Source organism: Acinonyx jubatus, chromosome B3 (genome assembly GCF_027475565.1).
Source record: "Acinonyx jubatus isolate Ajub_Pintada_27869175 chromosome B3, VMU_Ajub_asm_v1.0, whole genome shotgun sequence".
In the NCBI taxonomy this organism is placed as follows: domain Eukaryota; kingdom Metazoa; phylum Chordata; class Mammalia; order Carnivora; family Felidae; genus Acinonyx; species Acinonyx jubatus.
This window is the reverse complement of record NC_069386.1, coordinates 134,915,872-134,986,099: the sequence shown is the minus strand read 5'-3', so window position 1 is coordinate 134,986,099 and position 70,228 is coordinate 134,915,872. Positions and strand designations below refer to the sequence as shown.

Sequence of the window (70,228 nt, the reverse complement as noted above, 5' to 3'; positions counted from 1 at the left end):
TGGCTGTATTCCATTTCCACTAACTGGCTCCTAGGCTGACCCACTAGTATCTTTCATTTGAACCCCTGCAAGAGCCTCCTGACTGTTTTTCCTTCTTCCTCTCCACGCGTACCCTGTCCTCCCAAGTGCCAAAAGTCAAGAACCACGAAGGGGCTGAGCTCTCGCTCGTGTGAAAGCTGACAAATCATGCTGGTTTCTTGGACGATGACCGGAGACACGAGACTCTTGGGTCAGAGACAACAGACTTCGTCACTCACAACAAATGCAGTGGGAAGTGCCAACATGCTCACCGAAGGTCCCTTAGCCCCAGTTCCCGCAGGGGTGACATGGATGGGCTTAGATGGATGCCTGCACGATCAGTGGGTTTGCATTACAAGAGAGAAACCCTGAGCCTGGGGAACCTGTTCTTTCATAGCAAGCAGGGAATAAAGCTGCTCTCCGTCATGAAGGGGACATCCCTTCATGTGTCCGGCTCACTCACTGCAAACACAGCCCTGAGAAATGGCTCAAGTAGAGAGCAGTCAGAGGCTTGCATCCATGGCTTCCACAATAAGATGAATGCCCACTGATCCAGAACAAAATTCAGACTACTTAACGCGGCTTTCGAGGCCCAGAGTGATCTGGCTCCTGCCTGCCCCTCTGACCTCACCTCCCAATCCCACTGCCCCCATTCATCCCGCTTCGGCCACACAGGCCTCCTCAGGGCCTTTGCATTTATTCTTCTCCCATCTCTTCCCATGGGTGGCTCCTTCTCGCCCTTTGGACGGCACCCTCCTTGAGGAAGCTTTCTCTAACCACTCCAGCAAACACGGCCTCCCACCTTCATCATTATATCACGAACACATCCTATTCTCTTCAAATGCTGTCACCCTCTGACGTGACCCTTCCTTGTTTCCTCCAGTTGTGTGTCACCACATGAGGGCAAGGACCTCATGTGTCTGGTTCCCCACTGCACCCCCAGAGCTCAGAACAGGGTCTGGATGCTAAGAAATATATGTCTGGGGCAAATATAAACGCAAGGCAGGTTGAATCCCCAGCTCAGGAGGCTGGAGACTCTGATAGTGGTCCTGAGGGTGGGAAATGCCAACCAAGTTGCTTCTCAGTGCTTTGGAAACATAAAACCTGGCATGACTCAGCTTAATACCAGGGTGCGAGTGCTGTGTGGCTCAATGTTGTGCTTCGAGCACGAGGCTTCTCTTTGTAGCAGCCTCAGAGAACGTCAGTGGGGACACCGCGGCATGATTGTAGGGGAAGCCAAGTGATGGAAAGTCTTCAAAAAGTATATATAGAGACATCTGTTGTTTAAAGAAAACAACTAATTCTCTCATAATGATGCGTTTGCCCCTCTCGTGGAGTGAGTAAGAGCTTGAGCTCTGGACTCAGACTACCCTGGGTTCAAGTCCTAGCGCCACCAGCCTCCGTCCCCACTGAGTAAAGGGAGAAAAGCTTTTAGCTAATAGCACCGTCTGGAAGGTGAAGAAGGGGACAGATTTTGGTGGGAAGATGACAAGGGAGCTTTCGGATACATACAGACACTGCAAAGACGTGGGATCTCCCCAAGGACACTGCCCAAGGAGGCAGCTGCGAGTTCAGGGCCACGACAACAATGAACCAACCAGGCAGAAGGCGATGGCAGCTCAGGTCATCAGGATGACAAGGTGCCCGGGAGAACGATCCTCGACTCCTCAGAGTGCCCGCGGATGGAGGTAGAAGGTAACCCAGAGCCAGAAAAGGGGACTGAGAAGGAATATGACAAGAAGTTGAAGACAGACAGAGGGGGTGTCTTCTCCGAAGATGACAGAGGAACCAAGGGACTGGGGTTGACGAGGGGGAGGGAGTGGTGGCGGTGGTCAGCAGAGTCTATGCTGAGGCTGCTCTTTACCTGAGTGAGCAGGGCTGAGTCCCCCGACCTCTCTGAGCCTTTGGAAGTGATAACTATTATCAGTAGTGATAGTAACATCAGGAGGAATAATAAACCCTGAGGATAGCAAATCCCTCCCCTTGGACCTGGTTGGGGATGCAGTTGGGGCTCTTTTAACTCAGCTGCTACCCTTCTCAACCACCAAAGAATGTCCGAGGATTGGCTACAAAATGGCAGCTGTGTTGCCATGGGGCAGTGGGGCAGGTGCATAGGCTTTGTTGCAAGCTGGATTCACGGCGAGGGGCCCCGAATAGCCAAAGCAATCTTGGAAGAGAAAACCGAAGCTGGAGGCATCACAATCCTGGACTTCAAGCTATATTACAAAGCTGTAATCATCAAGACCGTATGGTACTGGCCCCACAACAGACACTCAGATCAATGGAACAGAATAGAGAACCCAGAAATGGACCCGCAAACGTACGGCCAACTAACCTTTGACAAAGCAGGAAAGAATAGCCAATGGAATAAAGACAGTCTCTTCAGCAAGTGGTGCTGGGAAAACTGGACAGCGCCGTGCAGAACAATGAACCTGGACCTGGACCACACAAAAGGTGAGGGAAATGACAGACAGCTGTTTCTTAGGGCCTGGCCATACACAAGCGAAGTCCAAGTGGATCTTGTGTGTGCCTGTTTGCCAAACACGGCCTGATCCCCTCCCAGGTGCCAGGAGTGCGCCAGGCTCTCAAGGTAGAAGACAAATGACCCCCAGCGGCAGCATCTCGCAGAAAGAGCAGGCCAGCCCTGCGCTTACCTACAGGAGCCCGTGGCTATGATGGAAGTGAGAGCATTCCTCTCCAGCTGGCCTCATGGGGCTGGTGTAGGAAGTAGGGCACGGAGGCCTCTTGAGAACATGGTCACCTTTGGGGACAGACTACATCTCTCCTCCCGGAGGTCATACCCGGTGCCCCCACCCAAAGTGAGAGGTACAGAGGAGCCAGGCAAAGCTCCCCAAGGATTACAGACTGTGGCTCATCACCCACCTGCCCCCTTTGGCCATGGAGGCCTGATCAGTGGGCTGCGGGTACATGATGAACCCATCCCAACCCATCCCTCCAGCCTCCCTGCATCCGTCTCGGGTTCCCATCATCCGCGACCTCCATTCATGTCAGGAGAACATATAATTCATAGACCAACAAACGCAGGGCCACCCCGCACCTCTGTTACTCCATCCGTCTTAGCCTTTGGCAGCTTCAAAGGGCGGGGAGCATCTGGAGCCGGGGGCTGGACCGGCACCTCCACGGCGACCCCCGTCTTCCCTTGGCCGGACAGCCGTAGGGCTGAGAGAAGAGGTTAATAGGCTGGCATCTTAACACAGTCTATGCAGGTTGGCCCAGAATACAGAAGCGACAGGCCCGAGGCCACACAGTGGAAGTGGGAGGGGACCAGGGCTCAGACCTCCCAGTGGCCTGAGAAAATGGCTGCCCAAGACCACGTTCATATTGAGGCTGACCCGCGTGGAGAACCTGACCCAGACTCCGCGGCCTCTGGCTCTCTGCTGGGTCTGGACAGGGGGAAGCAGGGGTGGGAGACCAGAGGCAGAAGAAAGGGGGTGCTGTTCACCGCTCATGCTCACTCCCTGCTGGGTGGCCTCTGGCCAACGCCACGGGCAGCCCTCTCTTGAGTTGCTCCCCACCCTGTGCCCTCAGACCTGGCAGTCCTCACAGCTCCCCTCCTTTGCTAGCCCCGCCCACCCCTTGGAGCCCCATCCTTCATTCTGCTGTCTTCACTGAAACCCCCTGCATATGCCATCCAGTTCCACATAGCCCTCGATCTCTGCCAAAGTGTAGTCCACCTCCACCTCCGGCCTCGGGAGAAGGTTCTAGAATCTGATTGGGAAAGGAGTGTAGAGGAAGGTCACACAAACACACACACACACACACACACACACACACACACACACCGCCGGCCCATAGGGTCAGGGGAGCTTCCTGGGCAGGGGGCTTCTTGAGCTGAGCCTCACAGGCACGAGAGCTGGGAAGGAAAACAGAGATTACACCAGGCAGAGGGTGGACAGTGTAGACTCCTGGAGTCTGGGAGAGCTGGGCCTGAGGGGGTGACCAAGAATGGTGACGGGGGGTGAGAAGGGGTCCCAAGGATGACTTCATTAGACTTCCCAGACCTGTGTAGGGCACGTTCTAGCAGCCCTGTAGGTAGGAAGGGTATGCCTGCAAGTGGAAAATGATGCTGAACTTGGCCTTTTGAGGAACCAGAAGATGCACGGCCGTGCTGCCTGGCGCGAGCCTCCGCTCCCTCTCTCTTAACAGTCCCGCCTGATGATCCCGTGGGTGATAATCCCGCCCGACCCCGTCTTGGACACATTGTGAGTGGGAAAGCGCTTTGCAAACGATAAAGTGCTGGACCCAAGGGAACAATGATGGCCATTATTTAGGCAAAAGTAACAAATGAGTTTGTCGGCCTGACCGGAAATGAAGGCCCCCTCAGCACCCCGAGCTTCCTCCATGCTGCGGACTCCCCTGATCGAATAACCAAATCTCCAGCTGCTCCCCAGACAGACGGACGCCTGCTGATGTCTCCAACAGCCCCGGTGTCCCCGGGCGGCTGCACCGTTGTTGCAGAGCAGAGGCGCAAGGTGCCGAAAATCTATTTTCAGGCTCTCTGATTAGGTGATGACAGCTCTGGTTTTAGCCGATTAAATACCATTTTCACTCACATAGATCAGGCCCAGAAATGGGGGTATTTGCTTCAGGAGGACTTCCCCTTGGGCTTCTTCTCCATCACCATTATGTTCTAACCACGGCCTGTGCACGCACTCGGTCTCTGTATGCGCTGGACGCTGGGGTCCAGGGTCAAGCCCTGACCCCGGAGAGTCACAGTCCAGCGGGGGAGACAGAGACCTGTGACGGTCCCTCTGCGGGTCCCGAGCTCATCCTCATCAGCGACGGAGACTCGACACTCGACTCCCAGGTTCCTGACCTCAGGGAGCTCCCGTGCTCGTGTGTGAAAACCAACAAGCAAAATCCGATCGTTAACACAAGGCACCAAGAGCCCAGGATGAGGCTGTAAGAAGCGGAGTTGGACAAACCCACTCAAGCCGCATGCACACACGCTCCGGCCAATCGCTCGTGCCCCTCAGGGGCGCTCGAGGCAAAACAGGGCCCTTGAGATCATGACCCTCCCCAAGCAGGCCTCGACTTTCCCATCTGTAAAATAGGCTAATGATAACAGTCGTTGCTTTATAGAGCTGTGACAAGAAGAAATGAGCTAATGCACGGATATGCTTTGCACGGGGCTCGGCACACGGGAGCTGCTTGGTAAAAGTTCCTTGTTAGCGCTGTTGTTAATTCCTTCCCCAAAGCTGCTGCCCTGGGCAAGGTCTCCGGAAGAAGCTGGCTTGATGAGAGAGAGAGAGGGCCAAAGAGGAGTGCTGAATGGCTCCCCGTGTCTGACAGCCCAGCACTGAGGTCAAGAGCACAGGCCGGGAGCAATTTAGGTTCCTTTCCAATTCCACTTCGTCCTGGCCTCTGAGCCTTAGTTTTCTCTCCTGTAAAATGGGACAAGGGTCCCTGTCTCTAATCTCCGTCTCCATCTACACACGGCTTCTCCTCTTCTCTCTCCTCCTCTTCTGTCTCTTAAAAGGGCACTTGCCTCTGGGTTTAGGGCTCCCCCGGATAAGCCAGGATAACCCCGTCTTGAGGCCCTTAACGTAATTATATCTACAAAGAACCTTTTTCCAGAGATCTGTCCGAAGGACTCGGACACATCTTTTGGGGGTCCACCATTCCACCCACTCAGCGGAGAGGGCAGACTCAGAATCACCTGTCCACAGGCCTCACACGGAACCTGGTGACCTTGAGAGGTCACAAGCACTTACGGGGTGAAGTTGGCAGCATTGTGTATGGAAAAGAGGAAGAAGCTGATGCTTCGCTCTGACTTGGTGGATGACCTTGGGGGGGTGGGGCACTGTCTGTGTGGGCCTCAGGCTTTCCTTTATAAAACTGGGAAGTTGGGTACTATTACCTCTGGGTGACATCCTAAAATCTAGGCCTGGATGTGCTTCCCCTGGATGTGGCTTCCTCCAGGCGTCAGTGGCCAGGCACTCAGGGAGCCCTACTCTTCTCCTAGCCAGACCCCAGATTTCTTCGGGAAATAGCAGGAAAGATGGCCCCGGACTAGAACGTGGAGAGAGACAGAAGAATGAGTGTAGAACCTCAGGAAAGCTGCTGAGCATTTATCTCATGTTCCCAAAGCATGATTCCCATTTTACAGCTGTACAAGCGGAGGCCCAGAGGGACCAGTCCCTAACCAGAAGCCACCCAGCTAGTGTCCGCCTGCCTCTCAGCCAGTGCTTTGGGAGGAAAAAAACAAACAAACAAAAATCTGGCTCTGTCTCCGGGACGCTGGTGTAAAGCAGGCATCTGGGGGTTTCTGATGCGTGTCTTCAGTGCCGGGCACCGGGCTAGTGTTTTATTTTGCTGGATCGCCTTTTAACCTCATGGAGCCCTGAGAAGTCTGCCTATTGTGCTGGGCCACATTTTACCAATGAGCGACGGCAGCTTGCAGCTTCTGGGACTTGTAGAAGCCACAGGGCAGCTGCCGTGCCAAGAAGCCATTCCTGAAGCCATTCCTGAAACACGGGGGCCCAATGGATGGGGAAGTAGCAGGTACAGGGGTAGGAGGATGTATCAGAGGGGAGGCACCAGGGGGCAGGTGGGTGCTCGTTGAAGCAGACCCCTGTGCCAGGCTAGTGCGGGCCAGGGATGCACGGGGCTGGGGGGGGGGGTGCGGGGGGGGGTGCAGGTGATACACCATCCCAGCCAGCAAAGTCGAAGAGTAGAGTGAACGATGCTCTGATGTCTACCCCACGTGCTTTGATGCAACACCATGGAAACTGACCAGCAGTGACCTTCTGAATACGGTCATAATCGTGACAGAATCATTCAGCTCTGCCATATAATATGATCCGCTTTATCTAAATTAGCCCGCCAGCTAATGCACACCCTCCCCCACCCAACCCGCTCTTGGGGGGTACCTTCCAAAAGGCGGGTCTCCAAGATGCTCTATCAGTAGGCCTCTGGCAACGGGCACATCACTGCACACCGTGGTAGCCTGCACTGGGCACTGGGCATTGGACACCGGACACGGGCATCGGGTCTCCTGGGTGGGCTCTGAAGGCAGTGTGGCCAGACGGGGCTGCTAGCCTAATTAAACGATCCCAGGACACTGCGGTGGCCCTAACGCCTGGGTAGTTACGGAAGCAAACCAAAACTTAAGCCACGGTCAGGGCACTTGAATCCAAGAAAATGGAACGTAGGGGGCGCCTGGGTGGCTCAGTCGGTTGAGCGTCCGACTTCAGCTCAGGTCATGATCTCACGGTTTGTGGGTTCGAGCCCCGCGTCGGGCTCTGTGCCGACAGCTCAGAGCCTGGAGCCCGCTTCGGATTCTGCGTCTCCCTCTCTGTCTGCTCCTCCCCTGCACATGCTCTGTCTGTCTGTCTGTCTCTCAAAAATAAATAAACATTAAAAAAAAAAAAAGACAACAGACCTTAGAAACAATCAATCACAAACAGTAGAGGCTTTCCCACACAAGGCAACTGCTTATGCTGTGACCCAGCACATAATTGCTTTGCTTTGCTTTGCTTCACCGTCTTCTCTATGGAAACCTTGCCCCAGCTCCAGTGCCATTTGAAACATCTTTCAGGGTACCTGCCCGGTTCAAATCGACGTATGCTCAAATAAAGTCTCGACGATGTTAACGTGCCTCAGTTTCCATGCAACAGCGCTCGGAATCAATATTCATGTAGGCCAGCGGTGCTCAGCTTGGACGCTATCACCATTTTGGCCTGAGTCATTCTTTGTGGCGGGGACGGTCCTGCACATCGTGGGATGTTCAGCAGCCTCCCTGGCCCCTACCCACCAGGAGCACGTGGCACCCCATCCCCCAGTTGTGACAACCCAAAACGTCCCTGGATGTTGCGGTCCTGAGTGCAAAATCGCCCTTGATGGAGAACCACAGGTATATGCAAATGCTCTCTCCCTGTCCTCCAGAAAATCACTTCTATCTGGGGAGGATTTTAGGTGCATGCACCCCACGTAGAAGATTTTAGAGCTGGAGGCCTACAGTAACTTCCTGGGGCTGCCTGCACAAAGCACCACGAATGATGGGACAGAAACGCGTTGTCTCACAGTTGCAGAAACCGGAAGTCTGAACTAAAGGTGTCAGCAGGGCCCGGCGTCCCCTGAGCCTCCAGCAGGGGGTCCTTCCTGGCCTCTCCCAGCTTCTGGTGGTGGCCGGCACTCTTTGGCTTCTGGACAGATCACTCCAATCTCCACGTGGCCTTCTCCCCTGTGCGTGTCTCTGGGTCTTGTCTTCTCTCGAGGACACCGGTCATACAGGATTGGGGCCCATCCTACTCCAGTATGACCTCATTGGCACTCATTACCTCTATAGCAACCCCAGTTCCAAACAGAGTGGCATTCTGAGGTCCCAGGAGGGACAGGAACTGGGGGCGGTGGGGACACTACATAACTCACAAGGCCTTGAAGAGAGAGTGGAGTCCGCTCTTATCTTTGCAGTGGGGGAAACTGAGGCCAGAAAAATTTGGTTACTTCTTCTAGATCCCAGCATCAGACAGAGGGCAGACCTAGGATCAGTGACAGCCTTCCGGACACCACACACTGCATCCAAGGACATACGGGACAGTGGGGACCAGAGTTCTGTCCGCAGGAGACCGCAGCTAGCCCACTGCCCAGGTCCCTGGTCCCAGCCACACACCTGCACATCCCAACATGAGGGGAGTCTCCTAGGACGGCCCTTCAACCTCCTCTCCGGCTCTGCCCCCCAAGGAATCCCTCACTTCTCCCTATTGCCAGTCAGACCCAGTCACCAAAGGAGACAAGCCTTGTTGGTTAATTTTTTCCCCCTTCAAAAAAATAAATAAATTCATAAATGGTCTTTGGCAAGCTGTTTACTACCCAGCTTTAATGGCCTGTTTATTACCTTGAGCCTGTGTCTGTTAACACCCCCCCTCGTCATTTTCCCTCATTAACTGTCAATTTGGAGGCCAGATTTGGCATAAACCATGCCTGGACCTAAATGGCTGTGGACAGTTGATTTTATGACCGTGCCTTGTCTTGGAAACGTGGGGCCTGTCATCAGAGGAGGGTTGACGTGGACAGGTCCAGCCGCAGACAGCCGGGATGTGGGGCTGCCGGCTGGGAGGTGAGGCAGGTGGGGATTTGGGGGCTCGATTCACAGGGGCGTGCGGGCCCTTCTCGTGGTGGCTGAGGGACGGAACCATATTTGGAAACGAGTTTCACTTCAGAGAGGGACCGCAAAGGATCTCTGATCTGGAAAAGCTGCGCGCCTACGAATGCAGGAAAGAAAAGACCTCTTTGGGAAACCCCCCTTGTCAACGGGGGGAAGATACGGAAGGAACGAGAGCTGCCTCTATCCCCGAAGAGCTCCTGTTCAAGGACAGAGACGGATGCGTCCGCAGGTCACGACAGGCCACGGGGAAGCTCGGCCTGGGCGGCCTGGGGGGAGCCCCTCAAGGCTGGTCGGAACGGCTCTGCCCGAGGGCTGGCGCGAGCCCGGGAGGACCGGATGTTCATCACCGACAAAGAGACACAGAGGTTCAAGAGTGTCGGGAGGGGGGAGGGGGATGGGGTGGTCACAGCCCTTCGCCGGCTTTCCGGCATCTCCTGATGGCACTCCCTGGGTTCCAGCCGCGCCATCGGTAGTGGGTTCAACGGGACCCCCAGAGTTCAGGCCTACCTGGAATCTCAGGATGCGACCTTAGTCAGAAATAGTGTCTTTCCAGAGGTAATCGGGGAGGTTAAGTTCATATTCAGGTATACCCTGAATCCATTAACTGATGTCCTTAGAAGAGGAGAGGACGCAGGAGGAACGTCATGTGACCACGGAGGCAGAGGTAGGAGTGAGGGAGCTAGGAGCCCAGAGCCCCAGAGCGGGCCCTGCTGGTACTTTGTTCTTTTTTTTCTTAACGTTTTTTTATTTATTTTTGAGACAGAGAGAGACAGAGCATGAACGGGGGAGGGGCAGAGAGAGAGAGGGAGACACAGGATCGGAAACAGGCTCCAGGCTCTGAGCCGTCAGCCCAGAGCCCGACGCGGGGCTCGAACCCACGGACCGCGAGATCGTGACCGGAGCCGACGTCGGCCGCTTCACCCACTGAGCCACCCGGGTGCCCCTCCTGCTGCTACTTTGAGCTGAACTGAACTGAATGTGTGTCCGTTGGAAGCCACCAGTTTGTGGCCCTTGGTTACGGCAGCCCTGAGAGACCAACACCCCACCCCTCTCCTCTTAGAAAGCTCCAGCCCCATAGGACCCCGTCCCTCAGCGCCCTTCTAAACCTCTGTATTGTCCAGAGGCCTGGCCAAGGAGCTCCGGGTTAAGAGGGCAAGCTGAGCACACACTTCTGACTTCACTCCCTTAAAAAAGAAATCCCACTAACTTACCTAAAGGGGTTTTTAAAGAAAATACCTCCACAAGGTTAGGAGAGAAGGAGGAGAAAACCGTGGAAGTTTGGGTCTCACCGCTTCTGTCCCCATCCCGGGGCTTCCGGGGCGGTTTGTTGAGGGTGTCATCCCTTAAGATCCCCACGGTCGAGATCCTGGCGTGGGGAGCCTGACTTGCTTCATACTTGCTCTTGACCATGAACTTGCTTCCTGCTCTCCCAGGCAGGGCCTGGGGCCAGCAGAGACACCCATTTTACCCCTGGAAGGTTCTGCCTTGACCCGTCCCTGAGCTTGCGAGCCCAAAAGGGCAGCCACTTCCTGACCTGGCGACCTGGTCACGTGGTGGGGCTCCTCCAGATGCCCTGCGGGGGTGCCCTCACCCGACTTTCCTTCCAGGGAGCTCGCGGGGAAGCTGAACCAGCACCCAGCCTGCAGCTGGCCCTTCTCCATGCAGCCAAGCTTCGCACGGCTTTTCTTTTTTTTTTTAACGTTTATTTATTTTTGACACAGAGAGAGGCAGAGCATGAACGGGGGAGGGTCAGAGAGACAGGGAGACACAGAATCCGAAACAGGCTCCAGGCTCTGAGCCGTCAGCCCAGAGCCCGTCGCGGGGCTCGAACTCACGGACCGCGAGATCATGACCGGAGCCGAAGTCGGACGCTTAACCGACTGAGCCACCCGGGCGCCAATCGCACGGCTTTTCTAAACAAACGACATTCTGGGGTGATACCTACACAGGTGATAAAAGTCAGCTACATATTGGATAGAGAATCTCCTGGGGGGGGGGGCACAAGGGAGAACCACACATGGGACCTCAAGAGCGGCCTTCCTCGGCTCCCCGGGCCACACCAGCCACCGGGTTCCGTTGTCTGGGAGGGGCTGGTGCTGCCGGTGGGGGACCCCGCTGTTGACCGAGGCTCTGAGTTACCAGTAAATGCTCAATTTCTCGAACTGCGGGTGCATTTTCTTAACTGTTCTTTCAACTAGGTGTATACATCTTATGCTGAAGTTCGTATGCTGGGTCTCCTTTTTTTTTTTGGAAAATCTGTTGAAATGTCACCTTCTCCTACAGGCTCTCTTTACCCTTCTCAGACCACGCAAGTCACACCTTCTTCCATGTTCCGCAGGCACGTCCCCCGGGGGTTACAAACTCCGACACCTACAGGCCAGTGACATTCCCCCGGTGAGGCTGTCAGGAAGGACCCACACACACCAGCTATAAAGAGGTGACAGTCACCTACGGGAATGTGTGTCCAGGGGTACCAGATCTAGCTTTTCAGGACAAGCTAGAATATTCAGCTTTTTGTGTCAAATCTGTTGCCCCTCCCCCCCAATCCCCAGGGGCCGTAAGGCATCCGTGTGTTGCCGAAGCTCTAACCCACACCGTGGTTGATCTGAGCACGGTCACACGGTCTCCAGGCACCCGTGGGGTCCTCAACAAAGGGGCTCCTCTGTGATCTGGACGATCCTGACATCAGCCACTGTAAGAGCCAGACATGTAGCCACGTACTCTGAGCCGGGCTTTACTCAACAGTAACTCATGCGATCCTCACCAGCTGTGTGCCAGACATTGTACTAAGCTCTTCGGGTACTTGTATCTGAATCCTTGCAAAAAAGCTCGGCAGCCGGTGCTGACTCCATTCTACACATGAGAACAGCTGAGTCTCAGAGCAATCATTGCTTGAGCTTCCAAAGCTGGTAGGCGGTAAGGCTTGGGGCCGGGAGTGTTAGCCGAGGGACGTGTTCCCTGACCGCTGTACCCAGTGACACTCAAGCACTGGGCCAAGCTGACTCGCAGGTCTACAGGAAATACACAATCCCTGCTTCAACAAGCCTGTGACCTTGGGCGACATACACAGCCTCTCTCTAGCTCTAGTTTTCATGTCCGTAAAACGGGCTTAATGACAGTGCCTGGGTCCTTGGGAGGGAGGGAAGATTGAACCAGGGGAAGTAGGCAGTGTATTTAGCACAGTCCCTGGGCACAGTGCGGGTCAAACTGCAGTACGTTTCATTATTATGACTATTTCTTTCATTGATGTTGATTTTTGTCATGATCCCCAAATGGTCCCTTCCGTCTGCAGCAGCTATCAGGGCTGGGTGTGTTGGGATGCATTCACTCGCGTGCCCGCTTGAGGTTTGGAAATCAACACCCATAGGAAAGCTGTCGGTTACATGTTGATGGGGAGGAAAGAAAGGGGGAAACTGGGGAGACAGGGAGAAGCAAAGAGGGAGGAAGGAGGAAGGAACTGAAACCCCAGGAGGAGACGTGTCACTGCGCTCCCTGAGGCGGAAGGGACAGCCATGGAACATGGCTGGGTGCCCACCACGGTCCAAGTTTCAGGCTGCCCGCGGGACACCAGCCACATCTCGTCACAATCGGGGCGGGTGGGGGGTGGGGGGAGGTGTTGTCAACTACTTTTCCAGGAGAGGAACCCTACCCTTAGGAATCCCATCTTGTCCCAGGCATTAGCACCCTTGTGTCTGGCCATCTCTCTTGGCCCGCTGGGGCTGCGTGTAAAAGCTTCAGGCCCGGGCTCATCTGCCACTCACTGCTTCTCATCCTGTGTCCTTGAGGGTTTGCCTGTCACAGTAGGACCAGGCCACACCACCGCACCACCAAAAGGGACCCCACCCACCTTTGATAACATTGCCCTTTGTTTTTAAACTCCTTTGCCCCTATGCTAATCCCATTAATTTAAGTGTTCTAGAAGGCAAGAAGGAAAGGAGCATTTTTATTTTCTTATTTACCAGACAGCTTGCTTATCTCATGTAATCCACTCAGCAACAGGCTGTCTCCACCTGACTCTCCCCCTCAGCCCTATTAACCTGCAGCCTCTTGCGAATTTGAACTCTCTGCCTTCCCCCCACTCCAAAGCACCCCTCCAAACTTCAGGGACCCATTTCTTCAAGTAAGCGCACTCTTGGGTGAAGGGTATATACTTAGCTTTCTCTTAGCGCACCACAAAGCTGAAGAAGTAGCCCTGTTTATATCTCCGGGGCATGGGAGGATCCTTTTTTAATATCACGATTGTTTATAGAAGGTTGTTTGTTTTTTTTTCTCATTGGATTTTAGGAATTGTTTATGTATCCTGGGTAGTAATCCTTTGTCCGTTCGAGAGTTACTGTGTCTTCTGCCCAATTGTGGTTTGTTGGTCGAAGAGGGGTTTGAACAGCAGTTCCTGATTCACTGAAATCCTATTTACCAATCTTGTCTACGACTAGGCTTTTTGAGTCTTGTTTAGAAAATACTTCCTTTCTTGGAGGCCATAGGAATATCCTCCTATGGTTTTTTTTCCGAAACGTTTTAAAGCTGTGCTTTTCTTATTTACCTATTCAATTTACCTGGATCTAGTTTTTGTACGTGAAGGCTCAGGAGAGGACCCGTGGGTTTTTCCCCTGTGGATACACACGGTTCTAGCATCTTCTATAGGCCAGTTCATCTCTCTGGTGGCCAGATGCCGCTGCAGTCATAGATCAGGTTCCCAAACGTGCTTGGGTTTGTTTGCGAGCTTTTTATTCTATGCTTCACTGGTCAGTTTCTCTGCCAATAACACTGCCATAATCCGCATAGCTGTACAATAAATCTCAACATCTTCTGGGCAACTCGCCCCACTTCATGCTTCTTTAGGAATGTCTTGGCTATTCTTGGGCCTTTGTTCTTCCATATAAATTTTAGAATCAGCTTGTTCGGGTCCTTGAAAAATCCATTTGGGGATTTTGATTGGCATCGTATAAAGTCTATGGCTCGATGTGGGGATATTTGAGACCTCCAACAATACTGTCTTCCTAGCCATGAACTGAAAATACCTCTCCATTTATTTATGGCCTTTTTATGATTGTCTCTAACACTGTATACTTTTTCTCTAGAAAAGTCTTCCACATCTAAAAAAAATAATTAACCTTAGATGCTCCGTCCCTGTTCTGTTGCCGTTGCTATTATAAAGGAGTCAGTTCTGAAATTATGTTTTCATTGTTTGTTGTTGCCTGTCGCTGGTGGATGGAAATGCAATTCATTTTTCTTTTTAAAAATTTTTTTTTTCAACGTTTATTTATTTTTGGGACAGAGAGAGACAGAGCATGAACGGGGGAGGGGCAGAGAGAGAGGGAGACACAGAATCGGAAACAGGCTCCAGGCTCCGAGCCATCAGCCCAGAGCCTGACGCGGGGCTCGAACTCACGGACCGCAAGATCGTGACCTGGCTGAAGTCGGACGCTTCACCGACTGCGCCACCCAGGCGCCCCTCATTTTTCATTATTGACTTTATATCTAGCTATTTCGCTAAACTCTTACTAATCTTAATTTGTAGATTCTTTCGTATTTCCTATGTAAATAATCCTATCATTTGTGAATAATGACAGGTTTGGGTTTTTTTCTTTTTTCCCAATCATTACATCTTTTTCTTGCCTTGTTGCACTGGCGAGGGCCTCTGATGTAATAGTGGTGACAGAATGCATTCCTGTCTTCTCTCTAATTTCTAGGGAAAAGATTCTAATTTACTACCAAATGATTCTGGTAGATACCTTCACTTTGTCAAGGAAGGTCTTTTCCATTTCTATGCTGGTAAATTTTTAACTGATTGATTACAAATGGGCAACAGGTTTTCTAAATTCTTATTTCTACGCACATTGGGACAGTTTGTTTATATCTGCTAAACTAGCGAACACTTACCAACTTTTTTCCAATATTAAATCACCTTTGCATCGTTGGGATTAAACCCAACTTAGTTCCCATGCATTATCTTTTTGATACATTGCCAAATTCCATTGGTAATATTTTAGATGAGACTTCTACATTCATATTAATAAATGAGATTGTCTTTCTCACACCGTCCTTGACTAAGTAGGTTTTGATATCAAGGTTATATTACCATCATAGAATGAGTTAGGCACTTTTTATTAGTCTCTGGAAGATTTTCTGTATGATCGGGATGAGCTGGGAAGTTTAGTTGAACTCCTTTGTTTAAAAAAAAAAAAAATCTAAGGGCACCTGGTGGTTTAGTCAGTTAAGTGTCCAACTTCGGCTCAGGTCATGATCTCACGGTTCATGGGTTCGAGCCCCGTTTGGGCTCTGTGCTGACAGCTCAGAGCCTGGAGCCTGCTTCAGATTCTGTGTCTCTCCCATGCTCATGCTCTGTCTTTCTCTGTCTCTCAATAATAAATAAATGTTAAAAATTAAAAAAAAAGGAAAAAAAATCTAGGACCTGTAATTATCTTTTCCTATAGGAAGATAATTAAGCTCTTACTCATTTTATAAGTGGTTTTAAGAAATTTTGGGCTTTTGGGGCGCCTGGGTGGCGCAGTCGGTTGGGCGTCCGACTTCAGCCAGGTCACGATCTCGCGGTCCGTGAGTTCGAGCCCCGCGTCAGGCTCTGGGCTGATGGCTCGGAGCCTGGAGCCTGTTTCCGATTCTGTGTCTCCCTCTCTCTCTGCCCCTCCCCCGTTCATGCTCTGTCTCTCTCTGTCCCAAAAATAAATAAACGTTGAAAAAAAAAAAAGAAAAAAAAAAGAAATTTTGGGCTTTTTCATTCTCTTCGAATCAATTTTGGAGTTATTTTTCTATGAACGTCACTATTTTGTTTGACTTCTAAGAATTTATTTGAATTCTAAGAATTCAAATTTTTGGCCTAAGGATGAAAAAAAAATGTTTTTAGTGTTTATTTATTTTTGAAAGAAAGAGAGAGAGAGTGAGAGAGAGAGCGAGAGAGAGAGGCAAAAAGAGAGGGAGACACAGAATCCGAAGCAGGCCCCAGGCTCTGAGCTGTCAGCACAGAGCCCGACGCGGGACTCGAACTCACAAACCATGAGATCATGACCTGAGCCAAGATCAAGAGTCAACGGCTTAACCAACTGAGTCACCCAGGCACCCCAGGCATAAAGATTTTTATAATATTCTACTAAATTTTTGTTGTGGCTATGGTTTTGATCCATTTACTTTCTTTATACTATTATATGCATATATTTTCTTTTTTTTTCAATCAGTCTACCAGATGCAGGCTGCTTCATTAATCTTTTCAAAAAACCAGTAGTCTTGTTGATCTGCTCTATTGTATCTTTTTTGTATCTATTTCATTAATTTCTGTTTGTATCTTCATGGTCTCCTCCTTTCTGCTGTCTTTGGGGGTATTCTGTTTTCCTTTTTAATGCATACATTTTCAGCTTCTCTTGGTTCTAATATAATATTTAAGGTTATGGATCTCCACTTAAGACCGCTTTCCCTGCATACTGACATGTAATAGTTTGGGTATCAATCAAGTCTAATTATTTCAAATGCAAATTATTATTCTTTTATTCATGAGTTGTTGTGAAGCGGGCTTTTAAATTTCCAGACATGGAAAGATTACTAAAATTTCTCTTTGCACTATCTGTAGCTACTTCGTAAATTCCACTGTGATCAGAGACTGTCATATCTGTATGACATTCATTGTCTTAAATAGATGACAAATGTTCCGTGGTTTAAGAGTCTACACATTTCAACCCTGTCTTCCGACCATGATGCAATTAAATTAGAAATTAAAACCAGTGCTAAGAAATCGTAAAACACAGATGAAAATTTCCATCTGTACTTGAGAAGAACGACCATTTTTTAATTGTTGGAGGAGTTATATGCCCACGAAGTCACGGCCGACGATCCGACAACTGTAATTCAAATCTTCCATCATCTCGGGGCGCCTGGGGGGCTCCGTTGGTTTAAGCTCAGGTCATGATCTCGCGATTTGTGGGTTCAAGCCCTGTACTGGGCTCTCTGCTGTCAGCACAGAGCCTGCTTTGGATCCTCTGTGCCCCTCCCTCTCTGCCCCTTCTCCACTCGCACTCTCTCTCAAAAATAAATAAACATTAAAAAAAAAACTTCTGTCTTTTCTAATATTTTTTTGTGTGTTTATCGGTAACTAGTAAAGATGTGTTGAAATCCTTGACAATTATGGTAGATGTGTCCATTTCTCCCCGTAATTGTTTTCAGATTTTGTTTCACATTTTTGAGGCTTTATAAAATGGATGAAGTTTACAATGTCACATCTTCCTGGTGAATTAAACTTCTTATCCTTATCTACTGACCCTCTTTAACATTGCTTTTTTTTTTTTTTCTTAACAATAATTTAGCTTCTCATGGGTAGTGCTGATAAAGCTCTTTGAAATCAGGACAACATTGCCTTCCAATTATTACTCAATGTACTTGCTTACTATTTACCATTCCTTGCTTTGGCCTCTGCTCCCTGATATTTATTTATTTATTTGCTTGATTAGTTGCTTGTTTATGTATCTTTCGTGGCCCTTCAGAGTTCCCTTATTTCCAATAAGCTCATCAATACATCAAAATGTGTGTTTGCTATAATGTTGCCAGGCTCTAATTGACATAAGAGTCCCTCAGAATGCCTAGAGTGCCAGAATGCCAAATTGGCACACTTTTCAGTCTTTACTATATACATACTATATATATTTTATGTAAGCTTCATGCCCAGGTCGGAGCCCAACATAGGGCTTGAACACATGACCTTGAGATCAAGACCTGAGCTGAGATCAAGAGTCAGATGTTTAACCAACTGAGCCATCCAGGTGCCCCTACTATATTTCCAGAAAGTAGAAGTTATGGGCCTGGGGCGCCTGGGTGGCTCAGTCACACCCAACTCTTGACTTCGGCTCAGGTCGTGATCTCACCCTCCGTGAGTTGGAGCCCCGCGTCAGGAGCCAGCCTGCTTGGGATTCTCTCTCTCCCCTTCTCTCTACCTTTCCCCCACTCGTGCTCATCTCTCGCTCAAAAATAAATAAATACATAAACACTTTTTAAAAAAGAAGAACTTATGGGCACAAAAAGAGAAGACAAGGGACGTGGGCACCAAGGAGTACCGACCAGGGGATTCTGTGTGCCCATGTACACATATGCCTATTTTCCAAATACCTGTGGGTAAACAATGTGTGAAGGAAGTATGTGTATTCCTTTATCTGTGCTTCTGAAATCATAGGTTTTTCAAGTTATGTCTTATTTCTTTTCTTTAATTCTTTTTTCAGTGTTTATTTATTTTTGTGAGACAGAGACAGAGCATGACCAGGGGGAGGAGCAGAGAGAGAGGGAAACACAGAATCTGAAGCAGGGTCCAGGCTCTGAGCTGTCAGCACAGAGCCCGACGCCAGGCTCGAACTCATGAGCCATGAGATCATGACCCGAGCAGAAGTTGGAAGCTCCACCGACTGAGCCACCCAGGCGCCCCAATTAGATCTTACTTCAGTCAATGAATATTTACTATATATAAAACAACTAGGGTGTGAGGACCATAAAGATGTTAGAGATCCTCACATTCATTAACTGTAAATAGTGCTCACCTCTCCATGTTGGGCTTGTGGGTGGTGAGTATTGTCTTCTATTGATTTTCTGTTTCTTGAACTTCTGCTGTGAGCATGTACTAGTTCCCTGATTATAGGGAAACAGTTATTTTACAAAGGGGTTTTCATACTTCAAAGAGTTGGAAACTACTAGTTTGGGGATTGAGAGCTTATAGAGCAAGAAAAACAAATTCGAAGGTGAATGGATGGGGCCAGGCCCGTGAGGACAGTGAGAAAGTGGCCAAGGGAGCAGGGCGAGGAGCTGGGTTTCCAGTGACCTGATGGCCAAGGCCAGATGAAATGGGAGTGAACGCCTGTCAGCTCCATCCCATTTTTTGCTCTGTAAAACTGCAGGCCTGATGTTGCCAGATCTTTTGGCTAAGTGAAAATAGATATCTACATTTTGTTATTTGAAATCTTTACAGAGTTTCCAATGCTGGCAAACTCACTTTTTAAAAAATGTTTAAACATGGTGCAGTTCAAATCAACCATCTGTGCAGATTAGATATGGCTCCTGGGTGGCCCCTTGATATCCTGTGTTAGGACCTGGGTTCCTTATCTCTTTCACCTCCACATGCACACTCCACAATCACTAAGATCAGGTCCAGCCCTGAAATATTTCTGAAACAGGAGACACCACCAATTTCCTCCTTCAGTTCAGATTATGGGAAGCCTCTCCATCTGCCCTAGTTTTAATCACATTGAAACCGTCACCAAGTGGGTGTATCCATCCATCCGTCCGTCTGTCCATCCGTCCATCTTGTCTGTCCATCCACCTATCCGTCCATCCATCCATCCATCCATCCATCCATCCGTCCATCCATCTTGTCTGTCCATCTATCCATCCGTCCATCCGTCCATCCATCCATCCATCTTATCTGTCCGTCCATCTGTCCATCTTGTCTGTCCATCCATCCATCCATCCATCCGTCCATCCATCCATCTGTCCATCCATCCGTCCATCCGTCTGTCCATCTTGTCTGTCCATCCACCTATCCATCCATCCATCCATCCATCCATCCATCCGTCCATCCATCCATCTGTCCGTCCATCTTGTCTGTCCATCTATCCATCCATCCATCCATCCGTCCGTCCATCCGTCCATCTTATCTGTCCATCCATCCATCCATCCATCCATCCATCTTGTCTGTCCATCCACCTATCCATCCATCCATCCATCCGTCCATCCATCCATCTGTCCGTCCATCTTGTCTGTCCATCTATCCATCCATCCATCCATCCATCCATCCATCCATCCATCCGTCCATCCATCCGTCCATCCATCCGTCCATCTTATCTGTGCATCCATCCATCTATCTGTCCATCCATCCATCTGTCCATCCATCCGTCCATCTGTCCATCCACCTTGTCTGTCCATCCATCCATCCGTCCACCCATCTTGTCTGCCCATCCATCTATCCGTCCATCTTGTCTGTCCATCCATCCATCTGTCCATCCATCTTGTCTGTCCAGCCATCCATCCGTCCATCCATGTATTTATTCTGACAACAGCTATCTTTTGGACATCTCCTAGATGGCAAGTAGTGCCCCAAATGGTGGAGAGAGAACAGGGAATACGACCAAGCCCTACCCTTAAGGAGCATGTAACACTCTAGGGGAGGAAATAGACGATTACAAACAAATGATCTGATGTCAGATGGGGGAGGTGTGCTTTCTAAAAGCTGTGTGGAAGGAAGAGGTGAGGGGACAGCATTGCTTGAAAGGGTGGCCAGGAAAGACCTTCACACATGGTGTCTGAATAAGATCTGCTTGCTAAGAAAGAGGCAGCTGTGCAAACACGGAGAGCGAACTTAGCTTCCAGGCAACAGATAGGATAACAGCAGGTGCAAAGGCCCAGAGACAAGAACGGGATGATCTAGATTTGTTGGGGGAAGTCTGCTAATCCTCTCCTGCGAACCCACACCTCGCAGACTTCCTCCCTGACTCCACTGTCAAGCACTTTGTACTGTGTTATCTCCTAACTCAGGCTGGGGGCCAAGGCCATTCTCCACGGGTCCATCCCACAGGGCTGGTTTCCAGGGAGAAGACATCTTTCACCCCCAGCAGAGATCCCGGGCAGGTTCCTGGTCTTGACCCTCCTCTCTGATCTTCAGTGGTTATCTTCCCCTGAGAGAGGCCCCTCCTCCACCAAAGGGCCTCCTTCCTGCTCCTACAGAGCAGACCCATTAACTCCTTTCTAAAGCCATTTGATAAAAACCCCAGATCCTGTCACCACCTCTACCCGCTGTTCACAATGCACTCACCTTCCAGCTCCAACCCCTCCCCACCCTCTCAACCCTACCCTTGCAGCCCAGGCCCCCAAACTTCCCAGGCCCTTCTCTTGATATCTGACCTTCATAGGCGTGGTCTGTCCTCTTAGCAACAGCATCTCCCCCTTTAATTCTAGCACCTTCCTGGTCGCTTGGTCCATAGCATGGCCTCACCATGGGCCTTGTCCCATTTCTCTGCCCCTCCCCACTGTCTTATTGGTCTTCCGCTGGCCCCTTCCTGCCTCCCACAAACACGAACTCCTTGGCTGGCTCAGCTTCAAGCTTCTCTACCCTGGTCCTGCCGTCTTTTGTAACTGCTACAATTCCAGGCCGCTCAGTGCACTAACATGTGTAAGGTGAACACCATTGAATAATTAAGTCCTTGGGTTGATCTGGGCACTCAGAATGGTCTGTCTTTGAGCTCGGAGTCATCACAACAGACAGGCAATCTCTTCTTTCCAGCATCTTCTTTATGCATTTATCATAAGTACAGGAGTTGCCAGCGTTGGTCCTAATCTATACTTGCTTGGGGCGGGGCTGTTCAGTATAAATAGAACCCTTGTATGGGGTGGTCACTCCCTGCCAAGTGTCCCACCTGGCACACATCCACACCTCCTTGTTGTATAGATAGAATGACCGAATTAGCACCACGAGTGAATGAGTGAATGACCCTCCATAGGGCACTTCACACAGACCATTACAACGACCCAAGAGATAGATTCCCTGGTCAAATCCCATCTTACCGTCTAGGAAACATGAAGACTGAAGGTGATTAAATGATCTGCCTGACAGTCACGAATCTAATAAGCGGAAGCGTTGGGATTTCAACCCGCCCCTGTCTTTGTTTCACGGTCTAATCCCTGTGCTGTTCCACGGGGTGGCCACCAGCCACAGGTGGCTCCTGAGGACTCATCCAAATGCGGCTGGTCCAAATCTAGATGTGCGGTGACAATAAAACACATTCCAGACTTCTAAGCTGTAGTGCGAAAAAGAGAATGAAAACTATCTCATTGATGCTTTTTACATTAAAGATAGGCTGACATGAAGGCATTTTGGATATATCGGGTTAAATAAAATATGTTATCAAAATTAATCACACCTGTTTCTTTTTACCTTTTTAATGCAGCTACTAGACAAGTGGAAATCGCACTGTGGCTCACGTTACGTTTTTGTTGGACAACGCGGGTGAAAGCGCTCAGCCGCCTTGTTCTACCAATTCAAATGCAAACGCCTTCATCTTCAACATCCTGAATAATGCGCACCCAGGACTGTTGGCCCAAGGCTCCGTTCTTCATCCCCCTCCGTTCGTCTCTCTTCCACCCACTGGAATGATTTAGTCTCAGTGTATCCCACTGGGTGTATCCCACTCAGTGTATCCCAAGGCTGCTGCCTTGCTTTTAGCTGAATATCGTGGGCAATATTTACCTTGGAGATGTCTCCGACCTGGGGAGTTGGTCCTGAAGTCGGAACGTGGAGCTAAAATCGCTCTAGGCAAAATTATCCACAGAAAGCCCTCCAAATTAGCATGCGGTAGTGTGTCCCTGGTTTTGTGCACGCGGATATGTATGTACACATGTATGACAGACTCAGTGATATACAGTAGGTAACAGTACAGAGCAGAACATTGGTTTGCAAAATTTTCCCACCTATTGTTATTATTTTGATTAACCGCTTGTGAGTAAGTTGCAGATATTGGGACTTATTACTTTTTTGTTTGTTTTTGAGACAGAGAGAGAGAACGCATGCGTGCACGTGAACATGAGCAGGGGAGGGGCGGAGAGAGAGGGAGACAGAGGATCTGAAGCAGGCTGTGTGCCGACAGCAGAGAGCCCGATGCAGGGCTCGAACGCACGAACCGCGAGATCATGACCTGAGCCGAAGTCGGACACTTAACTTACTGAGCCACCCAGGCGCCCCGGGACCTTTCATTTTTGAATGTTTCAGTACATATTTCTTTTCTTTTTCATTTGACTCACTTTATTGCAATATTCACTTTATTGTGGTCATCTGAAACAAAACTCGTAATATCTCTAAGGTATGCCTGTACAGAAATTCTAAAAATCTGGAACGTTTCATGAATTTGCATGTCAGCCTTGTGCAGGGACCATGCTAACCTTCTCTGTATCGTTCCGATTTTAGTCTCTATGCTGCCGAAGTGAGCACTCAGTATATATTTTTTAAGAACTAGGGGAACCTGGGTGACTCGGTTGAGCGTCTGACTCTTGATTTCAGCTCCGGTCATGATCTCACAATTCTTGGAATAGGGCTCTACACTGAGCAAAGAGCCTGCTTGGGATTCTCTGTCTTTGTCTCTCTCTCTCTCTCTCTCTCTCTCTCTCTCTCTCTCTCTCTCAAAATAAATAAATATACTTAAAAAAAAAAAAAAGAAGCCTGTTCTCTTATGTAATAGTTACCATTATGAAATCCAAGAAAGTTAACATTTTTATAATATCTGATATGCATTCCATATTCAAATTTCCCCAATAACATCTTTCCGAGCAACTTTCCCTGAATCCAGGATGCAAACCAGTATTTCATGCTGCATTTACTGGTCATGTGTCCTCGGTCTCCTCAGTCTGGAACAATTCCTTAACCTTCCTTTATCTCGCGTGGTATTGGCATTTTTGAAGATTACAGGATAGCTGTTATGTAGAGTCCTCCCCTATCTGGATATGTCTGAATGATTCTTCATTATCAGAATCAAGTGGAAAATGTTTTACACGTATGCAGCATAAATGACCCTGTATCCTTCCCACTATATCCCACAGGGGCTGGTGGTGTTTGTCCGTCGTCCCATCCTGCTGAGGGTAACTGTGATCACTGACTGAGGCAGTCCTAGATTTTCTCCCTTTTATTTTAAAGAGATTTTTTTTAATGTTTATTTTGAAAGAGAGAGAGCATGGGCAGGGGGAGGAGCAGAAAGAGAGGAGCCCAGAACCAGCCCAGAGAGCAGGAGCCTCGCACAGGGCCTGATCCCACGAACCATGAGATAATAACCTGAGACTTGAGATCACGACCTGAGATTTCATGACCTGAAATTAAGAGTTGGACGCTTAACGGACTGAGCCACCCAGGCACCCCATCTCCCTTTCAATTATTAAGAAATCTCTGGTCTCCTTTTGTAATTGATAAGTAATCCGTAGCACAAGACTCTGATAGTGTGTAAGTATCACATTTCCTAACAATTTCACCCAGAGGTTTTAGCATCCATCCGTGATTTGTGCCCTAAACTGAGTTTTATTAGGATAGCTGCAAATTATTTTTAAAGCTGTAAAAGAGGGAGGGGAGGGAGTGGGGGGAACACAGGTCAGTGGTTGCATTTTCTTAACATAAAGGCCTGGAAAATGTTACTCCATTGTATGGAGAATTTTTAATCCGCAAAGCATGGTTTAGGAGGAAGGGACAAGATTAACCAAGATGTGGTCTCTGCCACCGGAGCAGCTCATGATCAGATGGGGGACACAAAGCAGACAGAGCACTGAGGACACACACACACACACACACAGGAAAGGAGGGACAGGAAACCATTAAGTGAGAGCTTCAGAAGAAACCCAGCAGCCTGGAGCCGCCTGCTGGAGCCTAAGGTTTGCCCAGCACATAGGTACCGAGTAGGGAAAGCGTCCTCCCCATCCCCAGTGTCATGGATTGATGGGTCCCTCCCAAATTCATCTGTTGAAGTCCTAACCCAATACCTCAGAACATGACCTGATTTTGAGATAAGGTCTTTACAGGGGAAATCAAGTTAAAATGAGGTCGTCAGGGTGGGCCTTAATCCAGTATGACCTTCGTCCTTCTAAAAGGGAAAAATCTGGACCCAGACATACACACAGAGGGAAGATGCTGCGAAGGGAGAAGGTCACGGACAATCCAAGGAACACCGAGGCTTCCAGAAGCCTGGAGGGAGGAAGCCCAGAACAGATTCCTTCTCAGCATCTGTTCTGCCAACACCTCGATCTCGGATTTCCAGCCTCCAAACTGTGGGACAATACGTTTCTGTTGTTTAGGTCATTCCATGGGTGGCACTTTGTTACAGCGACACCCACCGTCGGCAACATGACCCCACGTTCATGGGCTGCAAGATGTTAAGGGAAGAGCCCGGGCTCGAGTCAGAGCCTTGGGGTCATGGCCAGGTTGTACCACATCACAGCTGCTTAAGCTCAGGACAGTCTCTTTGTCTCCAGTCTCAGTTTCCTCATTTGTCAGTAGAGGGGAGTCAGAATGGCTGCAGAAGGGGTGCCTTGCGCTCCACTGGGGCCATCGTGGCTGGCCGCCATGGCCTCATCCAGTCTTTGCTGACTACGGGACTCTACCACGGGAACCCCTTCCCTGACTCTCACTCTTCTGGGTATGGTGGCATTTTTACTCCCTTTCACCCTCAAGGTCAAGCTCATATGGGGCAGAACTAACACAAGCCAGTTACCCAAAATGCCATGGTGCCGTGTCAGTGAAGGAGGAAGTTGGCTTATCTTTCTGAGATTTAACATGATCTATGGTGCACCAGGCATGACAGGCCTTGCCTGTCACTGTCATGGCCTAGACTGTGTCCCCCTGAACCCAGAACATTACAGAAGCCTTCCCGGTCTCCCCAGCCCTCTGTGGAAGTGATCACTCAATTTCGCTGCTCTATAATTGCTTCTCTCCGGGGCCCTGGTTGCCTTCCATGGGCCACTGTTCTAAGCAAAGGGAGGTGGTTAAGGAGGGGAGTGTGGAGGGTCTCACCCTGGAGCCACCCTGCCTGAGTCTCATTCCTGACTTTGCCCTGAACTAGTTGCGTGACCTTGGGCAGCTTCTCCAGCCTCCCTGAGCCTCAGACTTCCCTTGTGTAATAATAACATGGTTCTTGGCTGGTTGTGAGTATTGGCTAGGGCCTGGCATATAATCATCATTCAATAAATGTCAGCTATTTTTAAGGCTTTTATTTATTTTTGAGAGAGAGAGAGAGAGAGAGAGAGAGAGAGAGAATGCAATCGGTGGAAGGGCAGAGAGAGAGAGAGAGAGAGGGAGACACAGAATCTGAAGCAGGCTCCAGGCTCCGAGCTGTCAGCACAGAGCCCGACACGGGGCTCGAACTCACGGACCGTGAGATCATGACCTGAGCCAAAGTCAGATGCTTAACCTGCTGAGGCACCTAGGCACCCCTCAGCTATTTTTGTTAGCGTTGGGAGCCAGGATTTTGGTGTAGGAAAAAAGATGGAGATCTGAGTTTAAAAAGGTTAAGTATAACCTGAGTTAGGATTAGAAGCATCAGAACAAACTCATGGTATATTTTATCCTTTAAAAAATGATCTGGATTTTTTTCTTCACTCTGTTAACTCTAGATCTACTGAAAAGACCCGGAACAATATCTAAAACAGTATAAATGAGCATCCCCAGCATCAGACTATGGTCTCTAAATACTGTTTCTCACTCAAAGAAACCAGGAATGGTTGATTCCAGGTCTCGGGCAGGAAATGAATGCGATCATTCTGGAACATCCTGTCAAACAAGAAAGCAGGGCAGCCATGAAAGACGACTGAGCTGTGTCAGCTTAGGACTCAGAAGCAAATTTGGGAAGGTTCCCATTTGCCAGAGACAGGAAAATGTGAGCACCAATAGGAAAATGAATTTCAGTGTACTGAAACACATAAAATTAAATTAAATCCAGGGGCGCCTGGGGGACTCAGTCGGTTAAGCCTCTGACTTCAACTCAGGTCATGATCTTGTGGTTCGTGGGTTCGAGCCCCACGTCAGGCTCCGCGCTGACAGCTCAGAGCCTGGAGCCTGCTTCAGATCCTATGTCCCATGATGTCCCCAGCCCCAAGGCCAGCAGTTAGCAACCTTACCGGGAATGTGGGACCTGCTACTTGGCAGAGGGCTGCCCACATTCCAAGGCACTAGCGACTTTGCCCTGGTTTCTAGAACATTCTTTCATTGCTGGAGGCAGCCGGGCTGGGCCTGCTTCCCAGCTCTGTGCAGCTGGCCTGGCTGTCAGTCTGTCCGCGTCATCAGCCCTCCAGGCGCAGGTGGGCACCCCAGCCCTGCCACAGCCCTCTTGGGAGAGGAAGAGAGCTAAAGCGATCTGGCCACACCCCACACCTGCCATCAGCTCCAATTCTTCCAAGCACTCCACACTGTCCCCAGTGCTGCAGAGGAGGAAGGGTGGGGCAGGGATCCCCAGACACAGCGGCCCCTGGGGCAGTCGGCAAAGTACTAACCACTCCCCTGGTGTCAGCAGAATGGGAAGCAGAATGGTCGAGAAGAAGGCAGCCAGGCAGCTATCCACCAGGTGCCTGGTTCAAATCCTGGTCTCACCCGCCCACCATATCTCTTAATTAACCCTACCTTAACACCTGCTAAGCACCATGCCAGTGTCACGTGCACATCTGTACAGACATACCCACTTAGCACCTTCATTCTTACGTGATGAGATTTTTTCATTAAAACTTTTTTAAGGTTTATTTATTTTTGAGAGAGACTGAGAGAGAGCGTGAGCATGGGAGGGGCAGAGAGAGAGAGAGGGACAGAGGACCCTCCATGCGGGGCTCAAACTCACGAACCGTGGGATCACGACCTGAGCCAAAGTCTGATGCTTAACCGACTGAGCCACCCAGGCACCCTTATGTGATGAGATCCTCAGGCTCATGTAGCCATAGAGTAATTTCTATTATATATCATTTTCTCACGTGCCCACGAAGGAAAGCGCAAGCAACGTTAAGTTGTTTTCCTCTGACAAGAGTCCAACTTCTGTGAATTAGGTCCCTGTGTTTCCATAGAGCATCACCGTCTGGGCCACCATGCCTGTGAAAGCTATTCCTAACCAGCTCCTTTATTCCTCACAACCACCTAGGTGGACAGGATGACAAGTAGCCGCGTTTTATAGATGCAAACACTGAGATCAGGGAGATTCAAACCCCCCCCGGAAGGAAGCTAACCCAGAAAGCCCTTGCTGAAAATTTCCTTTCTCTGCATCACCTCTTTGCCTCGCCAGGTGCTGAGGCGCAAAGAATACCGGCTTTGGGGGGAGATTTGGGTTGGTCTAAGACTTCTGCTCCTTTCTTACAATCTGTATGATCGATCGCTTCATCTTCCAGGATCCCATTTCCTCACGCGCAAATGAGGATAATAACTCAAGTGCAAAAGCCTTTAAAATATATTAAAGATAAGGAAATACTATCAAGATTGTCTTTATCTCAGCCCTTGAAGAGGACCGAGGTTAATTTTCGGAGTCACTTTGAGAAGCCATACAACGCCTTGAGCCTTAAAGGTGTTCGGGGTCTTGGAAAATGCTAAATCCAAACATCCAGAAAGCCTCCCCAGGCTACCATTTGGTGAGCAGGCTCTGTGAGGGCACAGGTGTCTTGCCTTCTTTCCTGTCCAGGCCAGAATGCTCCCATTGGCTGGACCCCTTCTAGGCACCTAGTACTTATCATCCATCCAACAACCCGAGAGCGGTCCTGTCCTCACAATCTCACACGGATGATCCTTGAGGCTCTGAAACCCCAGGAACCCGCCCTGGCACCCTAGTGACCTGGCCATGGGTTGGTGAAATCAGGATTTGGGCTCAGGTCTGAGTACGGTGGATGGTCCAAAATCTCATGACATCAAAGTTACATGCCCTGATTGTCAGCACAAGATCAAGCAGGCTCATCAGAAAAAGCCTGAGCAGGATCTGTGGCTATACAGACATCAAAATCAAACTGGGCACCTACATTTGAGTTACGAGTTTACGCGACTCCGTGTAACTCAGACATTTGTGTTCCATCTGCTGCAACACACTGAGCTGTGACAATAATGTCCCGTCCTGTTCACTGCACCAAGAGCTAAGATCACCTGCTTTATTTCTCCTTAGCCAGGGCTTTTTACTGCTGGAAATCTCTTTGAGCGTAAGGGACTTACCATGAGGTCAGGGACTTTTGCAAATTCGTCTTTTCTGCCCCAGCATGTAGCCCAGTGCCCAGCACGCAGAAATTCCTTACAAACTATTTTCAGCTCAGTTTCACAAACATCCACTGAGCACCTACCTCACGCCAGGCACTGTTAGGTGCCAAGGGACAAAGATGATTATAATTTTAAAGGCTCACTGGTCTCTCCAGAATTAAGGGGAACTTAAGGCAAAGTTGGGATCCTTGTTGCAGAATGAGAAGAAGTGACTTACGCATCTGATCGGTAAGTTTGGGGACTAGAATCCAATCTTAAGACTTTAAACCTATAATGTGTCCATGTAGGAGTCCCGTCCTCTTCACACCCCCAGCCATTGTCCAGGAACCCAGGGGAGTGAGTCATTAGCGAGGGGGACTCCTTTCCAAGGATGTTGTTTGCCTGTGATGAGGTGTTAGTTGAGGAAATGGGGATGGGGGTGGGGTGTAGTCACTTATCTCATTATTTGTTTGACCTTGGTCCCCTTTCCCTGGAACACTGCCCATGCAGAGGGGGAAAGGAGTTTCAGATTTTGGAGATACTGGGTTTCGATGCACATTGAATTTTAACGTCACAAGTAAAACACGAATGCTGTGTCTTTGTTCAAAAGTAAAACATTAGCAGTAAGGCTCAAGTCCTCTTTAAGTATCTACTCCAATCCTAGCCCCTCCTACAAGAGGTGACTGGTCCTGTTAATTCACTGGTGGACCTTCTAGATCTTTCTCTTTTGTGCGTTTATATATTTCTCAAACACCATACAGCACTTACTGTGTTCCATGCATTGTTCTAACTGCCTTCCAAACGTTAACCCCTATGAACCCATAGTCAATGTTGCTGTTGTGTACGTGCACACACACACACACACACACACACACTCATAATATTTCAGATAACTTAACTTTGCCATTCAACAAGACATCTTAGAGATCTTTCCATATTAGTACACACGAGATGGCCTTCTTCTCCTCAATGGCCGTGTGGTTATTTATTATGGGTGTGTGCTGCTTTATCTAATGAGTACCCTACCGGTAAACATTTAGGTTGTTCCAAATGAATTTCATTATCCCTCGTGAATATCCTTCCGCAGACCTTGTGTATAGCATGAGTGGAGGGGCTTGCTCCGGTGGATTTACTCAGGGGGTCTTAAATCTTAACCTTTAGTAGGTTAACCTATGAATAATATAGGCCACGCCCAAAGAGGTTTGGGGCATGGTGGCAGGGAGGAGGAGGGGAGGGGAAGAGCCTGGGGTCACAAGTGAACTCTGACTGAAAAACTGCCCCTTCCGCACTGACTTCCTTGGGAGGCAAAGATACCTCGGGAGGTGTGTGCACAGCTTTTCCGGAGGACCCCACCCTCCCAGCGAAGGACCCCACCCTCCCAGCAAGCGGTCCCTCAGCTTCTCAGACTCCTCACAGCTGGAAGCCCCCTTGATTTTTCCCACAGTGGGGTTGGAGTCAAGCTGGTTGTTTGAAGAAGCAGGTGCTAGGCTGCACCGGGACGGGTCTGGTGGAAGGAGCCCCAGGCTACCAGGAGGCCCAGCGAGGAATGATGGCACCCCGACCTCCCCGCTCTGAGACCTGGGGCGAAGTCCTTAGACTCCTCTGACCCCTCGTGGCTCCCTGTTGCTTTAATCTGAGAATCAAGGGAGGTAGTGAATGGCAATTCTTTAAAAAAAAAATTTTTTTTTTAATGTTTATATTTATTTTTGAGACACACAGAGACAGAGCATGAGCAGGGGAGTGACAGAGAGAGACACACAGGATCCGAAGCAGGCTCCAGGCTCTGAGCTGCCAGCACAGAGCCCGACGCGGGGCTCGAACCCACGAACTACGAGATCATGACCTGAGCCGCAGTCGGACGCTCAACCGACGGAGCCACCCAGGCGCCCCCGGAGAATTGCAATTCATAAGCGACACACCATTTTCCTTGGGGATTTCGCCGGGAAAGGATTTGAGGCTTTTTGTTGTGCAGGGAACCAAGCCCAGGCCTCTGTCTACACCACTGCAGATATTTAGGCTCTCCTGTCCCTTGATCTATTTGTGTGCAAGAGCTGGGGCCCTAATGGTAAACGCCCCTTGAGGTGGCAAGGACTTTCCACCCTACAAATGACAAATGACTGCAGCTGCTCCACGGGCACACACGCTGGCTCGCTCGCCCTGAGAACGGGATCATTCGTACCCACCCCCATGTTACAGACTCAAAGACTGAGACTCCGAGAGGTCACAGGGCTCTCTCCGGCTCACACAGCTCGTGGGCATCAGAGCTGGAAGGCAGCCTGACAACGAAGATGGGACTTTCAGCCACCACACCACCCACAGGGGTTGGGGCAGGGGGGGGAAGGGACTCTGGAGTCGGGAGCTCTGGAATGGAATCAGACAGGGACCGTTGAGCGTGTTGCCAGTGTTCAACATTTGCTCTTTTGCAGGAGAGTCTCTCCTTGACTCGCTTTGTCACCGTGGAGGGGCAGGGAGTAGTGACTGCAGACTGAAAACAGGACCCCCAAAGGTGGCGAGGGCCCACCCCCAATTCCTGTCCCCGCTTAGGGTCTCAAAAGCAGTTTTTTCAACTACCCGAGACCCATCTACCCATCCCGGAGGGCCAGCTTTGTCCGGACAGCTCTGCTCCCACATCGCCACGCGGCCCTGAACTGGATCCAGATCCCTTTGGCTGCACCGCTGGGAAGTGGGGACGCATCTCCCCTGAATACGGTCAGAACGCAAGCTAACGGTGACCAGCGGCCGACGTCTGAGCTAAGAGGGGATTTGCAGCTGGTTTCCTGATCGCTCCCCCATTTCGGAGATGGGAAAAGGAAGGCTCCAGGGGAGACACAACCCAGGAAGTCCTGGAGAGTCTTCCTGCTTTCTTCATTTAGGACCCACCCCGATGACAGTGGGACGCCCCACCCAGATGTGTCAGACCTCAGGTTCAAAGGTGACCGTGGGCCTACCTTGGCACACAGGTGTGGCTGGAAAGCCCGAGGCTACCTGCACACCAGCGCACTCCTATGCACACGCCAGCCCAGCCGCATGATGACCCCAGGCGGTGTCTGGGAGAACTAACTGCCTGGGGTTAACAGATGGACAGCCCGTCTCCCTTACCCTCTCTTTTATCTACTTCAGGAGAGCACCCACTGTGGCTAATTAACACTCCCCTGCTAACGATCTTTCGCCTGGAATTTGGGGAGGAAGTAGAAGCGAGGAGGTGGGGAGGGGAAGGGTGAAAATGTATTCTCTCCTTAAACAAGTGATTTAGCACACTCACGGGGCCAAGTGCCGGTTCCGCCCATATGGTCCCAGCTTAGATATTTCCAACCCTAAGAGGACTCGTTCTGCAGCACAGGAAGGCCCGACGGTCACCTCCGGGGTCTTCAGGGTGGCAGAGGCCACGTCCGCACAACCAGACAGGGAAGCCAGTGTGGCCGCGCAGAGCCAACAGGGGAAGGCCACGTAGGAGGGGGCGAAGAGAGCCAGCGAAGTCACCAAGACTGCGCAGCACAGGGCAGGGGCCTTCCGCGTGTGGCCAGAGTCCTGACAAACTAGGGTGGGGACAGAAGGGAGGAAAGGTAACTTGGGGCCAGGGAAAGGTGTTGTTCAGCCAGCTGATGAGCGGGGCATTTCCTTGTTTTATAGAGCCCGACACAGGGCTCAAACTCGTGAACCAGGAGATCATGACCTGAGCTGAAGCCGGACACCTAGCCTACTGAGCCCCCCGGGCTCCCCTTTTCGCTCCATTTTCTAGAACAAACAAACTAGTCGTTTGCCCTAATTAGACCTAGTCATGGCCGGCCCTCAATACCAGTTTCTCTGGCCTTATGCCTCAAGATGGAGATGTTTGCTCCCATTTAGAACATGCGCCCATAAAAAGGCAATTTGTTCCTAGGTCGGGAGACTAGGTCAGCCCCGACAGAGATCCAAGGAGCGAGATTTCACAGTGACTCCAGCTTTTGGAGCGAGAAATATTCAATAAAGAATTTCCCTGAAATATGGAGGGGTGTGCATTCGCCACACATATTCAATATCTACCTTTTCCTCAGAAACGCCAGAATTCCCCTGCCGCGCAGAGAGCTTTGAAAGCAGCCCTCTCTGCCGCTGCGCTTTTACTGAAGGACTGGAATGGTGAACAAGTTATTTCAAAACTTATTTCAAGTTAAGCATTCACTTGATCACCTAGTTTAGCTTGGAAAGCTACTTTCTGAGGGGCTGGGGGGGAAGAAAAAAAAGAGAAAGAAAAAAAAGAACGGCCACGGCTGAAATCAGAATGTGGATAGCATTATCAAAAACTTATGTTCCCATCTCAGAGTCAACCGGAGACACTTTAAGATTCAAATAATTCCAGAATCCTGGAGTTTCAGAGAAAGCATTGTCATTAGCCGGGCATGAAAGTGTTTGTTGACGTCAGCATTCTACTTGCAAATATCGCGTGGACCTACCGGGCAGAGCTGAAAATGACTATATCTACAAACCTTATGAGAGCGGAATGAAATGTTCTTCGGGGACCTGTTAAAAAAACCTGCGAGGTATCATGTAGACAAGAGGGGTTCTTTTCAGTTCAACTGTCCTGTGTTTGGCTCATATACTCAATTCCCCAAGCTATCATTACTATGAACAGACTACTTTTTCCCATAATACATAAATTACAAACAACCCAATGACAGGGGAGACGGACTCTTGTGATTTTAAATCCAAGACCTTCTGGTCTGCAGAAAGAATTTCACTGCTAAGTGAAACCAAATCCACCTCGGGACCCAGCATCATTCAGTTTTTGTCCCTGGGTGCAGGCAGATACCCCCAAACAAGAAAATAAACACAACCTCCAGAAAGGAGGTGACCAAGGAGCTGGTATTGGGATTGATTGGCCCAGAAGTGATCAAGTGTGCAAAATGGAGGCGGGGAGGGGCTGAGGGCGGGTGTGTGTGTGTGTGTGTGTGTGTGTGTGGAGGGCAGTGTATTCCAAAACTCTCGATCTCCTGGCTAAGAAAAGAGAATAAAAGCCCCAACACAAATCACACAAACTGAAAGTTGAGGTTGTTTCTGGGAATTCTCTTTTTTCCTTTCGGGGACAGAGAACTGATCTGAATTATCTAGGCACCCTGGGAAGGGCTCAGCCTGTTCCTCCCACGGCAAAGCCAGGTTCCAGTTGAGTGACAGCATCAGACCCTCTGGCTGGTGGGACTGAGCAGGTGACAGGACCTGTGACCTCTGGACCTCTGAAAGCGGCTTCCCTCCCGCCTGCCGCTTCCCATGACTTCGTCCGACTCCTTAGGCTTTTCGGAAGCCTTGATTTCGGCACACAACCGACGGGCAAGGGGGTCTAGCTGCTTCTTTCAAAGGCAGACAGGAATGAATGGGCCCAAGTAAGTGACCTTTTAGGAGTTGAGAAAACTATTCAAAACCGTCACTGACAGTGATGCTGGGGAAAGTAGGAGCCTCCCTTGGTGACTGCTTTGAAGGACAAGACACATCTGGGAACATGTTTGTTAGTTTCCTCGTTCTGATGTTGAAAAAGAGCTAGTAACGTTACCTGCTATCCACCTTGCATCCAGATTTGAAGTTGACGTATTGTCCAATGACCATTTCATCAAGTCCTCTCTAAAAAGATGAATACACGTTACACATATCTCTGCTGATAACCAACCTTTCTGGACACGGAACACGGCCACCCAGGCATGGCTGTCTTTCCCCATAATCTTCAGTTTTATTTTCTAATAGTCTTTCTTTCAAAAACAAAACAAAACAAAAAACCCCAACCCACAACTTCCCAAATTATCTCTTGAGTATTAAGTCTTCCTTTTTTACCCCAATACGTGTCTCGCCTAGCTAACTTTGATCACAGACACATTTTCGGGGTAAGTTCCTAAAAGTTAAGCAGCTGAAAGCTACGGAAATATTTTATTAGCAAATCAATTGTTTTTCCAAGAACTTTACAACTACGGCTAACAGGAAAAATCTACCCTTATTCATTTCAAAATGGGCAGAAGGGTAAGATAGGAATGTAGAATGCTGAGGAAAAACAAAACAAAACAAAAGTCTGGTGCCTTCTTTAGGTTATGAAACATGTCCTTTCCTTTCCGGTTTGCTGACCACAGTAAGATGTGTTGGAATGCGTAAGAAATGTAAATAAAACACCTCCTCCTGTCTTTCCCGGCCAGTCTTCTTTCTTAATCACATTTTGTCTCCCGGACAGTCTCTCTATAAAGAAGATCTCACTCTGCTTGGTGGCTCAACTGCGCACCAACTGGTCTCTGTTGCTTCCTGTCTCCCCTCACTGCTTCCAGAACTTCACAGAGGGGCGAGGTCTCTCGGGAAAGTCTGCGTAGGACAAAGCTGACGTATAGGATAAATAGGGGAGGACCAGGAGAACACAGGGCTTGAACGGGAGGTGGCCGCCACGGCAAGTGCGTGGCCCCGTCTAGCACCCGGGGTAACTGGTAAGCTACAGCTGGCTCCGTAACCAGCCTTCCAATCCACATTCCAAGCTTGTTTACGGAGACGATGGATATATGAGCAACAAATGGGTTTATGCGGATGTATACGTGTTTCAGAAACACTGGCAGCCCAGAGGGGTCTCTGAACTGCGCCCCATGCAGACTTTGCCTTTTCCAGCCACAGCCTCCCCCTGAGAAAGACCCCCCCCCACCATGCGTGACTCAGACGTGCCATTTTGTGTCCAGCCATCCCGTGCCCACGATTCTCCTCCCAGACTGATTTTTGCAACTTAATGGGTTCTGTGACACAGAGCCATCTCGCCGCTAACATCCTGAAGCGATACCTAGATTTTTAACACCTATTTGCACGTTGGACTGATTGACTCGGCTCTAAGATAAGCATTTAATGACAAGGCAGTCAGTCCCAGTCCTGCTTAAGTGTCCTCTCAGATGGGCTGGCTTAAAGAAAGATGACAGAAAATGTTCTTTAATAACTATGGTTTATCCATTTCTTTCAGATAGTAAGTGGCACATTCTCCCTTCATTTGCAGCTTTTAATCCCAAATGGACATCGCTTTTGAAATATCCTCTTTCTTTCTTTTTCTTTCTTTCCTTTTTTTTTTCTCTCCCTGAGGCTGCCACTGGAAAGTTGAAATGTAGCAAGAATGTAATGGTAGATGCCAGCTTTCTGAATTACAGGGTGACTGCCTGAGCTGATCCTAAAAAGCGAGTGTCTTTTTTATACCGCATAAAAGGCTGAAATGTTTACATATCAAAAGGCTATAGGCCAATTTCTGTCAAAATTACACATGAAGTTAAGCAGTACAAGCAATTTATTTAAACACTAGTCATTGTAGAAAAATTCAAAACCATATGCTCTTTGAGCAGCTTTTCACAAATGCATTTGACCCATGACTTGGCTAGACATACAAGCTTCATAATTTACTCTAAATTTCAAATCCCCTTGACGTTTCAATAAAAGATCTTCATTAATGAGGTTTACATGAATGAAAACTTTAGAAGCTGATATCGGTGAGCGAGGGGCTTCGGGAACTGTCTGTGCACTCGCTCTCATTTTCAACTGACTGACTTTGCTAATCATTTCAAGAGAAAGTTCCACTGAGAACAAATTATCGGCATTTGCATTCTGCGAGTTGCCAAAGCAATGGTGCAGTCCCTTTGAAACAAACTTTGGTAAATAGCTCCGCTGAAAGAGGATTTCTCCAACCCTGAAAACCCAAGGCTATTTTTTTTTCCCCGGATGCTTTGGGAAGACGTCATTTTTCGCCACCCTTTTCTCCCCCACCCCCACCCCCCTCCACACACCCCGAGTTATGTTGAATTTTCCTAACACCTTGATTATTTCGTCCTCCGAGGCTCAGTGCGCCTGTTTGGAATGTTGCAAAACTTGAGGCAAAACTCAGCCTAGTAAGGGTCCCTATATCCCGGTTGAATGGGCGCGCTGCCCTCAGCAGGGACCGCGTCTACACCTGGAGCTGTACTCCACCCACCCAACCTCACGCGGAAAACCCCCTGGGGCTACCGGAGGTGTCCTCGAGCAGCAGGGCCACGGACCGGGGTTTGAGCACTATTTTTGAGGCACTGGATTTTTTTTTTTTTAAAGCCCACCTACAAACAATACAGCCGATTTGCGCTGTGGAGACCGTCTGGGGTCTCAACACCGCGCACCCGCTGCAGCCGGGTCTGTGCATTGTTCCTAATTCCTCTGACCCAGCTAATTCGCCCTCCTCCGAGGGGGCTCCCTACCTTTGTAAAGGACACGCCGGCTTTTTGCCCATGCCACGAAAAATCTTCTTGAGGGCATCCGATTATGAGCTGTGCTCTGTGACCGGGAGAGAGGCTGAAAGAATTAAGAAAAGAAAGTTCCTGAAACCGTAAGAAGTTGGGACCGCATATGCATTTTTTTTTTTTACAGCCATGGGTGCACGTGTGTGAGTGTGTGGAAGGGCAGTGGGCGACAGTTTTCTCTCTAATGAAAATATCTTGGGGGCGGGAAGAGATACCCAGACGCACACTCCAAATCTGGGCACTCGGTTTTAAATCAGAGAAGCAATTTAGTCTAGGCTCTATGAATCAATTTAGCGATGACTGCGGAGCAAAAGCGCCTTTAGAGATGCCGACCCGCACATATACCTTACGCATTCGGAATCCGCTGATCTATTCTTTAATATATTAAAAATGAGGGTTATTACCGGGGCGACGGACTCCTCAACAAACACATTTTCATAGACTTCTGGCATGGTGATTGCTTCGCGTGAAATCGTGTTTGGGTGATAATAAGTAAAATCAGCGGCGTGTTTATTGCACGTCCCACCTAAGCGCTTGCTGACCGCCTCTGGCCGCTCCCGGTCCTCCCATGCTGAGCGGTGCGTGCGGGCTGACAAACAATCGCTTAGCAACACGAGGCAGGCAATTTGCGTGCGTTGCATTTGTTATTCGAATTGCGCCCGGCGAGGCTAGGCGATGATTGTTTGTTTGGCGCCTTGTGGACACTTGTGGGTTTGGGCCCCGCAGAGGACGCTCAGTGCGGACATCGCACCGCTGACTGTCTTCCCGGGCTCCTGCCTCCCCGCGGACACGGTGCAGCCTGCAGATCGAGGGGCAACGGGGATGGGGAGACCCCGCCTCACAGGGGGTGAGCTCCCTGGGAGACTGAATGACTGGAGTAGAGCTCCGTCTGGGTCCCTGTGACCTCTTCCCGGAAAGTCCCTTCTGCAAGAGCACAGAGCTTTCTCACTCCCTTTTCCTGATCTTGGACCCAGCTGATAGAGACCCTGACCCGGGTGGGGGTGGGGACAGGCTGCATCTTGGCCTCAATGAAAAGTACTAGAAAAATGCCCCCCAAGCTACCCCAGGCGACAGTCACCTAGCCTCGAGAATTCTCACAGTTTTAAGGGACCCAATGATTGTTGGCGTCGGTTCCATCCACTAAAAAATACCACGACCTAGAGAGGTATTTGCAAGGTGATTGATTTGCAAGGTGGCAACGTTGGGTCTAGAACTCTGACGCTCAGACTCGAGATACAGTGCTCTTCCTTCCAGGGGTCGGAGGGTACCATGAGAGGATTGCAAAAAAGCAAGAGGCGAAGTCTAGGGGGTTGCTAAATCTCATTATTAAAGAGAACAATGTACCAAGTGGAAGGAGGCAGTATGCTTGGGGGCGGGGGGGGGGGGCAGGCTACCTTATTTAAAAACTAGAAAGCACTCTTAAATTTGTGGCTGAAGTCTCCGCGCCTTGCGGTTCCGAACACCTCTGCAGAAACAGACGAGGACTCCGTCCCGAAACGCTTCTGCCTCCGCCCAGCTCAGCAAAGGTCTTAAAAAATACACGCACGCACGCACTGCCCAGGGCGCCCAACGCCGAACACAAACGCAGCCAGAGTCGCCGAAGGAGTTGCGGCCCCCAGTTGTCTTTCATCAATCGCCCTGCAGAATTCAACCCCAGGAAAGGTTGGCGGAGAATATGTGCCCGGAAACTGGTGATTTTTAAGTTTCCCAGAGCAAATGCCTCCATCCTTGGTTAGTAGCAAAGGGAAAGGGCTGCACTTCTTACCCTAGACGTGACCTCTCTGAAGGAGAGGGGGTCACACTCCATCCCCTGGGAGCAGTTTTTATTGTTTAAAAAAAAAAAATCGATTGCCTCCCCAAACCGAGACCCATCTCGGTCTCGCCCTAGTCTCCCCCTACAACTACTTCTTAATCTGCTCAGCGTTAGAAGCAAGGCTCCTGGGCCACGAGCGGGTGGGCCCGAGGGTGCAGAGTCCACGAAGGGAGGCCTAGGGGAAGCGCCGCCGCCTAGCTTCTCGCCGCCACGCCTGCGCGCGGCAGGGGTTGTGCGCCCCGGGCCGGACCAAACCCCCGCGCCTTCGCTCCTCTGACCCGGGAACACGAATTGACAAGTGCCCTTTCCCCTTTGCCCTACCGCCCGGGAGGAGGCAGCCCACAGACGTGGCCTGACCGAAGCAACATCAGACAAGCCGGCAGGGACCCTTGTTAATTAGCCAGAGAGCTACAGGGAGAAAATGGGCGTGAGTTAAAAGCGGCCCTCCTTCGGGAAACCCGAGTTGCCCCCCAACCCGGCCCTCGGCTGTCTCGTTTGGGCTCGGCACTACCCCTTTTCCTGAAGCGGCTGGGGGTGCCTGCGCGAAGGGCCGAGAAAGGTCAGTTCTGCGAGACTGGGGCTTACGCCGGGCCCGCAGGACCTCCGGGGCGACTTTCGTTCCGCGCGTATCGTCGCCTACCTTCTCGAAAGGCGCTCTGCCGCCTGCGCACGGTGGTGGGCTTGGATGCGCCTCCGGCGGACCGGCCGTGCCGCGCGGAGGATCCCGCAAATCACCGCGGCCGCCTGCCGCGAGCAGAGTCCGGCTTGGGCCAGGCCGCCGGGGCTCCGGGAGTCCAGCCTGGGCCTGTTGGGCGAAGGACAGCTAGGTGGCCTGTCCCAGTCGGGGAACCGGCGAGACGCACGGGGGGAAATTCGACTCAGTTGTTGGGGAATGGGGTGAGGAATCCCAAAAGCCCCGTTTTGGGATTGAAAACAAAAACAGTATGGGGGAGAAGACACCGCATTTCCAAAAGCGATTTTTACCAAAGAAAAGAAAAAAAGCAAACAAACATAAACCTACCGGCCCCCACACAGGGAGCAGCAGGAATCATCGCTTCTAGAATGCTGCTCTTGGTGGCGAATTTTAAATAGCGGCTGAATTTGGTGTCCGCTGTGTAAGGGCCTACGGGTTCTTATGGTAGATTTCAGAGCCAAAGTGACTCCAAAAAATACATATATGCATGTATTTTAAGAACCACAACGCACCTCTTTCGTCGTTTTTGCCTTTAGAAATTTTGGCCTTTGCAAAAACAAAAAGGTTGGGGTGGGGTTAACCAGTTCCACTCGGGAGAAAACCTCAAGATAAAAAAAAAACTGAGGTGAAATTAGGCGGTGAGTGTTTGGGGGCTCGGAGGAAAAGCGGAATTTTTAATCTTGCTTGAAAGAGGACGCAGCCCCTCGCATTTTCTAAAACAAAACAAATTCCGGCGTGGGGAGAAAAAGTAGCCTCAAAGTAAAACTGGCCACAATGAATTTGAGTTTCTCGCAGAGGAAATCGCACCCAATAATAGGACCCAATCTGAGAAAAAAAAAGGGTGGGGGCGGAGAGGTCGGGCTCAAGGAGTTGTTAACTGCGCCGCACAATGGAATTAATGAGATTAACCGGAGTAATTAGGACGCCCGCCCAGCTCGGCCAGCCCGCGGCGGGGCCGCTGAATGGGAAAGATTAGGTTAATTTCATTAATTTGCAATCCACAATCCCTTTTCTGGCCCCCGCAACCCCCTCCCCTTGGCACCTCTCCCCCCTCCCCCTCCCCTAAAGCCCCCCCCCCACCCAAAGGAACCGAAAGGGCCAAATCTGGTTCTGTTTGTCATCTGCATATTACCAGGAACTAAATCCAGGATGACGTCGACTCAGTATAAAACCAACAAGAGGTTCAGCTGGTCTAAACTCCGTCCTACCCGCGGGTTGGGTTCAGCGAACGCTGCCGAGAGGGGAGGGCGGGAGGAGGGAGAGCGGACGCAGGGGGCGGGGAGGGGCGCGGGGCTGCGCGCTCGCCCGCGCTCTCTTTCGGTTTGGTCGGCCGCTGGAGGAGAGTGGACCCCCCCCCCTCACTTTGAGGCTTTTTCCCCGGCGCCTCCCTGCCGCCCCCCGGTCCCGGCGCGGGGCTCGGGGATGCCCGCCAGCATGTTCAGCATCGACAACATCCTGGCCGCCCGGCCGCGCTGCAAAGACTCGGTGCTGCCAGTGGCGCCCAGCGCCGCGGCTCCCGTCGTCTTCCCGGCCCTGCACGGGGACTCGCTCTACGGCGCCGGCGGCGGCGCCTCCTCGGACTATGGCGCCTTCTATCCGCGCCCGGTGGCCCCCGGCGGCGCAGGCCTCCCGGCCGCGGTCGGCGGCTCCCGCCTCGGCTACAACAACTACTTCTACGGGCAGCTGCACGTGCAGGCGGCGCCCGTGGGCCCGGCCTGCTGCGGGGCCGTGCCGCCGCTGGGTGCCCAGCAGTGCTCCTGCGTCCCGACGCCCCCAGGTAGGGTCGCGCTCTGACCGGCCTCCTCCGCCTGCCTCGGTCCTCAGTCCCTAGAGCGTGGGTGGGCGGCGGCGCTCGCTATTTTCACTTCGCGCAAATTTTTCTCCTTGCAAAAATAAACTTTCCCCACCCTCCCCCTCCACTTTTTTTTTTTTTTTTTTTGGCCGATCGGGCACGGGGGATTGTACACTTGCTGCAAACTTTAGGCGAGAGTTAGCGGAAACTGTAACTTAGTGCCTGCATGGGGAGACTAGGCTTTTGGGATTCCCTAGCTGGCTTTGGGAGTGTGCGCGTGGACGCTCTAGCACGCTTCCCCCATTTCCCTGCATCTTCGGTTTCCGCGCACCCCCGCTTCCCAGCACCCCCCCTTGCAGAGGATTTTCCAGTCGGAGTGGGTCGCGGACAGGCGGGCTGGCGTGTGCGCCCCGTGGCAAGGAAGGCGGCTGACCGTGTGTCTTACTCTGTCGCAGGCTACGAGGGCCCCGGCTCGGTGCTAGTGTCCCCAGTGCCGCACCAGATGCTGCCCTACATGAACGTGGGCACCCTGTCGCGCACCGAGCTGCAACTCCTCAACCAGCTGCACTGCCGGCGGAAGCGGCGGCACCGCACCATCTTCACGGACGAGCAGCTCGAAGCGCTGGAGAACCTCTTCCAGGAGACCAAGTACCCAGACGTGGGTACCCGCGAGCAGCTGGCCCGGAAGGTGCACCTCCGCGAGGAGAAAGTGGAGGTGGGCGCGCCTGCTGGCCCTCCATGGCGAGATCGGCCCCCGCCGGGTTTGCTCGGTTCTGCTCGGGTCTCCCTGAACTTGCAAAACATCCCGTGGAGGCCCGGAGGCTGCTGGAGGGCGCTTTAGGCCCAGGAAGTTGAATGGAAATGCGGAAGCGGGAGCGAGTCTCCTGTCCTTTTGTTGGCGTGCGCGCGGGGTCCCCGGGTTCCGAGCCCACGCCGGCGTCACGCGCGGCCACGGAGGGCCCCGGGGGTGCCCCGGCCGTGGGGGAGCGCGCCTTTGATCTTAACTGTTGTTTTGTCCTCCGTTGCGCAACAGGTCTGGTTTAAAAATCGCCGTGCCAAATGGAGGCGGCAGAAGCGGTCCTCGTCGGAGGAGTCGGAAAACGCCGAGAAGTGGAACAAGACGTCGTCAAAGGCGTCGCCCGAGAAGAGGGAAGAGGAAGGTAAAAGCGATTTGGACTCGGACAGCTGACGGCCGCGGGCCGGCTGTGGCTCTTGACTAACTCGAAGGACTTGCACAGACAGACGATGCTACTTTCTTGCACACGCGCTGCCTTGCGGGAGGGGGCCGAGAAAGAGGAACGAGGAGCTGTAAATAGTGTACAGAGCCCGGAGGGTTGGCGCCTGGGGTCGGGGGTGCGCAGGGGCTCGAGCCCCGAAGTCCAAGGCCGCCAGCGCCTCGCTCCCCACCGTAGTATTTATAGTTAAGTTAACGGTGACGATACAATAAAGTGATGGCGATGTAGTCGGGCCACATTCTGTATTTCATACCCACCGCCCCCCACCCCCATCTGAGGCCCAGAAAAGACATCTACGTAGTTTGTAGCTTCAAATGAAAAAATTGGGCAGCTCTGACCTGTCCGGGAAAAAAAAAGAAAAGAAAAGAAACCCTGGATATGAAGCAGTCGCAGGATGGGTGTCTTGGTTTAAAATCCGTTTCGTCTCTAGGAAGGGGTGGAGAGGGACTTTGCCGGGCTGCTGGGGCTGGTAGCATTGCCCATGAGAGGGGACAGCATGGGGTTCCTGCTCCCCCTCGCCCACGGGGAGAACCAGGACTCTTTTCCTCCTTGCCGCCTAGGGAAGCCAGAGCGAGAAAGCAGGATCCGCCCTGGAGCTGGGGGATCCGGGAGCCTCTCCAGAGCCGGCTCATGGGTCCCTGTTCCCACGAAATCCCCAGGCCTGAGGGTGGAATTAGGTGGTGGGCGTGCCTCCTTCCCGACCTTTTCTCACTTTTCTGGATCTTTCATGGCCACTCCGCCGCTCTGAGCCGGCACGTCTCCCTCCTGGCGGCTCTCAGCTGCGGGTCCGCAGAGCCTAGTGGGGACCCCGGCCCCACGGTGCTTTAGCCCAGGCATTTGGGGTGGCCACAGGTACCTGCCCTGAGTTCTGGGGGCCACCCGGGTATAAGAGTGCCACGCCGGGGCAGTGGCGGTGCTGACGCCTTTGGTCTTCTCCTGCCGCCGCCCAAGGTCTCCTATCTGCATTAGCTGGGGTGGCCCCGGCTGGTGCGCTGGTCAGCAGCCTGTGAGGGATGGAGAGGCCCGGAAGCTTCCCCGTGTGGTGCCGGCTGAGCACTTGGGCCAGGGATGAAGACCAGAGCGTGCATGCTGTATGGTTCCCCAGCCCACCGGGCCGGGGTTAGGGTGGGTGGAGGCCAAGGGCCCGCAGAATTGGTTTTGAATGTTTCTACTTTACTGATTTTACAACAAATCCATTTTATAGATAAGGAAGCTAAGGCTCAGAGAGCTTCCCGGCTTGGCTGATGGGGGTGCTGCCCAGGGAGCAATGACCTTGTTCTTCCTTTTCGGCTGCCTGCCTCTGGTATTTAGTGCGAGGTCCCTCCAGGGGAAGGCTGTGCATCCTGGCTGTGGACTGGGCCCCGGCAGAATAGCCTTTCCCGAGAGGCGGTATTTTTCCTACAGCTTTTTTATGTTTAAAAGGTAAAAGTAATTCCTGGAACAGGTGAAAAGACACTTCGGAAATAGGAAGTGTCTCCCCCCTTATCACCTTTTGAATAAGGAGTATCTCTAGATGGAAGTAGGAGACAGCCAGGTTTGCCTCAAGGGTCAAGATTGCCTTGGTGCATGTGTGCTCTTGAGCAAATTATGGAACCCCTTGCTGTTATGGGCTGTAAAATGGGTACAACGATAATGTCTGCTCCCCAGGGCTAGTGTGGACATTAAAGGCATGGCCTCCTGTGTAATAATAGCTTGCCTGGGGGAAATCGTTCAACATGGCTACTTATTTTTTTTTTAATACGTACTATTATGGTTTATATTGTATCGGACCCCGCACTTCAGGATTTTTGTTTTCTTTTTTTACATTTTCTCATTTCACTTTTCAAGAATTCTGTGATGGGGGGTTTTCACCAGTTTACAGACGAGGAAGTTAAGGATCAGGAAAGTGAAATACTTTTAACAACATTTGGTTTTAGAAAGTAATCGTCTTTGCCCAAGTGAGTCTTAATACTATAATTGGACATGTTTCCACTAACGCTGGTTCTGGTGAGAGATAGTCAGAGCCATCAATTTCAGATGAATCTTGCAATGGCTGTTTTAGATCTTCCTTAGACCTCAGGCTTCCATGGCCTGGCCTGCCCTGCACCCCTCCTCCTTCACTGCTGTCCCTAGGTCTTGTCCTCTGTCCCATAGGAGAGGGGTGAGCCTGCAGAGGGATCCAGGAAGAGCTCTGACTTCTACCCTTCCTTCAACGCTCCATTAGTCTAGAACATTCTAGACTAGTAGGACAGAAGTGGGTGGCATCATTCCAGCCTGAGCCATAAGACATCCTGGAACTCTATCAACCTCTATGTCTCTTTGTCCGTGACTCGCCCTGCCCTTGGACTCCCTATAAACAGGGTTCTTCCTTTTTTCTTTTCTTTTCTTTTCTTTTCTTTTCTTTTCTTTTCTTTTCTTTTCTTTTCTTTTCTTTTCTTCTTTCTTTCTTTCTTTCTTTCTTTCTTTCTTTCTTTCTAATGATCTGCATTTGTCTAGTCTGGAGTGGTGTGCCCACGTCAAGTGACGGGAGAGAGGGATTGCAGGAGGAGTAGGGTCTCAGACATTCTTCCCCCAGAAACACCTGGGGCGAAGCCAGGACAAGTAGAGGGTGCAGGGGGTGCGTGGGCAGGGGAGGAAGACCCAGAAGGGGGCTCCCAGCTCCTGGGGAAGACGCCAGGTGGCAAAAGAGAAATCTTCCCCGTCTAGGGCTCCCACACTGGAGGATCCTGCAAAGTGCTTCAGCCTTGGCCCAGGTCGCGGGAAACAAGCATAGTAAACGTCTGGAGTGAAGAGGGAAATGTCAGGATGGTCTAATTATATATCGTCCACCCACCTTTTTCTGCATTCCCCGGCCAGCTGTGAGGCTCCGACTTTTGTCTTAACCTGGCTGCTGGAGTCAGGGAGGGCCCGATAGTGTCAAGGGAGAGAAGGCCCTGGGCCTTCAAGAACCGCCCTTGGGCCTTGTAATTATCTTTGGCGGAAATTCAGATCCCAGTGTTGGAATGTGGTGTATATGCATGTTGAAAGGGGTAAGGCATAGGGCAAGTGACTGCGTGAGCAGCCTGTAGCCTGTACCACACCTTTGCCCCCAAATGAAGGTGTTCTCCCCCATTTGACAGTGGAGCAAACTGAGGCACAGAGTTAACACAAAGGGCCAAAATGAGAATGGTCATCTTTAAGGGACAAGGCTCTTAACAATTTCCGTAAATCAGGCTGCCGCGCAGAACTGGGTGTTCTTTTTGGTGGTGATACAACCGTGGGTAAAAGTTCACCAACAGCAAATGATGCAGGAGTGAATGCACTTGCCCCTGGGACACATAGGAATTAACGTGCCCTAAAGTGCCAGAAAGATTCTGGGAAAGAAGCATAATGACAATTAAAACCCCTCAGAGGGGTCTAGCGCTTTTCAGTGCAAAGGCCTTCCACAAACATCTCTGGCCCTCGGGGGGTGAGGACCCATTTGGCAGATGGGCAGTAGACGCCCAGAGAGACTAAATGCCTTGCCTGGGACACATAGTAAATGGCACAGCCAGCCCTGAAAACCCCAGACCTGAGCACACCCTCGCACACACCTCTTGGGATGGTCGCAAGGTATGAGGTTATGGCTTCCAGCTGCCAAGGTCACCTGGGCCAAGGAGGGCCTTGGCTGCAGGCAGCTGACAAGGAAAAGGGAGCGTGGGGGGTGGGGGAGGGGGTGCAGAAATGGGATTCTCAAGTTCTGGATATACCGCACGCAGGGTATGTTCTCACTGTTTTCGCAGTGAGCGGGGCATGGGTGGTGGAGGGAAAGGACTTGAAAACAATCGCTTCATAAACGGCACCCCTGGAGTGTGTATCTCCATGACGGTTCTTGAATCAAGTTGCCTTTTGCTGACTTTTGAACTTTGAGCTCCTGTCTTAAGCCTTGGCGTGAAGGATGTCGTTTTAATGGGTATGTGTGAGATGCAGGCTGGTTGATTTCTTTCCCGTCTCTTTGTGTTGGGGGTGGTGGCAATTGGAGGCTGGGAGGTAGAGGCCGTGGGGCGCTCTTTCTGAATTGTGTGGGGTTGTAAGTGACTCAAGGAAAATTATTCACTCACCAAGACCCTCAGCCAGAGCTCCCCGGTCAGGTCCCTCAAATTCACTTTCCCTTGTTCATTGCACACTGCAAGTGCAAACCTCCACCTTAAGGGAGACACAGTCCCGGCCTGGGGAGGGCAGGGTAACTTGAGCACGCACTTGGGTGGGGCCATGTGTTCCCCCATTGGGAGTGACCCGGAAGAATTTCCTTCCTCACCGGCACCTGCACAATGGGCTTGAGTGGAGGATTAGAGATAATGTAAGAACCCAACAGAGTGTCTGACACATTTATTATTGAGTGCTTTGAAAAACACCCTCAGATTGGCTGGCTAAGGCCCTGCATAAGTAGGTTGGAATTAGGAATTAAGGAATACACCTTGTTTTTAATTATTGCTGGTTTAGGAGTTTATGGGTGACCGCAGGACACAGACTGTAATGAAATTAAATGTGACTGCCATGGATTTAAGACAAGGAAGCATCTGATAAGGTATAATAGGTTGTATTCTCCCTAAGAGGTTTAGGACAAGGAGATTTAGAGTGAAGGCGAGAATCTGGCCTCGGTTTGGATCCCGTTTCCAAGTTTTATGAAAAGACCTTGAAGTTTTTCAAAAGTAAGATGAAAACAAAATGCAGCAGCCTGTGCAAAGCTCCTTGAAAGTTCTGGAAGAAATAGAGCCAGCTGGGTCTTTTGATTGCAGAAGCTTCTCACTTGTTGGGGGGCGGGGGGACACGGTGTGTCCCCTGGGGCCCGTCCCCAGAGCCGTGTGACAACATACAAGACCAGACCTGTGACTTAGTTTTAAATCCGGGTGGGGGTGGGGAGGGGTGAAGCGCCATTGTCCTTGCAATCCAAATGACCCACGAAATAAACAGGATGAATTATGGCATGTTGTGGTATTTTTAAGTGGGTCTGTAATTTTTGGATCCCAGCAGCCCTCATTTGTTCTCAAGTGTCCAGCCCTTGGAAGCATCAGTGAAGAGAGATCTTAAGAATCCCTCTCGCAAACCCTCCGCTCTCCCTTTAAAGTTCATTCCACTCATACCTTCTGTTTCCCTAATTCTGAGGTCCTCTGGAGTCGGCTGCCCAGGTCGTGCACCCGGGTCCAGCTGAGGGAGCTGCATTTTGCCGAGCATTTGTACTCCCCTCCTTAACCTGAGATGATTTAGAGAGGCTATAATTAGTGAGATAATTTTAGCTGTGATGGACAGAGTTCAGAAATGTCCATGTCATTTCCTCCCTGACCTGCCAGTTGTGCAATACTGAGCCCAGGAACCGTTTCCATCCTGTTGTGTTATCGGGGAGGGAGCGCAGAAAATGCCAGCACAGGTTAAGGAGACAAACTGTCTTTGGTAACGGAGTTAAGGCTGAGCTCCTTCCCGGGCGTGAACATTCTTTCCTTCGGCTATTGCTATGTTTCCGGTGCTCAGAACTAACACATGGTAACTTGTTTAAAAAACTCTCTGGGGGGGAGGGGAGGGGGAGAGACAAATCTCTTAAAAGTAAGGATTTTGGGGGGGAAAAAACCCTATGATGTCCAGCAGCCTGCAGCGAGGACTACAGCATGCCACAGGTGCACGTGGCGAAGAATTGATACGCGGGCAAGGGCATCCGGCCAGACAGGGTGAGCTTGTGTCTCGGGAGGGCCCCGCACCCGCCAGGTAGCAGCTCACGGCAGGACAGCCTTGGGGCCAGTGTGGTCTGAATCACACCCGCCAGTGTTTGACCAGCCAGCCTCACTGTGACTGTGTCTGCTTTCATCGTGTCCCAAACAAATTATTGACATCACCCGGCAAGGACAAGAGACGCTTCTTTCCAGATGGAGTATGGTTAATCCTCCTTTGAAAATCCTCAAAGTGCTAACTATGGGACCAGAGAACTAAAACTGCCCTTCTCCAAGAAACAGGGAGGCCCAGAGCATTTGGAAAGCCCCCTCTGCGAGAAAGACTCAGAACTCTGTGAAGTCGGAATCCCAGCTGGCTGTTTCATCTGAAGATGTTCCGACTCAGGCCAGATGGCTGGGACATTAGGGGGTGCGCATGTTCAACGTTGTTTTGTATTTGAGGAATAAATATTTAAAATCTGAAACCAAGTGAATCACTTTCTACTGAAGTGGGCAGGGCCGGAAAGTCGTGTGTGCCCGTTGATGTCCCCTGCTGTCCTGAACATAACCCCAGCATGCGTGATTCCTGCCACACTCAGAACCTTCAAAGGAGGGTGTCCCCCCCCCTTGGGCTGGTGCAGGACGCCGGGAGCTTGGTGGCACTTCGTCCTCTACCTTAGGGTTGCTGTTTCTGTTTCATGCCTGCTTCTGCGCCCAGACTCCCGAGGTGCTTGGGTGAACGTGGAGAGACCCCCACCCCCGTCCCTTTGTCCCCCGCTGGATGAAACCCCTTGGTTTTGTTCCACTTTTGGCCCGTGCAGTAGCTGGTCTCTGATACAAAAGGGAGCAGATGAAAACTTAACCCTTTTCCTGACTGTTAATTAAAACTGAAAAGATCGTAGGTCTTTATGGTTTATTTTTGTCTTTACAGAAGACGTGTGTGTGTGTGTGTGTGTGTGTGTGTGTGTGTGTGTGTGTAGCGTTTCTTTCTTCTTTTTTTTTCACAGAAGAGAGATTATTTTTTGCAACTCCCAGGGGGTGTTGTAAAAAAATGTATCTTATGTTAGTTTCGGGATTGACAGTTTCTTCATCATCTTCCAGGGCATGTCTTTATCTAATCCCTTCTAAGCCTTAGGAGTCAGGGGGGAGGTGGTTACCGTCATCTTGTTACATAATAGCAGCTACTTCGACAGCTTTTGCCCTGGGTCTGGCCTGCCTTGTTCTGCTTTTGTCATCTGTACTCAATTAATCCCATCCAGGCCCCTGCGAAGTTGGAATTATTGTCACCATAAAGCACAAGGTGAAATGACGTGTCTATTCAAGGAAGTTTGAATCTTAGACCCCAAGTGCAGCTCTCTGTCTACACTGCCAGACTTTCTTAATAAGGACCAGCCAGGAGGGCTGGGTTCGAATCTCTGCCTGGTCACCAGCAGGCAATGTCACCTTGAAGCTTCAGCCCCCTCCTTTCCAAAATGGGGGGATTATCATTTCCTGCGGCACATGAAAGACACCTGCGGGTTTTGCAAATGCCGGTGATGAATCACAGTCGATATATCAATGCGGTAGTCATTGTCCTAAGCATATAATCAAACAACATGTTTATGGAAGGCCTTCAGCAAAACAGTAGTAATGATGCCCCTCCCTTCAGGCCACAAATACTAAGAGGGTGCCCAGTCTCTGCTCAGTGCTGTTCTAGTTGCTGGAGAGCCAGCCTGTGTCCTAGAGCATGCTTGCTATGGGAAGAGATAGTCACCCACCAAATAGGTTGTAATTTCGGACAGTGCTAGGCAAGATGAGAACCGAGTCTGCTGAGGAGAAGGAAGGGTGCTAGGGGCTGGGGCAGGATTTGGGAGATTTTACAGCAGGGTCTGAGGTCTGTGTGGTGAGGGGATTAAACGCCATCTCAAGCAGTCCTCCAGAGCAGGGGTGGGAAGGCTGCAGCCCGAGGGCCAGCCTGGCCCCCTGCCTGTTTTGTCAATAAAGTTTTATTGGAACACAGCTGTGCCTGGTTCGTTTGTGTATTGTCTGCGGTTGCTTTCCCTTGTAAAGGCAGAGTTGAGTAGTTGCAGTAGCAGCTATAGGGCCCGCAAAAATTGAAACTATCTGCTGTCGGGTCTTTCACAGAATAACTTTGGTGATCCCTGGTCTGAAGTTTCGAGTTTAAACCGAAGATGAAGACTTTGGCTCATAGGGGATGGGGTGAGAATTTGTACCTGTTTGCCTAATGCTTCATTTCCTTTCTCTGTGGTTTCAGCACAGTGTCAGGCCCCTGTGACGGGACGGGGGGCCAGAGGGTCAGCTAGAAGGCAGATCTCGTAGGACACAATATGGTGCCTGAGGCCTGGCATCAGGCCTGCTGCTTTCTCGGTGACGTGCAAGAAATAACTTTAGAACAATGGGAAACAGGATGTCAAGAAGTGTAAAGTCAGGTGGCATTGACTAGGAAACCAAGAGGGAAGATCGCGGCAACCACAGAAGGCTTCCTGGAGGAAGTGTTCGTTGCAGGGGAGTTAGCATGTGGCCAGGCAGAGTGAAAGCACCAAGACAGGCAGGTATGGTGGCAGCAGGGAGACCAGAGAGGAGGCTGACCGGCCCTCCCATGCCAACATCTCCGTGTACGAGCTAGCTCCCTCCACTCCCCCAACGCTTGCCAAGCCCCTGCTGAGTGCCGGACAGGCCTTCCGGGTGAGTCGTGTCACAGATGTGAAGGGAGCGGTGTCTGTCCTCAGGCGTGGGACTCCGGCTGCTCCAATACTAAAGGACTGGTGCAGGGGTGGGGTGGGGGCCCACAGAATTCTGTGGTTGGGCAGGGGCAGGGTCCTAGAAGCTTCTGAGAGTGGATCATTGGAGCCACATCTTTGAGGCACGTGGTGATGCGTGGGCGGGGGGCGGGGAGAGCCTTCGGGAGGAGGGGCCAGCTGGGTGGGGAGGTAGGGGTGGAGGTGAACCGGCAGGGAAGGGTTTGGCAGGGCAGAGCCTGGAAGACATTGAAGGCAGCAGCTTGGTGGGTATCTAGTCGGGCGTGTGCAGTGCCCAGGTCACTGTTGTAAAACCAACCTGCAGAATAGGTTTCCCTGCCCTGCCAGGTGTCGGAAGATAGCCAGAGAGATGGCCAGGGTCATGCCAACAGGCGAATGATTCACGTCCACTGCCGGCCGCGGGGGGGGCGGGGGGGGGGGGGGTCGGCGTGTCTCCTCAGCCTCTGCCCGGCACCCTCTCCATCTTCTATCGGAGGAGAGAAAAACATCTCACTGGGAGCCTTCTGCAGAGAAGGGCTTTTTGTTTTGTTTTGTTTTGGAAGGGATTTTAAAATACAGTGATTTGTGGTGGGTAGTTGAGTTCATCAAAGTGATTTTTCCAGATGCTGTAATTTTTGGGCAGTGGACACGTCAAGGCTCCCCCATCTCCCCCCGCCTCCCCTACGCTCCAAGTCCCTCTCCGGCCTCAGGCACCAATCCCACCCCACGGGAACTGTCCCAGGCACACATGCAGCATCTTACAGAACCTTCTTCACAGCCATTAACTCTGTCTCTATAGCAACCATGGGATGTGGGCATGCGGGTCTGTTCTTCCCATTTTACAGAGGAGGAACAGGTTCAAAGACACCAAGCCGCTTTCCTAAGATCATACAGCCAGGAAGAGAAGAGCAGAAGAGCAGACGTCTCCAGCTCTGGAACTTTCCATTTATATCTGGCCCTGTCTGCTCCTGCGATCGCAGCTGCTCTTCCTGGGTGTGGCGGCATGTTGGTTTCAGCGGGAAGTGAGGCCCAAACTTGTGTCCTTCCTGGTAGCTAAATCCTCCAAATGCTGCTTCCTCCGGGCAGCCTTCTTGGATCACTCTTGGCTTTCTCACGCCTCAGAGACTTGGGCCTGATCTCTTGTGCATTCCAAGAGTTTATAAAGACCCTCGGATGTACTTAGACTTGCGGCTGTCATGATGTTCCCCACCCAAAATAAATCAAGCTTGGCATTTGCCAGTGACCGTGAGATTCTAATGCTTCAGAGAACAGATTTGCCCCAAATCTATTGCTCCTACCCTCCCCCACCGCTGTACAGCTGTCCATGGCATTGACAGAGAATCGCACCCTTTCCATATCAAGAGGGATCATCTTCCTCCCAAAACCTCTGGCAAAAGGTGAGCCCGGGGGGAGTTCTATTAACTCACTGGCACAGATTTATTTTTTAAGCTGCTCCAGCTCAGGGAATGGACCCAGGGCAGCTTTGATAACGGAGACAGTGTTGCGAGGCCTTTGCGGTCCGAGTGATCTTTGCTTGCGGCTTCTGCCTGGGCTAAGTGCCCTCACAAGTGGGAGGGGGGTAGCCATAAGGCTGTGAGTGAGAACAGGGTGACGGGGATGGGGCCGCAGGGATCGGCGCATCGGAGGGCTGGGGGGTGGAGAGCCATCTTGAGCAGACCAAGCTTTCTTCTGGCTAAGGCAGCCCAGGAACAGCTTAGCTACGGGACTCTGCCTGCCAGCCTGAGCTCCCCGGGCCCAGGGGAAGGGCTCCGTCTGGGTGGGTGGGATCCTCACCCATCTCTGGGCACTGCAGCAGGGTGGGGGGGGGTCCTTGGGGCTGCCTGTCTGAGCACAAGGCCAGAGGACAGGAAGGATTTTCCTCCGCTTGACACGCTTCTCTTCCCGGGAGCTTTGTGGGCAAGTCCGGCCCAGAGAGTGGAGCTGGGCGCAGGGTGACAGAGGTCAGGAGAGCATCTTTGTCTGTGCTCCTGTGACCTGGGCCCTGGAAGCTCCAGCGCTAGGCTTCCTCCTTCCTCTCCGTCACTGCTCAATATTACAAAGGCAGGCTTCGAAATCCGGCTGAGCACAGGGGTGGGGAGGAATGGGGTGGAGAGAGAACAGGATCAGCGGTCAGCGGTCGGGAGTTAGGCCTCTGCCACTTCCTGGTTCCGGGGAACGTGGCCTCAGTTTCCCCATCTGTTAGGGGTAGTCATCAGTCCTGCCTTATCCACCTGCCAGGGTTGTTGAGAGGGTCACGCGATTTGATGAAAGCACACGCTCTGTGTGATGGGTCCTGTGACCACGTGTTGAGCCAAGTCCCTGGTGGCAGGCTCCGTGCAGAGCCTGGTGTGGGGTTTGAACTCCGCGAACTGTGAGATCACGACCTGAGCCGAGATCAAGAGGGGGGCGCTTAACCGACGGAACCACCCAGGCGCTCCGAGCATAAGGACTTTTAGATTGTACCTGGCAGTGTCCCTGTCAGCTCCGACACTCTTTACCTCTCTTCTTTGGCCTCTGTCACATCCATCTTGCCTCTTAGAATGATGGAGGAATCCGGTCTGGTCACTGGTCCGGCCAGAGACCTAAGGCGCCTGCCATGTGTTAGGGGCTCGCTTAGAACGCAGGCCACAGAGCTGACTGACTCGTAGAAGCATTTGTGGGACATTTAGTTTGTGCCCTTTGGGGAAAGCTTAGGGCCTCCACAGGTATTGGACCTCGTTTGTCTTTTCCTGTAGTGGGGCTACATTGTGTTCCCCAAAAGATACGTCCATGCCCTAAGCCCCGAAACTGGTGAATGTTGACCCTATTTGGAAAAAGGGTCTTTGTAGATGTAATTAAGTTAAAGATCTCAAGATGAAATCATCCTGGATTTAGGGTGGGCACTAAATCCGATGATTGGTATTCTTCTAAGAGAAGGAGAGAAAATCCACCAGGGAGAAGGCCCTGTGGAATGGTACTCTCACAAGCCAAGGAATACCCAGAGCCACCGGGAGCTGGAAGAGACAAGGAGGGGTTCTCCTCGAGAACCTTAGAGGTACCATGACCCTGCCAACACTTAAACTGTGGCCTTCTGGTCTCCAGAACTGTAAGATAAAAGAAGTTTCTATTGTTTCAAGCTACCAAGTTTGGGGAATTTCTTGTAGCAGCCCTAGGAAACGAATACACCTGCTCGGCCCTGAAATGATGTTCTCTAAATCTGACGCATCCTACATTTGTTTATAATGACACTTAATTAAGGTGACTGGGACTTTTTCTCTCCTACCCCACAGCTACTGTTTCCACATTGCATTGCATTTTAGGATCTGTGAAAAGGCAGCAAGGAAAAACCTGATGACTCTTTTGAACTTAGGAAATTTCCATTATTTTCCTTCCGGAAACATTATAAGGTGACATTTACAGGAACACCATCTAAAACGTTGCAGCTCCGAGAGTTGGGTGTGCGGCCTCTGGGAGAGGAGGAGAAGAGAGGCCAGTGACCAGGCAGGCTGGGTTGGTCCTGCCCCCAGACTTAACTCACTGTTTCCCCACCGTTGGGCATCTGTCCATGTGGTTCCCTCTGTCAGGGATGCCTCTTTTCCCCATGGTCCTGCACCTGAAATCCCATCAGTCTTCCAGAACTGCTCGGGGAACAGGAAGCAAGGAAGTGATCCCTGGCCTCTGGTTCAGAGGCTGTGAGTTCTAGTCCTGTGTTTGAGCTTGGAAAAGATTCCTGCCTCTCTGGGCTACAGTTTCCCCTTCTGTAAATTTAGTTGAGCTCAAAGGGCATTTACTAAGCACCTACTCTGTGTCAGGCAGGGTGTTAGATGTTGGGGATTAAAGAGGGTACAAACTATAAAAAGAAAAAAGGCGGGGGTGGGGGAGCCCGGGTGGTTCAGTCGGTTAAACATCTGACTCTTGAGGTCAGCTCAGGTCATGATCTCACGGTTCATGAGTTTGAACACCACGTCGGGCTCTGAACTGTCAGCCGAGCCTGCTTGGGATTTTCTCTCCCTCCTTTTCTGCGCCTCCCCCATCAAAATAAAGAAACTTAAAAAAAAAAAATGTACAGACTAGTAATATAGTTATTACTTCTAATTTTAGGAGCTGGGCGAGATCTGCAGAATGAATGAGGAAGTGAGTGAACAAATGAGTGCGTGCCTCTCACCATGGGTTTGTGGTTGTCCTTCCCGGGGTGGGGGGGGGGGTGCTATGTGGCGGGAGCATCTGTGAGCACCTGCCTCTCCTTGCTCTTAACCGTGCTGCGGGCAGGATGGTCTGCAGTGTCAGCCCCAGACAGGGGGCGGGGGGCGGCTACCAATGCTACCAAACTCGAACTCGGATTTTTGCTGAACGATTGGGCTCCTGCGATGTGACCAGGTGTTTGCGTGACGCTCTTGCCCAGACCCTTGAATGTTCACTGAGATGAAATCGTACTGCTGCAAACAGGTTTGAACCCCTAACGAAGTCCCTCTCCCTTGCCTGTGCCGGGGTTCCTGATTTCGACACCATCTGTAGTCACTGAGCCACGGGTTGGGGCTCACGGACTGTTTGTTGCCACCGCCTGGACATTGGATTCAACGCCCCGCCGGCTTTAGACTTGGGCGGACTCCTTAACGCCTTCATGGGCCTCTGCCTGAAAATGCTGCTGGTGACAGCCACCCCACAGACAGCACCAGATGCAACCTGGGGACATTCACACACTGTGTATCCAGGCCTCACCGCACCCTCCCCCTAGAAGCAGGGACAATTCTTTGTTGTGTTTGATTGATGAGGAGCTGGGGGCTCAGGGAGGGGAGATCTCCCAGCTAGGTACCGTCGGGGAGGCGGATGAATTGGACGTGAAACCAACGTCTATCTGACCCCAGGGGCTGTGTTTCTCTCCCTGCCGTCGTTTCTTACCTCTCTCGGTTCAGAGGAGACCCTCGAACACCCAACTTGGACACTGCTACCCTTCCTTTTATTCCAGAAGGGCCTGCATTTTCCCCATCCCGCAACTTCTCCGGCTCTCTTTCGGAAGGTTTCAGTCCTGGCCAGATGCACTGTTGTTCCCTTTTCAATAATCCAAAAGCCAGCTCCGCAGGGACGTCCCCTGGCACGGCACATTCGCCTCCTGCTCTTACATTCAGCGCTTGGGGGAAAAGCCTTCCCCACACATAGCAACGGTCTCCAGGCTGAGCCGAGCTGAGGGCTTCCAAGTAGAGGGGTCATTTGGATACTGACCAGCATCTTCGCGGGATGGAGGTGACTGCCAGCCAGCCTCGAAGGGTGGGTGTGCTCTTTGCCGCAAAGCAGGGAGGGGGCGGGGGCGACCTCAAGGACGTTCATTCTTTCCAGTGCGTGGGGCACTCTCGTCACTGCCCCCTGGGAATCTGGACGCGTGTGCCTTTGTAAGAGGGGCCGGTTTTCCGAGCAAAGGTGAGGAGACCCGGCGTGCGGCAACCTCTTGCCCACACGCTTATCCCCAGAAGCATCTGTTGCCGGGATGATGGAAGGCGCTGTCGTTCGCTGTTGCTTTTGTTTGGATCCTCACTGGACATGAGCGAACTTCAATCATCTTGACCCCATTCAGCTGAATCGTGGAGGCTGCCTGGACGTTCACCGTCCTGAGGGGTTGGTCTGCATTTGGTCCAAATGACGTGACTGCCGACAGAAGGCAGCACAAGTGCTTTAGCAGGCAGGGCAGGGGGGGACGGGGAGGGAGTGACGAGCTGGCTCTGCTTCCCGAGGCCCCTCGAGCCCGGTGACACAGTGAGCCGTTTAATCTCTCAGAGATACGGTTGCCTCAAGTAGAAAACAGAGCCAATAACTCATACCCCTTTGTTCTCTCCAGGGCAGATTACGGCAATCTTGGAAGCACGAAAGCAACTTTTTTTCCTCCTGTCCCCGAGAGAGGAAGGGATGAGTGGACCCTTCAGATGAGTTGGATGTGAAACGGCAGAATATGCCGTTGATAGCAGTCCATATTTTTGCCTGCAGAATGTCGCATCTAAGTATTCTTTTTATAGGCCTGTGACGGAACATCTGGGAGGCCAGATACAGGCCATGTGACTGGGGTCCGGGTTTGTGAGGCAGGTCGAAGCAAGGTGTTTTCCCATTGAATGTTTGTGATCGTGGGTGAGATAGAGCGGAGGACGTTCCAGGGAGGAAGGGAGGCTCAGGGAGGAGTAGGGGGCGTGGCTAGGATCTCGCTGGAACTGGCTGTGTCTGTGAGGGGAGGGCCAGCTGAGCACAGAGTCCAGGACGGGGACCTCTCAGGAGTGCCCAGAGCACCCGGAGACGGGGCCGGGAAGAGAGCCTGAGCCTCAGGTCAGGCGGGCAAGGAGAGGTGGAGGCCTGGGCCCAGGCCTTCAGGCAGACCCCATCTGCTTTGGGAGTTGAGTGGGGGGGTATACTGGATGGCGCTGTGACAAGGTCAGTGGGCCCAGAGCCCCGGGCAGGGGGCACACCAGGTGCAGGATGGAACATTCTGGGCCTGAGGGGCACCGGGGCAGCACACAGAGGAGCCTGAACTGACCCTCGGGCCCCAGGTCCACAGGAGACCCCGTGTGAATGCAGAGTCCCCGTGGGAACGGCACTATTTTTAGCCAACACTGGGACAGAGGTTCATTTTGCAATGGGACCGTCTCTTGCCTTGACCTCCCCAGGGCTGTCCCTCTCCACCCCGCTCGGCCTGCTCTCAGGGCCCCACATCGGGCCTCACTTGGCTGGTCCCTTCCGGATTTTCTTCTTCCCCCTCTCTCCCTCGCTTTATTCTCTCTTTTCCTGTCTTGCCCTTTTCTCCTCCAACACTTTGCCCTTGGCTGGGAGCTGGGGGGGCAAAGATGAGCAGGGCAGAGCTCCCACCAGGGCAGGAGACAGACTCGAAACCGGAATTCTGTGCAGATAGTGAGCGATGCCGAGAGAAAGGGGTGTGCAGGGCACGGGGAGGCCCTGGGAGGGCCTGGGGCTTCCCTGCAGCCCCCGGGCCTGCCTCAGTCTTCACATCTGTGCAGTGAGCCTGCTGACACCAGCTGGTCCCTGGGGCCCCAGGACTAAACGAGGTAGCACCTGTAAATAGGGCCTTGGGCATCCAGTGCATATGCCCAGCCCGCACCGGCTGCTCTGTGTCACTGTCCTTATTCTTACTCTACCTGGGTAAGGAAAGACATGGGGTCAGGAAAGACCAGAATTAAAGGTTTAAAGAGTCATGCCCTACGGCCTTTTCCAAGGGGGCCACACAAAGGGTGTCCAGGTGGAGTTGACAGAGGCTGGGGGAGGGGGGAGAGGCCCTGGGGGGACAATAGAGGGACTGAATCCGAGGGGTGGAGGCAGCAGGGCCGGATTAGGGGGACTTTAGTGGGACAATGCTCATTAATAAGGACTGATCCTGGCTTTTCTTTCCCTCAGAATGACGCTCCCCGTGTCCTCACTGAGACAAAGATGTCACAGGATCAGGATAATGAGGTTGATGGTGCCATAAATCGGAGACAGCTCCGTTCACAGTTTAAGATGTGCACAGCTCTGTGGGGCACTTGGGGAGGGCCGCTAGGTTTTCAAGACCATGATTTTTTTTTTTTAATATTCATTTTGGAGAGAGAGAGAGAGAGAGAGAGAGAAGACCCAGAATCTGAAGCAGGCTCCAGGCTCCGAACTCTCGAGCCCCACATGGGGCTCGAACCCACAGACTGAGAGATCACGACCTGAGCTGAAGTCAGACGACCCACCGACTGAGCCGACCAGGTGCCCCTCCGTGTTTATTTCCTCCTCTTAGAATCATATAAATCATCCATGCCGGAATATAATTCCGAACTGCGCAGAAGTGCGTAACGAGGAGTGAAAATCTCCCCTTCCTCGTCGGTGCTTTTCCCCGAGGGGGATGACCTTTGTTCAACGTTTGGAAGTCCCAAGCATCTGTGTGTGTCCGTGTTCATGAACCGGTCCATCGTGGACACCCCATAGACTTCTCTCTTTGTCAGTCACATACACCAACACCTGCTGTCCGTGGGTACCGGTGTGCCTTCGCGTACAGACACACATTTCCTTATTGCTGGTTAGGAGGCCACTTCTGAACTGTCACAGTTAACGCCTGGAGACCACTGTGCGTGGATCCTGTTGGCCCTGCCCCCACTGGGGGAGGTCCTGAGGGGCAGAATCTGGCTGTGGAATTGCTGGCCAGCCCCGCTTCCCCACATTACAGGGGTCAGTCGTGGATTCGTTCGAGGCTGAAGGGTTGGATTTCTTTGTTACTGTTTGATGGCCTTCGTGAACCACCCGTCACACCTTCCCTATTTTTCTATGGGTCATTTGGCCCTTTTCTTACTGTCAGAGCTTTGAGTAAGTCAGGGCAGCTAGTCCTTGGTCCCTTATATATGCTACTAATATCTTCTCTCAAAGCCTCCATTCACATTTTAACTTTGCCAGCGGCCTTTTGCTATAGAGGGCATTTCGTTATGGAGTAAAATTTGTGAATCTATTTCTTTTTTTTTTTTCTAGAGTTTTTTTCTTTTTTGAGAAAGAGAGAGTACAAGCAGGGGAGGGGCAGAGAGAGAGGGAGGGGGAATCCTAAGCAGGCTCTGCACTGGCCCTACCTCGTTTAGTCCTGGGCTCATGACCCGAGCTGACATCAAGAGTCAGACTCTTAACAGACTGAGCCACCCAGGCACCCCGGTGAATCTATTTCTTAATGGTTTCTGGGTTATGTCTTGCTTGGAAGGGCATGTTCCACCCGAAACTATGATAATAGTTATTTGTAATTTCTTTGAGTACATTTATAGCTGCATTTATTACATTTAGGTCTTTAATCCATCTGGAATTTATTTTTATATCTAAGGTGATGTAGGAATTTAATTTTATAGTTTCAAAGCGATGGCCAGTTGTTTCAATGCTATTTACTATATAATCTATCACCCCCACTATTTGTAATATAGCATCATTTCAATTTGTCTGTGGCATCATATCGATCCTCTCTCTCTCTCTCTCTCTCTCTCTCTCTCTCCCCCCCTCAACCCCAGCCCTCCCTCTCTCTGCCTCTCCCTCATCTGTCTATATCTTTATGCCCCCTTGGTTGTGTTCCATTAATTCATTTGTTACCATGTTATGTAAGCATCCTCGTTGTATGGTATGTCTTAATAGCTGATGGGGTAAGATCCTGTTCTCTTCCATTAGTTTGGTTTTTTCCCCCATAACTTTAGTGGCTAAATTCGTTTTACAATTTACACTTAAAATCCCAGAGAAATAAATATTTGTTGGTATTTTGATTGCCATCACACTTAAATTTATAGATTAATTTGTAGAGAAGCTATGTCTTTATAACATTGAATATCACTTCCGGGAATATGGAGTTTCTCTGGTAGCTCTTACCACATAACAACACCTCTTGGAACTCAGTGACTTAAAGCACCTGTATTTGTTACTGCTCACAAGTCTCTGAGTTGGCTGCAGACTGGCTGGCTTGGGCTGGCTTTGGCTGGGTGGCCCTGGCTGGGTGGCTTGGGCTGGATGGCCCTGCTTCAAGTCATAGATGCCTCTGGTTGGATCTAGCTCCTCACCGAAGTTGGGGGCTCAGGTCTGCTCCCCTGTTATTCCTTCTGGGCTCCAACTCTGGGGCAGCATCTCTCATGGCAATGACAGAGCTACGGAAAGGCCAGCAGAAGGCTCTGAAGACCTGGGCTCAGAATGGGCACATTGTCACTTCTGTTCACGTGCTGTTGGCCAAATCCAGTCACGTGGCCGAGCCTAGCACCAAGGAATGAAGGACCACTCTGCCCACAGTGAGGCCAAGGTAAGGAACGGACACAGAGAGCGATGAACTGGGGCCAGTGGTGCAAGCGACCTTAGGGTATACCTGTTATTTAATTTTTCTTTCTTGTTCCTTAGTAACGTTTTACGGGATTTCGCGTATACGATTCATAATGCTCATTGGATTTATTCTTATTGCTATTGGTAGTGGGACCTTTGTTCCGGTATGCGTCACAATAGTTGTCTTTTATTGGCATACAAATGAATAGTTTACTTATTGATTGTATTATATCCAACCACCTGACCAAACTCTCATCGGTTCAGCGTGATTTTCCGCTGGCTTTGGGGGTATCCCGGGTGGACAGTAATATCGTTGGAAATCTATCATAATTTTGCCTGTTCCTTTCCAATACTTATTTCTCTGATTTCTTTACTTTACCTCATTGTACTCAGTAGGTTCTCTAGTGAATAGAACAGTGTCGATGGCAGGCATCCTTGTTTTGTTCTTATAAAAGGATTGATTGGCTTTGCTGATAAATAGTATGTTTACTATTGGTCGTTCCATGAGAAATAATGTAAATGCTTGCAGAGTGAAGAGAAGCCTCCTTCTAGAAAATTAAAGAGATGCGTTTGGAAGTCAGACCTGCTTTAATAAATTACTAGTTTGTATTCTTCCGGCTGCCAGTGTAGGTGTCAGCTCAATCTACCTTTAATTAAAGAAAAAAACCAACAGCAGTTATGTAAGGATGTAGAACAGAAATAGCTAAGCTTGATGAAGGGCTTAGGAGATTCTCTCTTCATCTCTCATCTGTGTTTCTTTCTGGGTCTTGTCTTTATTTTTCTATGCCTGCAGACCACTGTTCTCTGTTCCCCATGTCATTGGGCAAACACAATATTCCTCCTTTCTCTGTCCCCCATCACTCTTTCTATTTCCCCATGATCCATTCCACATTCTAGCAGAAGGAACTCTGATCAGCCCTACCTGAGTCGGATGCCCCCCAACCCCCTCAGAAAACGTCGGTGGTCAGAGGACAAAGATGCCTCACTGTGCACGGCCCAGAGGGTCCCTGTCTGGATCTGGGGAGGTAGGGGGGTAGTTTGGGGCAGACACTCTCAAATGTCACTTGTGCAGGAAGTGCCCTCAACTCAACAGCAGGAATCCTGGTTTTAGAACTGAGACGCTTCAAGTCACGTCCTGACTCAGCCCTGGACTCTCTCCTTGACTTTGGAAACATTAAGAGCCCCCAGCCCTCAGGCTCCCCATCTCTGCTGGCTTTATTGAGGTATGACCAACAAATAATATTGTGTATATTTAATGTGTACACGTTTTGATATATGTAAATATTGTGAGATGATTACTGCAGTCAAGCTATTTGACACGCCCATCACTTCACATAGTTACCACTGTGTGTGTGTGTGTGTGTGTGTGTGTGTGTGTGTGTGTGATGTATGTAATGGGAACATGTATGATCTAGTCCCTCGGCAAACTTCAAGCACAGTAAAACCTTGGTTTGTAAGCATAATTCGTTCTGGAAACACAGAGTAATCCAGAGCACTTGGTTATCAAAGCGAATTGCAAGACCCGTTGCCCCGGTTGTGACCAATCACATGAAGTTCGGCATCACATACTACTCGTATTTCAGGACGCTGCTCGTTTTCCAAGTTAAAATTTATTAGCAGTGGTTGCTCGTCTTTTTAAAATTGTTTCAGTGTTTATTTTTGAGACAGAGAGAGAGAGATAGAGCATGAGCGGGAGAGGGGCGGAGGGAGAGGGAGACCCAGAATCCGAAGCAGGCTCCGGGCTCTGAGCTGTCAGCACAGAGCCCGACGCGGGGCTCGAATTCACGAGCCCTGGGATCATGACCTGAGCCCAAGTTGGACACTCAACCGACTGAGCCACCCAGGCACCCCAGCAGTGTTTGCTCGTCTTATAAAACATACATCACCTTTTCTCTATCCCTTCATTCATCCATGGACACTTAGGTTGCTTCCCTTCCTTGGCTATCACGAATTAGCCTCTTCTCCTACTTTTTACATTGGATTAACCATATCTGTGCTTCTTCCTTGCAGGGCTATTGGCGGAAAGCAATACATAATTTAATGTGACAGAATTTTTTGTCCCATAGCTGCTTAATTGCATAATCGCTGTGATTATTTCTTCTGCGGTGTATTCCCCCTCCTCTCCCTCCTCCTTCTTCAAGTATAACTTGTTTCTTCATCATTATATAAAAAATGTACATTCTCATTGTAGAAAAAAAAAGGGGGTGAGCCAAAAGGAGAAAATAAAACACCCTTATCTTGCTGTTAACTGGTCACGGCCTCACTTTTTCTTCCTTTCTCTTTTTCTTTCTCCCCCGCGTTCACTTTTTAAACAATAATAGAATCATTTGAGGAAGTTCTCGGTCCCGAGTGTTTCCTCCTCTTGGGACGGAGTGGGGGTGGCATGTGGGGGCAGAGCCAGCAGGGACCCAGCATTCTGGAGAGCAAGCAGGAAGGTGAGAGCAAACCAGACTGCAGATCTCTCATTGCCCCTTCCTTTGTGGGTTTCCTTTCTCCCTGCTTCCCAGCCTCCTTGAGGGACCAAGGGACCACTGCTGAGTGGGGGCGGGGGAGGGCTGCAGAATACCACCAGGCAGGGTTGCACAGCCCTCCCGCTTCTCTGTGCATCTGCTCAGCCCTCCTCCGCCCTGTCTGGAAGGCAAAGCTGGACCTGCCTCCCTCCCACCTCAAGACTGCTATCTCCTTCTGACTTTTGTCACCTTCAAGAGCACTCACCATATTTAACTTGCTTGAATGTGTATATATTCAACGTAGTGACATTCATTGGTGGGGGAGACCCTGCAGGAGACCGGACTTGGGGCACCGAAAACCACCCCCCGCCGGCAGTGCTGAGGAACCTGACCTGTCAGAGGCTGTCGACACTGCCCTGATGGTTTGCCCTTTAGGCTGCTGGAGGAGCAGGGGTGTGACCCTGGGGGAGGGCCAGTTGGTGGTGGGGGTTAGGAGGGTTGTGCTTTCCAAGAAGGTAGGTGGAGATTCATGCCACAAACCCAGAAAAGAGCATAATCTATCAGTTGGTTAAAAACCTGGGCTCCTAGGTCAACTGTCTGTGGCTCTGAGATCTTGGGAAAGTCATGTACTCTCCAAACCTCAGGTTCGTCGTCTGTGAAATGGGGATGTGGAGGGACTGGTTGCGGGGAGTAAGCCCTGATTTGTGGTGCTTGTAAACACCCTGATCATGGAAGAAACTCAGCCACACACCGTGATAGATCTTTCCAGCACGCTGATACGATGGATGTAAAGAGCCCCCGAAGCGTAGATGATAGTAAAATGCAGTAAAATGATTAGGATGTGATGACTTTTGAGTATGTATGACCTTTCTTTAAAAATACAGTTTACTTGGGGCGCCTGGGTGGCTCAGTCGGTTACGCATCCGACTTCGGCTCAGGTCATGATCTCGCAGTCCGTGGGTTCAAGCCCCGCGTCGGGCTCTGGGCTGACAGCTCGGAGCCCAGAGCCTGTTTCAGATTCTGTGTCTCCCTCTCTCTCTCTGACCTTCCCCCATTCAAGCTCTGTCTCTCCCTGTCTCACAAATAAATAAACGTTAAAAATAAATAAGTAAATAAAAATACAGTTTACTTAAATATAAATGCATATAATTTGATTTTTAACAACTGTGTTTAACAGACGGCTCACACAATTTCCGCAAATGTGACAGTTCCTGCGAGCTCCCAGGAGCTGGCTCAGGTCGGGGTTGGTGGGGGGGGGGGCCACTCCGGACCTGAAACGAAGGAAACAGAGCCGTCAGCATCATGCCTGCCCTATAGCGGGGCTTCTCAGTCTTTGGTGTGTGTAGCTGGTCCTAGAAAACGGGCCCTAGGAAAAGGCCACTGAGGCTGGGCCTTCATAGGTTTACTGAATTCCCAGGTGATTTTGACACGCGCGAAGTGTGAATACCACCGGCTTCTAGTTAGTGCTAGGCCGTGAGGGCGCCCAATAAAAGTTAGGTTGAACGGCACCCAATTGCCATATCCTACCGTTGGGACCCGTACTGTTGACAACTTCATGCGGTTCCACCTGATCACTCTTCCTTGCCCCTGTTCGGAACTAAGAAATTCCGGGAGAAAGCAGACGGGAAATTCACACGCCGGCGAGACTGATACTGAGGCCGAGGCCCGGTGGCTTCCCACGACCGCACGCCCGGCGGGGAGGCCCCCACGGCCGTCTGGACAAGCGCAGGACGGGGCAGGTGCCCAGGGGAGCAGAGCAGGTGGGCCTGGTGGGGAACCGCCCGTCTGGTTGGCCGGTCCCCTTCCTGAACCAACCCGTCAGGTAAGCAGGACCGAGGTGATGTGCGGACAAGCTTCGACAACTGATTCGCGAGAGGAACAAACGCTGCTTGGAAATGCGCCCCCGCTTGAGACGCACAGACACCCAGTCCGGCCCCCCAGGGATTCCCAGGCCCGTTAAAGTTCCGTCGTAGACGGAAGGAGAGGGTCATCCTGGGGAGAGGAGCAGCCGGGATGAGGATAGCAGCCCCCGAGGGCGGGGGTCCTGCTGCTTTGGGGTCGCGGTGGTTATGAACAGCTGGTGGAGGGGACAGTTTGCATATTATAAAACTCACCCACCTGAAGCGCATGCCTCGCCGATTTGTATTTGCGGACCTGTGCGGCTAGCACCACAATCTACTTTTAGAACATTTCCGTCACGCCCAGAAGAATTCTCGTGCCCACCGACGGTCATCCCCATTCCCACCCAGCCTTAAGCAAACACTCATCTACTTTCTCTCTCTTCAGATTTGCCTTTTGGGGACATTTCATAGAAATGGAATCAAACGATACGCATTGTTTTAGCTCCCCCACCCGCTTCATTGAGGTATAATCGATGCGGAGCATGGGGTTGGGGGGGGGGGGTTACGGTGCACAGTGTGATGGTTTGATACGCGTCGGTGTTGCAACATGATGATCACCGTAGCATCAGCTGACACACCTCCATCCCGTCACCGAATTACCCTTCCTTTTTCTGCCGTGAGAACACTTAAGATCTAGTCTCTTAGCAACTCGCGAGTACGTGATACAGTGTTGTTAACTGCCTTCCTCGCGCTGTACTTTAGATGCCCAGAACCTACTTATCTTCTGAATGGAAGTTTGTACCCTTCGGCCAACATCTCTGCATTTCCCCCACCTCCCCAAGGACATGGTCTGCTTTGTTCGCTACGCTATCCTTAGCATTTCCAGTGTGGCTGGAATAAATGTGGATTTGCGTGTTTTGGTGGGAAAAGGGGGCTGGGATCTGGAGCTCAGGGGAGGGATTAGCCTCCCTGCTGGGCTGCTGGCCAACTGTGGAGTCTGGAGCCAGACACTTTGTATCTCTGGGGCTCAGTATTCCTGTGTGCAGAATGGGATTAGCAACAACTGCCTTGGAGGGCTGTTGTGCCCCACGAGGCAGTAATGTTGCTGAGAGCAGTGGCCCAGGGACTGGGTGGTCAGTACAGGCAATATGTTCTCTAAAAACACTTTAAGGGGCCCCTGGGTGGCTCAGACAGTTAAGCATCTGACTTTGGCTCAGGTCATGATCTCATGGTTTGTGAGTTCAAGCCCTGCATCGGGCTCTCTGCTATCAGCACAGAGCCTGCTTCGGATCCTCTGTGCCCCTCTCTCCGCCCCTCCCCTGCTCACTCTCTGTCTCTCAAAATAAAATACACATTAAAAAGAATAAATAAAAATAGGGGCGCCTGGGTGACTCAGTCGGTTAAGCGTCTGACTTCAGCTCAGGTCATGATCTCACTGTTCCTGGGTTCAAGCCCTGGGTCGGGCTCTGTGCCGACAGCTCAGAGCCTGGAGTCTGTTTCAGATTCTGTGTCTCCCTCTGTCTCTGCCCCTCCCCTGCTCATGCTCCGTCTCTCTCTCTCTCAAAAATAAACATTAAAAATTTTTTTTAAAAATTTAAAAATCAAAAAAATAAAAATAAAAACAAAAACACTTTAAATGTGCAGTGACCCTGTGCCCTAGGGTGTGTGTGTGTGTGTGTGTGTGTGTGTGTGTGTGTGTGTATGCACGTGTGTGTCTGTCTGTGTGCTTGTGTGTCTGTTTGTGTGTGTCGGGGGAAGGCAGAAGGAGTGGGAAAAGTCCAGAAGGTAAAAATCCCTCACGTTGGGGTTCTGGGGAGGCCGTATTTTAAACTCAACATCGCTAGGGTGACCTTTGAGTCCAGCTGCGTCTTTTGGGATTATACCCGAGATGTTTTTCATATTTTCGGGTTTCTTTTCCTTTCTGGTTTTCATCTTCGCTCCTAGACCACAGAAGTCCTGCCGCTGAGGCTGCCGATGGCTCAGGCCTGTGCACAGGGTCCTGGTTGTTCCAGTGCCCGGATCTCAGTGACAGCGTTTTCCCTCTGTTTACCCAGCAGTCACACCTGATTAATCTAAATCAATTTGCAGATGTCTTTATTTACGTGGAAAATCCTTTGGATAAACAAGGACTCCTGTGATATAGTACACACTGGAACAGAAATATCCCAGCTCCTTCTTTTGAAAAAAGTTTCCCGACGTGCAGGCACTCAAGGCGACCCAGCCCCTGTTGGGTCTGGCCAAGTGGCATCTGTGCATGGTTGGCCTGATGCGGACACAGAAAGAATCCTTCACAAGCTCCTCTGGAGCCTGCTGCCCCTACCTCAGATTGTCAAGGTCAAGATAAAGAGAATCAGGCTGGTGTGAGGCCCTCTGCCCCCCAATGGAGGTCAAACCTCTCAGGGATTATGGCGCACATTAGTTCCCTGGAGCCACTGTCACCAAGTGCCACAAACTTGGGGCCTAAAGGCAGCAGAAAGGTATCCTCGCATAGTTCTAGAGGCTAGGAATCTGACATGAAGGTTCTGGCGGGGCCGTGCCCTTTCAGTGGTTCTATGGGGGTGCCCTTCCTGGCCTGCCCCTACCTTCCAGTGGGGACTGGCATCCGTGGTGTTCTGTCCGTGTCTTGCGTCACTGTGGTCTCTGCTTCTGTTGTCACATGACTTTCTTTCTGCTGTGTGTCCCTCTTTGTGTCTTTCGTTCTTTTCCTTTCTTTCTTTCTTTCTTTCTTTTTCTTTTCTTTCTTTCTTTCTTTCTTTTTCTTTTCTTTCTTTCTTTCTTTCTTTCTTTCTTTCTTTCTTTCTTTCTCCTTTCTTTCTTTCTTCCTTCCTTCCTTCCTTTCTTCCTTCCTTTCTTCCTTCCTTTCTTTCTTTCTTTCTCTTTCTTTTTCTTTCCTTCTTCCTTTTCTTTCTTTCTTTCTTTCTTTCTTTCTTTCTTTCTTTCTCTGCTTCCTTCCTTCCTTTCTTCCTCCCTCCCTCCTTTTTCTTTCTTTCTTTCTTTCTTTCTTTCTTTCTTTCTTTCTTTCTTTCTCATACTTTCCTTCCTTTCTTCCTTCTTTCTTTCTTTTTCTTTCTTTCTTCCTTTTCTTCCTTTCTTTCTTTCTCTCTCTCTCTTTCCTTCCTTCCTTCCTCCCTCCCCCTTCTTTCTTTCTTTCTTTCTTCCTCTTTCTTTCTTTCTTTCTTTTTTTCTTTCTTTTTCTTTCTTTCTTCCTTTTCTTTCTTTCTTGCTTTCTTTCTTTCTTTCTTTCTTCCATGTTTGTTTATTTTTGAGAGAGAGCACAAGCAGAGCAGGGGCAGAGAGAGAGGGAGACAGAATCCGAAGCAGGCTCTGCGCTGTCAGCACAAAGCCTGACACGAGGCTCCAACTTATGAACCGCGAGATCATGACCTGAGCCGAAGTCGGACGCTTAACCGACCGAGCCACCTGGGTGCCCCTTTGTGTCTCTTTGCTTATAAGGAAACCAGTCCTATTGGATTAGGGGCCCATCTCATTCCAATGTCACTTCGTTTTCACTTATTACATCCACAAAGACCCTATTTCCAAATAGGGGGGCACAGGGCAACCCGTAACGTAAAGACGTTTGGGACAGGAGCATCTGATTTCACATCCCAGCCCCACCTCTGGGGCGGGGGCGTGGGGGGTGCAGATCGCTTTCTCCCTGAGACTTGATTCCCGTCTCTGTACAATGCCTGTACCAGACTCTGCCTGGCAGCCGAGTCCTGTGATCAAGGGAGGTGACGCGACCGCTTGGCATTGAGCTGGTCCTTCACGGTGTTGGTCCTGTCTCCTTTCCATGGGCCCAACTGGGAAGAAGGGAATATTTGTCTTCTAAGCTTCCAATTAGAAAAGTTTGCAGTGTCTGCAAGAAACGGTGGCTGTGGCGAATGAAAGCCATGCTAGAATTTTCAGGACACGTCGGCATACGTAGTGGATGGTAAGGAGAGCCCGTCTTTTTTGTTTTTATTTATTTTTCATCTATTTTTATTATTTAGTGTTTTAACTTATTTTTGAGAGTGAGACCGTGAGCAGGGGAGGGATGTCGTGAGCCGATGTCGGTCACTCAACCAACTGAGCCACCCAGATGCCCCAGGAGAGTCTGCCTTTAAGTGGGACCCCAAGCTGCCAGCCATAAGGTCATCTGTGCTGGGGGTTGCACAAATGTCACAGGAGCCAGCTGGATTTGTGGGCTTTAGGAGTGGCTTCGTGTGTTGCAGAGGGAGGTGTTACTAAATAAAAGAGCATTTTTTTTTTTTTTAACACAAGATGTGAGCTTGCCCCGTGCTTAAATCGGAAAGTCAGACTTAGTCTTGCCTCTGTGCCTCCTCTGACCTTGAATACATTCCATGGAGCCCTGAGGTCAGCTGAAAACTGTCGTGACTCTGTCTCCCCCCTAAACTGTGAGTCCTGAGAGCAGGGTGACTGTGCTATTTATTTCTCGACCCAGAATGTTCCAGTTATTTATTGCCGCCTCACCAACCACCCCGATGCTTAGTGGTTGAAAATAATATATTATTAACTCTCTTGGTTCTGGAGGGTCGACGAGGCTCCGCTGGGTGGTTTTGTCTGTCCCCCACACGGTCACGATGAGATGCTGGAACCACCTGAGGGTTGCTCATACGTCTGACGGGGACAGCTGACATATGTGGGCTGGGCAGCTGGGGCTCCTGGGGCTCCTGGGGCATTCTGATCTCCGTGAGGACTCTCTACACGGTTTCTCCCTCAGGGTGCCTTCAGGGTAGCTGGAGTCCCGTGGTGCTCAGGGCTCCAAAAGCGCATGCCCCGAAGAGAGAGCCAAGTAGACTCTGCCTTGCTTTTTATGAATAAGGCTCTGAAGTCAAAGCGCAGTCACTTCCGAGAGACTCACAAAGGCCAGCCCATATTCAAGGGGAAGGCAGGGAAACCCTTACCTTTGGATGGGAGGATCATCAAAGAATTTACAGTGTAAAGACTTCCGTGGGATGGACAGGGGGCTGCTGGCTTATTTTTTATTTAAAAAAGAAAAGTCACGAGAATCCCACTCAAGCATTTGCAGATGCAGGCATTAAGCATAAGTTAATTAAACTATTATGAACATCTGAAGATGCTGATCTGTGTTAGTGTGCTAGATCTTTTTTTTTTTTTTCTTTAGGACAAAGTCAGCATGGGTTGGTTATTTCTGTCGTAGCCTCTGAGGAGGTCAGCATCCACAGAAAGAGGTG

At 50.9% G+C, this 70,228-nt stretch overlaps 1 protein-coding gene, 1 long non-coding RNA gene and 1 other non-coding gene across 7 annotated transcripts; 1 reads left to right on the top strand and 2 right to left on the bottom strand.

The window, feature by feature from the left end:
- Positions 1-20,954: 20,954 nt before the first annotated feature.
- On the bottom strand, positions 20,955-40,807 carry LOC106977462 (uncharacterized). 5 transcript variants are annotated; one of them, XR_008299634.1, is made up of 5 exons: positions 39,529-40,628; positions 37,034-37,127; positions 34,968-35,150; positions 34,363-34,430; positions 20,955-21,921 (listed from the first exon to the last, which is right to left on the bottom strand). It is a non-coding gene; the product is annotated as an uncharacterized LOC106977462 (long non-coding RNA). The 5 variants fall into 5 exon arrangements; XR_003422717.2 differs by lacking the exons at positions 20,955-21,921; positions 34,363-34,430 and adding an exon at positions 40,715-40,807 and having other exon boundaries at positions 34,712-35,150; positions 39,529-39,693; XR_008299633.1 differs by lacking the exons at positions 20,955-21,921; positions 34,363-34,430 and having other exon boundaries at positions 34,712-35,150; positions 39,529-39,693; positions 39,910-40,626.
- On the bottom strand, positions 23,002-23,108 carry LOC113601724 (U6 spliceosomal RNA). Its single transcript, XR_003422998.1, has one exon. It is a non-coding gene; the product is annotated as a U6 spliceosomal RNA (small nuclear RNA).
- A 41-nt stretch (positions 40,808-40,848) lies between the features above and the next one.
- Positions 40,849-42,847, top strand: GSC (goosecoid homeobox). The gene is made up of 3 exons (XM_027066540.2): positions 40,849-41,359; positions 41,830-42,089; positions 42,408-42,847. Exons 1-3 carry the CDS (start codon positions 41,005-41,007, stop codon positions 42,561-42,563), a joined length of 771 nt encoding a protein of 256 aa, XP_026922341.1. The 5' UTR covers positions 40,849-41,004; the 3' UTR covers positions 42,564-42,847.
- Positions 42,848-70,228: the final 27,381 nt, after the last annotated feature.

Excerpts from the sequence above, each read along its gene's own strand:
- GSC (XM_027066540.2), top strand. The coding sequence starts at position 41,005 with ATGCCCGCCAGCATGTTCAGCATCGACAACATCCTGGCCGCCCGGCCG. Across the intron at positions 41,360-41,829 it reads CTGCGTCCCGACGCCCCCAG|GCTACGAGGGCCCCGGCTCG; the intron begins GTAGGGTCGCGC and ends ACTCTGTCGCAG. Across the intron at positions 42,090-42,407 it reads TCCGCGAGGAGAAAGTGGAG|GTCTGGTTTAAAAATCGCCG; the intron begins GTGGGCGCGCCT and ends GTTGCGCAACAG.